A 72,089-nucleotide genomic window follows, 5' to 3' on the forward strand; every position below is an offset into this window, starting at 1 on the left:
CATTCGGCTTGACTCCATTCCATTCCATTCCATTCCATTCCATTCGTTTTGATTCTGTTCCATTCCATTCCATTCCATTCCATTCGTTTTGATTCCATTCCATTACATTCCATTCCATCCGGTTGATTCCATTCCATTCAATTCCATTCCACACCATTCCATTCCATTCGATTCCATTCTCGTTGATTCCTTTCCAATCCATTCCATTCCACTCGGGTTATTTCAATTCCATTCCATTCAATTCCACTCGGGTTGATTACATTATATTCCATTCGGGTCGATTCCATTCCATTCCATTCCATTCCACTCGGAATGATTCCATTCCATTCCATTCCATTCCATTCCATTCCATTACATATGACTTGATTCCATTCCATTCCTTTCCTTTCCATTCGGGATGATTTCATTGCATTCAATTGCATTCCATTCCATTCAATTCGGGTTGATTCCATTCCATTCCATTCCATTCCATTCGGTTTTATTCCATTCCCTTCCATTCCTTTCCATTCCATTTCATTCCATTCCATTCCTTTCGGGATGATTCCATTCCATTCCATTCCATTCCATTCAGCTTGATTCCTTTCCATTCCGTTACATTCCACTCCATTCCATTCGTTCTAATTCCATTCCATTACATTTCATTCCAATCCATTCCATTCGTTTTGATTCCATTCCATTCCATTCCATTCCATTCGTGTTGGTTCCATTCCATTCCAGTTCATTCCATTCCATTCCATTCCATTCGGCTTGATTCCATTCCCTTCCATTACTTTTCATTCCATTCCATTCGTTTTGATTCCATTCCATTCCATTCCATTCCATTCGTGTTGATTCCATTCAATTCAATTCCATTCCACTCCATTCCATTCCATTCGATTCCATTCTTGTTGATTCCACTCCATTCCATTCCATTCCATTCGGGTTATTTCCATTCCATTCGATTCAATTACACTCGGGTTTATTCCATTATATTCTATTCGTGTTGATTCCATTCCATTCCATTCCATTCCATTCGGGTTGATTCCATTCCATTCCATTCCATTCCATTCGGATTGATTCCATTCCATTCCATTCCATTCCATTCCACTACATTACATTCGGGTTGATTCCATTCCATACCATTCCATTCCATTCGTGTTACATCCATTCCATTCCATTCCATTCCATTCGATTCCTTTCGGGCTGATTCCAAATCATTCCATTCCATTGCGTTCCATTCCATTCCACTCCATTCCCTTCTGGGTGATTCTATTCCATTCCATTCCATTCCATTCCATTACATATGACTTGATTCCATTCCATTCCATTCCATTCCATTCCATTCCATTCGGGTTGATTTCATTGCATTGAATTGCATTCCATTCCATTTAATTCGGGTTGATTCCATTCCATTATTTCCATTTCACTCGGTTTTATTCCATTCCATTCCATTCGATTCCATTCTCGTTGATTCCATTCCAATCCATTCCATTCCATTCGGGTTATTTCAATTCCATTCCATTCAATTCCACTCGGGTTGATTACATTATATTCCATTCAGGTTGATTCCATTCCATTCCATTCCATTCCATTCGGGTTGATTCCATTCCATTCCATTCCATTCCATTCCATTCCATTCCATTCCATTCCATTCCATTCGGAAGGATTCCATTCCATTCCATTCCATTCCATTCCATTACATTCCATTCCATTACATTACATTACATATGACTTGATTCAATTCCATTCCATTCCATTCCTTTCCTTTCCATTCGGGATGATTTCATTGCATTCAATTGCATTCCATTCCATTCCTTTCCATTCCATTCCATTCGGCTTGACTCCATTCCATTCCATTCCATTCGTTTTGATTCTGTTCCATTCCATTCCATTCCATTCCATTCGTTTTGATTCCATTCCATTACATTCCATTCCATACGGGTTGATTCCATTCCATTCAATTCCATTCCACTCCATTCCATTCCATTCGATTCCATTCTTGTTGATTCCTTTCCAATCCATTCCATTCCACTCGGGTTATTTCAATTCCATTCCATTCAATTCCACTCGGGTTGATTACATTATATTCCATTCGGGTTGATTCCATTCCATTCCATTCCATTCCATTCGGGTTGATTCCATTCCATTCCATTCCATTCCATTCCATTCGGAATGATTCCATTCCATTCCATTCCGTTCCATTCCTCTCTGGTTGACTCCATTCCATTCCATTCCGTTCCATTACATTCCATTCCATTCGGGTTGATTCCATTCCATTCCATTCCATTCGTGTTACATCCATTCCATTCCATTCCACTCCATTCCATTCGGGTTGATTCCATTCCATTCCTTTCCATTCCTTTCCATTAAATTCCATTCGTGTTTATTCCATTCCATTCCATTCCATTTGGGTTGATTCCATTCCATTCCATTCTATTTCATTCCATGCCATTCCATTCCATTCTATTCCATTCGGGTTGATTCCATTCCATTCCACTCCATTACATATGACTTGATTCCATTCCATTCCATTCCATTCCATTCGGCTTTATTCCATTCCATTCCATTCCATTTCATTTGGGTTGATTCCATTCCATTCCATTCCTTTCCATTCGGGTTGACTCCATTCCAATCCATTCCATTCCAGTCATTTCCATTCCATTCGGATTGATTCCATTCCATTCCATTCCATTCCTTTCCATTCCATTCCATTCGGGTTGATTCCATTCCATTCAATTCCATTCGTTTTGATTCCATTCCATTCCATTCCATTCCATACCATTCCATTCGGGTTGATTCCATTCCATTCCATTCTATTGCATTCGGGTTGATTCCATTCCATTCCATTCCATTCCTTTCCATTACATATGACTTGATTCCATTCCATTCCATTCCATTCCATTCCATTCCATTCCATTCCCTTCCATTCCGGTTGATTTCATTCCATTCCATTCCTTTCCATTGGGATTGATTCCATTCCATTCTATTCCATTCCATTCCTTTCCATTCCATTCCATTCGGCTTGACTCCATTCCATTCCATTCCATTCCATTCCATTCGTTTTGATTCTGTTCCATTCCATTCCATTCCACTCCATTCGTTTTGATTCCATTCCATTACATTCCATTCCATACGGGTTGATTCCATTCCATTCAATTCCATTCCACTCCATTCCATTCCATTCGATTCCATTCTCGTTGATTCCTTTCCAATCCATTCCATTCCATTCGGGTTATTTCAATTCCATTCCATTCAATTCTACTCGGGTTGATTACATTATATTCCAATCGGGTTGATTCCATTCCATTCCATTCCATTCCATTCGGGTTGATTCCATTCCATTCCATTACATTCCAATCCATTCGGAATGATTCCATTCCATTCCATTCCGTTCCATTCCTCTCGGGTTGACTCCATTCCATTCCATTCCGTTCCATTACATTCCATTCCATTCGGGTTGATTCCATTCCATTCCATTCCATTCCATTCCATTCCGTTCGTGTTACATCCATTCCATTCCATTCCGTTCCATTCCATTCCATTCCATTCCATTCGGGTTGATTCCATTCCATTCCTTTCCATTCCTTTCCATTAAATTCCATTCGTGTTTATTCCATTCCATTCCAATCCATTTGGGTTGATTCCATTCCATTCCATTCCATTTCATTCCATGCCATTCCATTCCATTCTATTCCATTCGGGTTGATTCCATTCCATTCCACTCCATTACATATGACTTGATTCCATTCCATTCCATTCCATTCCATTCGGCTTTATTCCATTCCATTCCATTCCATTTCATTCGGGTTGATTCCATTCCATTCCATTCCTTTCCATTCGGGTTGACTCCATTCCAATCCATTCCATTCCAGTCATTTCCATTCCATTCGGATTGATTCCATTCCATTCCATTCCTTTCCTTTCCATTCCATTCCATTCGGGTTGATTCCATTCCATTCAATTCCATTCGTTTTGATTCCAATCCATTCCATTCCATTCCATTCCATTCGGGTTGATTCCATTCCATTCCATTCCATTCCATTCCATTCCATTCCATTCCATACCTTTCCATTCGGGTTGATTCCATTCCATTCCATTCTATTGCATTTGGGTTGATTCCATTCCATTCCATTCCATTCCTTTCCATTACATATGACTTGATTCCATTCCATTCCATTCCATTCCATTCCATTCCATTCCATTGGGGTTGATTCCATTCCATTCCATTCCATTCCATTCCATTTCATTCGGTTTTATTCCATTCCATTCCATTCCATTCCATTCCATTTCATTCCATTCCATTCCATACCATTCCATTCGGTATGATTCCATTCCATTCCATTCCATTCGGCTTGATTCCATTCCATACCATTCCATTCCATTCGTTTTGTTTCCATTCCATTCCATTCCATTCCATTCGTTTTGATTCCATTCCATTCCATTCCATTCCATTCGTGTTGATTCCATTCCACTCCATTCCATTCCATTCGATTCCATTCTCGTTGATTGCATTCCAATCCATTCCATTCCATTCGGGTTATTTCAATTCCATTCCTTTCAATTCCACTCGGGTTGATTACATTTTATTCCATTCGGGTTGATTCCATTCCATTCCATTCCATTCCATTCGGGTTGATTCCATTCCATTCCACTCCATTCCATTCCATTCCATTCCATTCCATTCCATTCCATTCCATTCGCAATGATTCCATTCCATTCCATTCCATTAGGGTTGATTCCATTCCATTCCATTCCATTCCTTTCCATTCCCTCCATTCGGGTTGATTCCATTCCATTCAATTCCATTAGTTTTGATTCCATTCCATTCCATTCCATTCCATTACATTCCATTCCATTGGGGTTGATTCCATTCCATTCCATTCCATTCCATTCCATTCCATACCATTCCATTCGGGTTCATTCCATTCCATTCCATTCTATTGCATTCGGGTTGATTCCATTCCATTCCTTTCCTTTCCATTACATATGACTTGATTCCATTCCATTCCATTCCATTCCATTCCATTCCATTCCATTCCATTCCATTCCATTCCATTCGGGTTGATTCCATTCCATTCCATTCCATTCCATTCCATTCCATTTCATTCGGTTTTATTCCATTCCATTCCATTCCATTCCATTCCATTCCATTCGGTATGATTCCATTCCATTCCATTCCATTCGGCTTGATTCCATTACATTCCATTCCATTCCATTCCATTCCATTCCATTCGTTTTGATTCCATTCCATTCCATTCCATTCCATTCCATTCGTTTTGATTCCATTCCATTCTATTCCATTCCATTCGGGTTGATTCCATTCCACTCCATTCCGTTCCATTCGATTCCATTCTCGTTGTTTCCTTTCCAATCCATTCCATTCCATTCGGGTTATTTCAATTCCATTCCTCTCAATTCCACTCGGGTTGATTACATTTTATTCCATTCGGGTTGATTCCATTCCATTCCATTCGGGTTGATTCCATTCCATTCCATTCCATTCCATTCCATTCCATTCCATTCGCAATGATTCCATTCCATTCCATTCCATTCCATTCCATTACATATGACTTGATTCCATTCCATTCCATTCCATTCCATTCCATTCCATTCCATTCCATTCCATTCCATTCCATTCCATTCCTTTCCATTCGGGTTGATTTCATTGCATTGAATTGCATTCCATTCCATTCAATTCGAGTTGATTCCATTCCATTCTTTCCATTTCATTCGGTTTTATTCCATTCCATTCCATTCAATTCCATTCCATTCCATTCCATTTGATTCCATTCCATTCCATTCGGTATGATTCCATTCCATTCCATTCCATTAGGCTTGATTCCATTCCATTCCATTCCATTCCATTCCATTCGTTTTGATTCCGTTCGATTCCGTTCCATTCCATTCGTTTTGTTTCCATTACATTCCATTCCATTCAATTCGGGTTGATTCCATTCCATTCAATTCCATTCCACTCCATTCCATTCCATTCGATTCCATTCTCGTTGATTCCATTCCAATCCATTCCATTCCATTCGGGTTATTTCAATTCCATTCCATTCAATTCCACTCGGGTTGACTTCATTATATTCCATTCAGGTTGATTCCATTCCATTCCATTCCATTCCATTCGGGTTGACTCCATTCCATTCCATTCCATTCCATTCCATTCCATTCCATTCCATTCCATTCCATTCCATTCGGAATGATTCCATTCCATTCCATTCCATTCCATTCCATTCCATTACATCTGACTTGATTCAATTCCATTCCATTCCATTCCTTTCCTTTCCATTCGGGATGATTTCATTGCATTCAATTGCATTCCATTCCGTTCCTTTCCATTCCATTCCATTCGGCTTGACTCCATTCCATTCCATTCCATTCCATTCCATTCCATTCGTTTTGATTCTGTTCCATTCCATTCCATTCCATTCCATTCCATTCCATTCGTTTTGATTCCATTCCATGACATTCCATTCCATACTGGTTGATTCAATTCCATTCAATTCCATTCCACTACATTCCATTCCATTCGATTCCATTCTCGTTGATTCCTTTCCAATCCATTCCATTCCACTGGGGTTATTTCAATTCCATTCCATTCAATTCCACTCGGGTTGATTACATTATATTCCATTCGGGTTGATTCCATTCCATTCCATTCCATTCCATTCGGGTTGATTCCATTCCATTCCATTCCATTCCATTCCATACGGAATGATTCCATTCCATTCCATTCCGTTCCATTCCTCTCGGGTTGACTCCATTCCATTCCATTCCATTCCATTCCATTCCATTCCATTCCATTCCATTGCATACCATTCCATTCGGTATGACTCCATTCCATTCCATTCCATTCGGCTTGATTCCATTCCATACCATTCCATTCCATTCGTTTTGTTTCCATTCCATTCCATTCCATTCCATTCGTTTTGATTCCATTCCATTCCATTCCATTCCATTCGGGTTGATTCCATTCCACTCCATTCCATTCCATTCGATTCCATTCTCGTTGATTGCATTCCAATCCATTCCATTCCATTCGGGTTATTTCAATTCCATTCCTTTCAATTCCACTCGGGTTGATTACATTTTATTCCATTCGGGTTGATTCCATTCCATTCCATTCCATTCCATTCGGGTTGATTCCATTCCATTCCACTCCATTCCATTCCATTCCATTCCATTCCATTCCATTCGCAATGATTCCATTCCATTCCATTCCATTAGGGTTGATTCCATTCCATTCCATTCCATTCCTTTCCATTCCCTTCCATTCGGGTTGATTCCATTCCATTCAATTCCATTAGTTTTGATTCCATTCCATTCCATTCCATTCCATTACATTCCATTCCATTGGGGTTGATTGCATTCCATTCCATTCCATTCCATTCCATTCCATTCCATACCATTCCATTCGGGTTCATTCCATTCCATTCCATTCTATTGCATTCGGGTTGATTCCATTCCATTCCATTCCTTTCCTTTCCATTACATATGACTTGATTCCATTCCATTCCATTCCATTCCATTCCATTCCATTCCATTCCATTCCATTCCATTCCATTCGGGTTGATTCCATTCCATTCCATTACATTCCATTCCATTCCATTTCATTCGGTTTTATTCCATTCCATTCCATTCCATTCCATTCCATTCCATTCCATTCGTTTTGATTCCATTCCATTCCATTCCATTCCATTCCATTCGTTTTGATTCCATTCCATTCCATTCCATTCCATTCGGGTTGATTCCATTCCACTCCATTCCATTCCATTCGATTCCATTCTCGTTGTTTCCTTTCCAATCCATTCCATTCCATTCGGGTTATTTCAATTCCATTCCTCTCAATTCCACTCGGGTTGATTACATTTTATTCCATTCGGGTTGATTCCATTCCATTCCATTCGGGTTGATTCCATTCCATTCCATTCCATTCCATTCGCAATGATTCCATTCCATTCCATTCCATTCCATTCCATTACATATGACTTGATTCCATTCCATTCCATTCCATTCCATTCCATTCCATTCCATTCCATTCCATTCCATTCCTTTCCATTCGGGTTGATTTCATTGCATTGAATTGCATTCCATTCCATTCAATTCGAGTTGATTCCATTCCATTCTTTCCATTTCATTCGGTTTTATTCCATTCCATTCCATTCAATTCCATTCCATTCCATTCCATTTGATTCCATTCCATTCCATTCGGTATGATTCCATTCCATTCCATTCCATTAGGCTTGATTCCATTCCATTCCATTCCATTCCATTCGGGTTGATTCCATTCCATTCCACTCCATTCCATTCCATTCCATTCCATTCCATTCCATTCGCAATGATTCCATTCCATTCCATTCCATTAGGGTTGATTCCATTCCATTCCATTCCATTCCTTTCCATTCCCTTCCATTCGGGTTGATTCCATTCCATTCAATTCCATTAGTTTTGATTCCATTCCATTCCATTCCATTCCATTACATTCCATTCCATTGGGGTTGATTGCATTCCATTCCATTCCATTCCATTCCATTCCATACCATTCCATTCGGGTTCATTCCATTCCATTCCATTCTATTGCATTCGGGTTGATTCCATTCCATTCCATTCCTTTCCTTTCCATTACATATGACTTGATTCCATTCCATTCCATTCCATTCCATTCCATTCCATTCCATTCCATTCGGGTTGATTCCATTCCATTCCATTCCATTCCATTCCATTCCATTCCATTCCATTTCATTCGGTTTTATTCCATTCCATTCCATTCCATTCCATTCCATTCCATTCCATTCCATTCCATTCGGTATGATTCCATTCCATTCCATTCCATTCGGCTTGATTCCATTCCATTCCATTCCATTCCATTCCATTCCATTCCATTCGTTTTGATTCCATTCCCTTCCATTCCATTCCATTCCATTCGTTTTGATTCCATTCCATTCCATTCCATTCCATTCGGGTTGATTCCATTCCACTCCATTCCATTCCATTCGATTCCATTCTCGTTGTTTCCTTTCCAATCCATTCCATTCCATTCGGGTTATTTCAATTCCATTCCTCTCAATTCCACTCGGGTTGATTACATTTTATTCCATTCGGGTTGATTCCATTCCATTCCATTCGGGTTGATTCCATTCCATTCTATTCCATTCCATTCCATTCCATTCGCAATGATTCCATTCCATTCCATTCCATTCCATTCCATTACATATGACTTGATTCCATTCCATTCCATTCCATTCCATTCCATTCCATTCCATTCCATTCCATTCCTTTCCATTCGGGTTGATTTCATTGCATTGAATTGCATTCCATTCCATTCAATTCGAGTTGATTCCATTCCATTCTTTCCATTTCATTCGGTTTTATTCCATTCCATTCCATTCAATTCCATTCCATTCCATTCCATTTGATTCCATTCCATTCCATTCGGTATGATTCCATTCCATTCCATTCCATTAGGCTTGATTCCATTCCATTCCATTCCATTCCATTCCATTCGTTTTGATTCCGTTCGATTCCGTTCCATTCCATTCGTTTTGTTTCCATTACATTCCATTCCATTCAATTCGGGTTGATTCCATTCCATTCAATTCCATTCCACTCCATTCCATTCCATTCGATTCCATTCTCGTTCATTCCATTCCAATCCATTCCATTCCATTCGGGTTATTTCAATTCCATTCCATTCAATTCCACTCGGGTTGACTTCATTATATTCCATTCAGGTTGATTCCATTCCATTCCATTCCATTCCATTCGGGTTGACTCCATTCCATTCCATTCCATTCCATTCCATTCCATTCCATTCCATTCCATTCGGAATGATTCCATTCCATTCCATTCCATTCCATTCCATTCCATTCCATTACATCTGACTTGATTCCATTCCATTCCATTCCATTCCTTTCCTTTCCATTCGGGATGATTTCATTGCATTCAATTGCATTCCATTCCATTCCTTTCCATTCCATTCCATTCGGCTTGACTCCATTCCATTCCATTCCATTCCATTCCATTCCATTCGTTTTGATTCTGTTCCATTCCATTCCATTCCATTCCATTCCATTCGTTTTGATTCCATTCCATTACATTCCATTCCATACGGGTTGATTCCATTCCATTCAATTCCATTCCACTACATTCCATTCCATTCGATTCCATTCTCGTTGATTCCTTTCCAATCCATTCCATTCCACTCGGGTTATTTCAATTCCATTCCATTCAATTCCACTCGGGTTGATTACATTATATTCCATTCGGGTTGATTCCATTCCATTCCATTCCATTCCATTCGGGTTGATTCCATTCCATTCCATTCCATTCCATTCCATACGGAATGATTCCATTCCATTCCATTCCGTTCCATTCCTCTCGGGTTGACTCCATTCCATTCCATTCCGTTCCATTACATTCCATTCCATTCGGGTTGATTCCATTCCATTCCATTCCATTCCATTCGTGTTACATCCATTCCACTCCATTCCATTCCATTCCATTCGGGTTGATTCCATTCCACTCCTTTCCATTCCTTTCCATTAAATTCCATTCGTTTTTATTCCTTTCCATTCCATTCCATTTGGGTTGATTCCATTCCATTCCATTCCATTTCATTCCATGCCATTCCATTCCATTCTATTCCATTCGGGTTGATTCCATTCCATTCCACTCCATTACATATGACTTGTTTCCATTCCATTCCATTCCATTCCATTCGGCTTTATTCCATTCCATTCCATTCCATTTCATTCGGGTTGATTCCATTCCATTCCATTCCTTTAAATTCGGGTTGACTCCATTCCAATCCATTCCATTCCAGTCATTTCCATTCCATTCGGATTGATTCCATTCCATTCCATTCCATTCCTTTCCATTCCATTCCATTCGGGTTGATTCCATTCCATTCAATTCCATTCGTTTTGATTCCATTCAATTCCATTCCATTCCATTCCATTCCATTCCATTCCATTCGGGTTGATTCCCTTCCATTCCATTCCATTCGGGTTGATTCCCTTCCATTCCATTCCATTCCATTCCATTCCATTCCATTCCATACCATTCCATTCCATTCCATTCGGGATGATTCCGTTCCATTCCATTCCATTATGCTTGATTCCATTCCGTTCCATTCCATTCCATTCCATTCCATTCCATTCTTTTTGACTCCATTCCATTCCATTCCATTCCATTCGGGTTGATTACATTCCATTCTATTCCATTCCACTCCATTCCATTCCGTTCGATTCCATTCTCGTTGATTCCATTCCATTCCATTGCATTCCTTTCGAGTTATTTCCATTCCATTCCATTCAATTCCACTCGAGTTGATTCTATTATATTACATTCGGGTTGATTCCATTCCATTCCATCCCATTCCATTGGGGTAGATTGATTCCATTCCATTCCATTCCATTCCATTCAGTTCCATTCCATTCCATTCGGATTGATTCCATTCCATTCCATTCCATTCCATTCCATTCCATTCCATTCCATTCAGGTTACATCCATTCCATTCCATTCCATTCCATTCCATTCGGGTTGTTTCCATTCCATTCCATTCCTTTAGATTCGGGTTGACTCCATTCCATTCCAGTCCATTCCATTCCTTTCCATTCCATTGGGATTGATTCCATTCCATTCCATTCCAGTCCATTCCTTTCCATTCCATTCCATTCGGGTTGTATCCATTCCATTCCATTCCATACCATTTGGGTTGATACCATTCCATTCCATTCAATTCCATTCCATTCCATTCGTATTGATTCCATTCCATTCCATTCCATACCATGCCATTCCATTCGTGTTACATCCATTCCATTCCATTCCATTCCATTCCATTCCATTCCACTCCGGTTGATTCCATTCCATTCCATTCCTTTCCATTCGGGTTGACTCCATTCCATTCCATTCCATTCGTTTCCATTCCATTGGGATTGATTCCATTCCATTCCATTCCATTCCATTCCATTCCTTTCCATTCCATTCCATTCGGCTTGACTCCATTCCATTCCATTCCATTCCATTCGTTTTGGTTCTGTTCCATTCCATTCCATTCCATTCCATTCGTTTTGATTCCATTCCATTACATTCCATTCCATACGGGTTGATTCCATTCCATTCAATTCCATTCCACTCCATTCCATTCCATTCGATTCCATTCTCGTTGATTCCTTTCCAATCCATTCCATTCCATTCGGGTTATTTGAATTCCATTCCATTCAATTCCACTCGGGTTGATTACATTATATTCCATTCTGGTTGATTCCATTCCATTCCATTCCATTCCATTCGGGTTGATTCCATTCCATTCCATTCCATTCCATTCGGAATGATTCCATTCCATTCCATTCCGTTCCATTCCTCTCGGGTTGACTCCATTCCATTCCATTCCGTTCCATTACATTCCATTCCATTCGGGTTGATTCCATTCCATTCCATTCCATTCCATTCCGTTCGTGTTACATCCATTCCATTCCATTCCATTCCATTCCATTCTATTCCATTCCATTCGGGTTGATTCCATTCCATTCCTTTCCATTGCTTTCCATTAAATTCCATTCGTGTTTATTCCATTCCATTCCATTCCATTTTGGTTGATTCCATTCCATTCCATTCCATTTCATTCCATGCCATTCCATTCCATTCTATTCCATTCGGGTTGATTCCATTCCATTCCACTCCATTACATATGACTTGATTCCATTCCATTCCATTCCATTCCATTCGGCTTTATTCCATTCCATTCCATTCCATTTCATTCGGGTTGATTCCATTCCATTCCATTCCTTTCCATTCGGGTTGACTCCATTCCAATCCATTCCATTCCAGTCATTTCCATTCCATTCGGATTGATTCCATTCCATTCCATTCCTTTCCTTTCCATTCCATTCCATTCGGGTTGATTCCATTCCATTCAATTCCATTCGTTTTGATTCCAATCCATTCCATTCCATTCCATTCCATTCGGGTTGATTCCATTCCATTCCATTCCATTCCATTCCATTCCATTCCATTCCATACCTTTCCATTCGGGTTGATTCCATTCCATTCCATTCTATTGCATTTGGGTTGATTCCATTCCATTCCATTCCATTCCTTTCCATTACATATGACTTGATTCCATTCCATTCCATTCCATTCCATTCCATTCCATTCCATTCCATTGGGGTTGATTCCATTCCATTCCATTCCATTCCATTCCATTTCATTCGGTTTTATTCCATTCCATTCCATTCCATTCCATTCCATTTCATTCCATTCCATTCCATACCATTCCATTCGGTATGATTCCATTCCATTCCATTCCATTCGGCTTGATTCCATTCCATACCATTCCATTCCATTCGTTTTGTTTCCATTCCATTCCATTCCATTCCATTCGTTTTGATTCCATTCCATTCCATTCCATTCCATTTGTGTTGATTCCATTCCACTCCATTCCATTCCATTCGATTCCATTCTCGTTGATTGCATTCCAATCCATTCCATTCCATTCGGGTTATTTCAATTCCATTCCTTTCAATTCCACTCGGGTTGATTACATTTTATTCCATTCGGGTTGATTCCATTCCATTCCATTCCATTCCATTCGGGTTGATTCCATTCCATTCCACTCCATTCCATTCCATTCCATTCCATTCCATTCCATTCCATTCGCAATGATTCCATTCCATTCCATTCCATTAGGGTTGATTCCATTCCATTCCATTCCATTCCTTTCCATTCCCTCCATTCGGGTTGATTCCATTCCATTCAATTCCATTAGTTTTGATTCCATTCCATTCCATTCCATTCCATTACATTCCATTCCATTGGGGTTGATTCCATTCCATTCCATTCCATTCCATTCCATTCCATACCATTCCATTCGGGTTCATTCCATTCCATTCCATTCTATTGCATTCGGGTTGATTCCATTCCATTCCTTTCCTTTCCATTACATATGACTTGATTCCATTCCATTCCATTCCATTCCATTCCATTCCATTCCATTCCATTCGGGTTGATTCCATTCCATTCCATTCCATTCCATTCCATTCCATTTCATTCGGTTTTATTCCATTCCATTCCATTCCATTCCATTCCATTCCATTCCATTCCATTCCATTCGGTATGATTCCATTCCATTCCATTCCATTCGGCTTGATTCCATTACATTCCATTCCATTCCATTCCATTCCATTCCATTCGTTTTGATTCCATTCCATTCCATTCCATTCCATTCCATTCGTTTTGATTCCATTCCATTCTATTCCATTCCATTCGGGTTGATTCCATTCCACTCCATTCCATTCCATTCGATTCCATTCTCGTTGTTTCCTTTCCAATCCATTCCATTCCATTCGGGTTATTTCAATTCCATTCCTCTCAATTCCACTCGGGTTGATTACATTTTATTCCATTCGGGTTGATTCCATTCCATTCCATTCCATTCCATTCGGGTTGATTCCATTCCATTCCACTCCATTCCATTCCATTCCATTCCATTCCATTCCATTCGCAATGATTCCATTCCATTCCATTCCATTAGGGTTGATTCCATTCCATTCCATTCCATTCCTTTCCATTCCCTTCCATTCGGGTTGATTCCTTTCCATTCCATTCCATTCCATTCCATTCCATTCCATTCCATTCCATTCCATTCCATTCCATTCCTTTCCATTCGGGTTGATTTCATTGCATTGAATTGCATTCCATTCCATTCAATTCGAGTTGATTCCATTCCATTCTTTCCATTTCATTCGGTTTTATTCCATTCCATTCCATTCAATTCCATTCCATTCCATTCCATTTGATTCCATTCCATTCCATTCGGTATGATTCCATTCCATTCCATTCCATTAGGCTTGATTCCATTCCATTCCATTCCATTCCATTCCATTCGTTTTGATTCCGTTCGATTCCGTTCCATTCCATTCGTTTTGTTTCCATTACATTCCATTCCATTCAATTCGGGTTGATTCCATTCCATTCAATTCCATTCCACTCCATTCCATTCCATTCGATTCCATTCTCGTTGATTCCATTCCAATCCATTCCATTCCATTTGGGTTATTTCAATTCCATTCCATTCAATTCCACTCGGGTTGACTTCATTATATTCCATTCAGGTTGATTCCATTCCATTCCATTCCATTCCATTCGGGTTGACTCCATTCCATTCCATTCCATTCCATTCCATTCCATTCCATTCCATTCCATTCCATTCCATTCGGAATGATTCCATTCCATTCCATTCCATTCCATTCCATTCCATTACATCTGACTTGATTCAATTCCATTCCATTCCATTCCTTTCCTTTCCATTCGGGATGATTTCATTGCATTCAATTGCATTCCATTCCGTTCCTTTCCATTCCATTCCATTCGGCTTGACTCCATTCCATTCCATTCCATTCCATTCCATTCCATTCGTTTTGATTCTGTTCCATTCCATTCCATTCCATTCCATTCCATTCGTTTTGATTCCATTCCATGACATTCCATTCCATACTGGTTGATTCAATTCCATTCAATTCCATTCCACTACATTCCATTCCATTCGATTCCATTCTCGTTGATTCCTTTCCAATCCATTCCATTCCACTGGGGTTATTTCAATTCCATTCCATTCAATTCCACTCGGGTTGATTACATTATATTCCATTCGGGTTGATTCCATTCCATTCCATTCCATTCCATTCGGGTTGATTCCATTCCATTCCATTCCATTCCATTCCATACGGAATGATTCCATTCCATTCCATTCCGTTCCATTCCTCTCGGGTTGACTCCATTCCATTCCATTCCATTCCATTCCATTCCATTCCATTGCATACCATTCCATTCGGTATGACTCCATTCCATTCCATTCCATTCGGCTTGATTCCATTCCATACCATTCCATTCCATTCGTTTTGTTTCCATTCCATTGCATTCCATTCCATTCGTTTTGATTCCATTCCATTCCATTCCATTCCATTCGGGTTGATTCCATTCCACTCCATTCCATTCCATTCGATTCCATTCTCGTTGATTGCATTCCAATCCATTCCATTCCATTCGGGTTATTTCAATTCCATTCCTTTCAATTCCACTCGGGTTGATTACATTTTATTCCATTCGGGTTGATTCCATTCCATTCCATTCCATTCCATTCGGGTTGATTCCATTCCATTCCACTCCATTCCATTCCATTCCATTCCATTCCATTCCATTCGCAATGATTCCATTCCATTCCATTCCATTAGGGTTGATTCCATTCCATTCCATTCCATTCCTTTCCATTCCCTTCCATTCGGGTTGATTCCATTCCATTCAATTCCATTAGTTTTGATTCCATTCCATTCCATTCCATTCCATTACATTCCATTCCATTGGGGTTGATTGCATTCCATTCCATTCCATTCCATTCCATTCCATTCCATACCATTCCATTCGGGTTCAGTCCATTCCATTCCATTCTATTGCATTCGGGTTGATTCCATTCCATTCCATTCCTTTCCTTTCCATTACATATGACTTGATTCCATTCCATTCCATTCCATTCCATTCCATTCCATTCCATTCGGGTTGATTCCATTCCATTCCATTACATTCCATTCCATTCCATTTCATTCGGTTTTATTCCATTCCATTCCATTCCATTCCATTCCATTCCATTCCATTCCATTCGTTTTGATTCCATTCCATTCCATTCCATTCCATTCCATTCGTTTTGATTCCATTCCATTCCATTCCATTCCATTCGGGTTGATTCCATTCCACTCCATTCCATTCCATTCGATTCCATTCTCGTTGTTTCCTTTCCAATCCATTCCATTCCATTCGGGTTATTTCAATTCCATTCCTCTCAATTCCACTCGGGTTGATTACATTTTATTCCATTCGGGTTGATTCCATTCCATTCCATTCGGGTTGATTCCATTCCATTCCATTCCATTCCATTCCATTCCATTCCATTCGCAATGATTCCATTCCATTCCATTCCATTCCATTCCATTACATATGACTTGATTCCATTCCATTCCATTCCATTCCATTCCATTCCATTCCATTCCATTCCATTCCTTTCCATTCGGGTTGATTTCATTGCATTGAATTGCATTCCATTCCATTCAATTCTAGTTGATTCCATTCCATTCTTTCCATTTCATTCGGTTTTATTCCATTCCATTCCATTCAATTCCATTCCATTCCATTCCATTTGATTCCATTCCATTCCATTCGGTATGATTCCATTCCATTCCATTCCATTAGGCTTGATTCCATTCCATTCCATTACATTCCATTCGGGTTGATTCCATTCCATTCCACTCCATTCCATTCCATTCCATTCCATTCCATTCCATTCGCTATGATTCCATTCCATTCCATTCCATTAGGGTTGATTCCATTCCATTCCATTCCATTCCTTTCCATTCCCTTCCATTCGGGTTGATTCCATTCCATTCAATTCCATTAGTTTTGATTCCATTCCATTCCATTCCATTCCATTACATTCCATTCCATTGGGGTTGATTGCATTCCATTCCATTCCATTCCATTCCATTCCATACCATTCCACTCGGGTTCATTCCATTCCATTCCATTCTATTGCATTCGGGTTGATTCCATTCCATTCCATTCCTTTCCTTTCCATTACATATGACTTGATTCCATTCCATTCCATTCCATTCCATTCCATTCCATTCCATTCCATTCGGGTTGATTCCATTCCATTCCATTCCATTCCATTCCATTCCATTTCATTCGGTTTTATTTCATTCCATTCCATTCCATTCCATTCCATTCCATTCCATTCCATTCCATTCGGTATGATTCCATTCCATTCCATTCCATTCGGCTTGATTCCATTCCATTCCATTCCATTCCATTCCATTCCATTCCATTCGTTTTGATTCCATTCCCTTCCATTCCATTCCATTCCATTCGTTTTGATTCCATTCCATTCCATTCCATTCCATTCGGGTTGATTCCATTCCACTCCATTCCATTCCATTCGATTCCATTCTCGTTGTTTCCTTTCCAATCCATTCCATTCCATTCGGGTTATTTCAATTCCATTCCTCTCAATTCCACTCGGGTTGATTACATTTTATTCCATTCGGGTTGATTCCATTCCATTCCATTCGGGTTGATTCCATTCCATTCTATTCCATTCCATTCCATTCCATTCGCAATGATTCCATTCCATTCCATTCCATTCCATTCCATTACATATGACTTGATTCCATTCCATTCCATTCCATTCCATTCCATTCCATTCCATTCCATTCCATTCCTTTCCATTCGGGTTGATTTCATTGCATTGAATTGCATTCCATTCCATTCAATTCGAGTTGATTCCATTCCATTCTTTCCATTTCATTCGGTTTATTCCATTCCATTCCATTCAATTCCATTCCATTCCATTCCATTTGATTCCATTCCATTCCATTCGGTATGATTCCATTCCATTCCATTCCATTAGGCTTGATTCCATTCCATTCCATTCCATTCCATTCCATTCGTTTTGATTCCGTTCGATTCCGTTCCATTCCATTCGTTTTGTTTCCATTACATTCCATTCCATTCAATTCGGGTTGATTCCATTCCATTCAATTCCATTCCACTCCATTCCATTCCATTCGATTCCATTCTCGTTCATTCCATTCCAATCCATTCCATTCCATTCGGGTTATTTCAATTCCATTCCATTCAATTCCACTCGGGTTGACTTCATTATATTCCATTCAGGTTGATTCCATTCCATTCCATTCCATTCCATTCGGGTTGACTCCATTCCATTCCATTCCATTCCATTCCATTCCATTCGGAATGATTCCATTCCATTCCATTCCATTCCATTCCATTACATCTGACTTGATTCCATTCCATTCCATTCCATTCCTTTCCTTTCCATTCGGGATGATTTCATTGCATTCAATTGCATTCCATTCCATTCCTTTCCATTCCATTCCATTCGGCTTGACTCCATTCCATTCCATTCCATTCCATTCCATTCCATTCGTTTTGATTCTGTTCCATTCCATTCCATTCCATTCCATTCCATTCGTTTTGATTCCATTCCATTACATTCCATTCCATACGGGTTGATTCCATTCCATTCAATTCCATTCCACTACATTCCATTCCATTCGATTCCATTCTCGTTGATTCCTTTCCAATCCATTCCATTCCACTCGGGTTATTTCAATTCCATTCCATTCAATTCCACTCGGGTTGATTACATTATATTCCATTCGGGTTGATTCCATTCCATTCCATTCCATTCCATTCGGGTTGATTCCATTCCATTCCATTCCATTCCATTCCATACGGAATGATTCCATTCCATTCCATTCCGTTCCATTCCTCTCGGGTTGACTCCATTCCATTCCATTCCGTTCCATTACATTCCATTCCATTCGGGTTGATTCCATTCCATTCCATTCCATTCCATTCGTGTTACATCCATTCCACTCCATTCCATTCCATTCCATTCGGGTTGATTCCATTCCACTCCTTTCCATTCCTTTCCATTAAATTCCATTCGTTTTTATTCCTTTCCATTCCATTCCATTTGGGTTGATTCCATTCCATTCCATTCCATTTCATTCCATGCCATTCCATTCCATTCTATTCCATTCGGGTTGATTCCATTCCATTCCACTCCATTACATATGACTTGTTTCCATTCCATTCCATTCCATTCCATTCGGCTTTATTCCATTCCATTCCATTCCATTTCATTCGGGTTGATTCCATTCCATTCCATTCCTTTAAATTCGGGTTGACTCCATTCCAATCCATTCCATTCCAGTCATTTCCATTCCATTCGGATTGATTCCATTCCATTCCATTCCATTCCTTTCCATTCCATTCCATTCGGGTTGATTCCATTCCATTCAATTCCATTCGTTTTGATTCCATTCAATTCCATTCCATTCCATTCCATTCCATTCCATTCCATTCGGGTTGATTCCCTTCCATTCCATTCCATTCGGGTTGATTCCCTTCCATTCCATTCCATTCCATTCCATTCCATTCCATTCCATTCCATTCCATACCATTCCATTCCATTCCATTCGGGATGATTCCGTTCCATTCCATTCCATTATGCTTGATTCCATTCCGTTCCATTCCATTCCATTCCATTCCATTCCATTCTTTTTGACTCCATTCCATTCCATTCCATTCCATTCGGGTTGATTACATTCCATTCTATTCCATTCCACTCCATTCCATTCCGTTCGATTCCATTCTCGTTGATTCCATTCCATTCCATTGCATTCCTTTCGAGTTATTTCCATTCCATTCCATTCAATTCCACTCGAGTTGATTCTATTATATTACATTCGGGTTGATTCCATTCCATTCCATCCCATTCCATTGGGGTAGATTGATTCCATTCCATTCCATTCCATTCCATTCAGTTCCATTCCATTCCATTCGGATTGATTCCATTCCATTCCATTCCATTCCATTCCATTCCATTCCATTCAGGTTACATCCATTCCATTCCATTCCATTCCATTCCATTCGGGTTGTTTCCATTCCATTCAATTCCTTTAGATTCGGGTTGACTCCATTCCATTCCAGTCCATTCCATTCCTTTCCATTCCATTGGGATTGATTCCATTCCATTCCATTCCAGTCCATTCCTTTCCATTCCATTCCATTCGGGTTGTATCCATTCCATTCCATTCCATACCATTTGGGTTGATACCATTCCATTCCATTCAATTCCATTCCATTCCATTCGTATTGATTCCATTCCATTCCATTCCATACCATGCCATTCCATTCGTGTTACATCCATTCCATTCCATTCCATTCCATTCCATTCCATTCCACTCCGGTTGATTCCATTCCATTCCATTCCTTTCCATTCGGGTTGACTCCATTCCATTCCATTCCATTCGTTTCCATTCCATTGGGATTGATTCCATTCCATTCCATTCCATTCCATTCCATTCCTTTCCATTCCATTCCATTCGGCTTGACTCCATTCCATTCCATTCCATTCCATTCGTTTTGGTTCTGTTCCATTCCATTCCATTCCATTCCATTCCATTCGTTTTGATTCCATTCCATTACATTCCATTCCATACGGGTTGATTCCATTCCATTCAATTCCATTCCACTCCATTCCATTCCATTCGATTCCATTCTCGTTGATTCCTTTCCAATCCATTCCATTCCATTCGGGTTATTTGAATTCCATTCCATTCAATTCCACTCGGGTTGATTACATTATATTCCATTCTGGTTGATTCCATTCCATTCCATTCCATTCCATTCGGGTTGATTCCATTCCATTCCATTCCATTCCATTCCATTCCATTCCATTCGGAATGATTCCATTCCATTCCATTCCGTTCCATTCCTCTCGGGTTGACTCCATTCCATTCCATTCCGTTCCATTACATTCCATTCCATTCGGGTTGATTCCATTCCATTCCATTCCATTCCATTCCGTTCGTGTTACATCCATTCCATTCCATTCCATTCCATTCCATTCTATTCCATTCCATTCGGGTTGATTCCATTCCATTCCTTTCCATTGCTTTCCATTAAATTCCATTCGTGTTTATTCCATTCCATTCCATTCCATTTTGGTTGATTCCATTCCATTCCATTCCATTTCATTCGATGCCATTCCATTCCATTCTATTCCATTCGGGTTGATTCCATTCCATTCCACTCCATTACATATGACTTGATTCCATTCCATTCCATTCCATTCCATTCGGCTTTATTCCATTCCATTCCATTCCATTTCATTCGGGTTGATTCCATTCCATTCCATTCCTTTCCATTCGGGTTGACTCCATTCCATTCCATTCCATTCCATTCCATTCCATTCCTTTCCATTCCATTCCATTCGGGTTGGTTCCATTCCATTCAATTCCATTCGTTTTGATCCCATTCCATTCCATTCCATTCCATTCCATTCGGGTTGATTCCATTCCATTCCATTCCATTCCATTCCATACCATTCCATTCGGGTTGATTCCATTCCATTCCATTCTATTGCATTCGGGTTGATTCCATTCCATTCCATTCCCTTCCTTTCCATTACATATGACTTGATTCCATTCCATTCCATTCCATTCCATTCCATTCCATTCCATTCCATTCCATTCGGGTTGATTCCATTCCATTCCATTCCATTCCATTGCATTTCATTAGGTTTTATTCCATTCCATTCCATTCCATTCCATTCCATTTCCTTCCATTCCATTCCATTCGGTATGATTCCATTCCATTCCATTCCATTCGGCTTGATTCCATTCCATTCCATTCCATTCCATTCCATTCCATTCGTTTTGATTCCGTTCCATTTCATTCCATTCCATTCGTTTTGATTCCATTCCATTCCATTCCATTCCATTCGGGTTGATTCCATTCCACTCCATTCCATTCCATTCGATTCCATTCTCTTTGATTCCATTCCAATCCATTCCATTCCATTCGAGTTATTTCAATTCCATTCCTTTCAATTCCACTCGGTTTGATTACATTTTATTCCATTCGGGTTGATTGCATTCCATTCCATTCCATTCCTTTCGGGTTGATTCCATTCCATTCCATTCCATTCCATTCCATTCCTTTCGGGTTGATTCCATTGCATTCCATTCCATTCCATCCCATTCGGAATGATTCCAGTCCATTCCATTCCGTTCCATTCCTCTCGGGTTGACTCCATTCCATTCCATTCCGTTCCATTCCATTCCATTCCATTCGGGTTGATTCCATTCCATTCCATTCCATTCGTGTTACATCCATTCCATTCCATTCCATTACATTACATTCCATTCGGGTTGATTCCATTCCATTCCTTTCCATTCCTTTCCATTAAATTCCATTCGTTTTTATTCCATTCCATTCCATTCCATTTGGGTTGATTCCATTCCATTCCATTCCATTTCATTCCATGCCATTCCATTCCATTCTATTCCATTCGGGTTCATTCCATTCCATTCCACTCCATTACATATGACTTGATTCCATTCTATTCCATTCCATTCCATTCGGCTTTATTCCATTCCATTCCATTCCATTTCATTCGGGTTGATTCCATTCCATTCCATTCCTTTCCATTCGGGTTGACTCCATTCCAATCCACTCCATTCCAGTCATTTCCATTCCATTCGGATTGATTCCATTCCATTCCATTCCATTTCTTTCCATTCCATTCCATTCGGGTTGATTCCATTCCATTCAATTCCATTCGTTTTGATTCCATTCCATTCCATTCCATTCCATTCCATTCCATTCCATTCCATTCCATTCGGGTTGATTCCATTCCATTCCATTCCATTCCATTCCATTCCATTCCATTCCATTCCATTCCATTCCATACCATTCCATTCGGGTTGATTCCATTCCATTCCATTCTATTGCATTCGGGTTGATTCCATTCCATTCCATTCCATTCCTTTCCATTACATATGACTTGATTCCATTCCATTCCATTCCATTCCATTCCATTCCATTCCATTCCATTCCATTCGGGTTGATTCCATTCCATTCCATTCCATTCCATTCCATTTCATTCGGTTTTATTCCATTCCATTCCATTCCATTCCATTCCATTCCATTCCATTCCATTCCATTCCATTCCATTCCATTCCATTTCATTCCATTCCATTCCATTCGGTATGATTCCATTCCATTCCATTCCATTCGGGTTGATTCCATTCCATTCCATTCCATTCGTTTTGATTCCGTTCCATTCTATTCCATTCCATTCGTTTTGATTCCATTCCATTCCATTCCATTCCATTCGTGTTGATTCCATTCCACTCCATTCCATTCCATTCGATTCCATTCTCGTTGTTTCCATTCCAATCCATTCCATTCCATTCGTGTTATTTCAATTCCATTCCTTTAAATTCCACTCGGGTTGATTACATTTTATTCCATTCTAGTTGATTGCATTCCATTCCATTCCATTCCATTCGGGTTGATTCCATTCCATTCCATTCCATTCCATTCCATTCCATTCCATTCCATTGCATTCGCAATGATTCCATTCCATTCCATTCCATTCAATTCCATTACATATGACTTGATTCCATTCCATTCCTTTCCATTCGGGTTGATTTCATTGCATTGAATTGCATTCCATTCCATTCAATTCGGGTTGATTCCATTCCATTCCATTCCATTTCATTCGGTATTATTCCATTCCATTCCATTCCATTCCATTCCATTCCATTCCATTCCATTCCATTTCATTCCATTCCATTCCATTCGGTATGATTCCATTCCATTCCATTCCATTAGGCTTGATTCCATTCCATTCCATTCCATTCCATTCCATTCGTTTTGATTCCGTTCGATTCCGTTCCATTCCATTCGTTTGATTCCATTACATTCCATTCCATTCAATTCGGGTTGATTCCATTACATTCAATTCCATTCCACTCCATTCCATTCCATTCGATTCCATTCTCGTTGATTCCATTCCAATCCGTTCCATTCCATTCGGGTTATTTCAATTCCATTCCATTCAATTCCACTCTGGTTGATTACATTATATTCCATTCAGGTTGATTCCATTCCATTCCATTCCATTCCATTCGGGTTGATTCCATTCCATTCCATTCCATTCCTTTCCATTCCATTGGGATTGATTCCATTCCATTCCATTCCATTCCATTCCGTTCCTTTCCATTCCATTCCATTCGGGTTGAATCCATTCCATTCCATTCCATACCATTTGGGTTGATACCATTCCATTCCATTCCATTCCATTCCATTACATTCCGGTTGATTCCATTCCATTCCATTCCTTTCCATTGGGATTGATTCCATTCCATTCCATTCCATTCCATTCCTTTCCATTCCATTCTATTCTGCATGACTCCATTCCATTCCATTCCATTCCATTCCATTCCATTCCATTCCATTCCATTCCATTCGTTTTGATTCTGTTCCATTCCTTTCCATTCCATTCCATTCGGGTTGAATCCATTCCATTCCATTCCATACAATTTGGGTTGATACCATTCCATTCCATTCCATTCCATTCAGATTGATTCCATTCCATTCCATTCCATTCCATACCATGCCATTCCATTCGTGTTACATCCATTCCATTCCATTCCATTCCATTCCATTCCATTCCATTCCATTCCATTCCATTCCATTCCGGTTGATTCCATTCCATTCCATTCCTTTCCATTCGGGTTGACTCCATTCCATTCCATTCCATTCCTTTCCATTCCATTGGGATTGATTCCATTCCATTCCATTCCTTTCCATTCCATTCCATTCGGCTTGACTCCATTCCATTCCTTTCCATTCCATTCCATTCCATTCGTTTTAATTCTGTTCCATTCCATTCCATTCCATTCCATTCGTTTTGATTCCATTCCATTACATTCCATTCCATACGGGTTGATTCCATTCCATTCAATTCCATTCCACTCCATTCCATGCCATTCGATTCCATTCTCGTTGATTCCTTTCCATTCCATTCCATTCCATTCGTGTTATTTCAATTCCATTCCATTCACTTCCACTCGGGTTGATTACATTATATTCCATTCGGGTTGATTCCAATCCATTCCATTCCATTCCATTCGGGTTGATTGAATTCCACTCCATTCCTTTCCAATCCATTAGGAATGATTCCATTCCATTCCATTCCGATCCATTCCTCTCGGTTTGACTCCATTCCATTCCATTCCGTTCCATTACATTCCATTCCATTCGGGTTGATTCCATTCCATTCCATTCCATTCCATTCCGTTCGTGTTACATCCATTCCATTCCATTCCATTCCATTCCATTCCATTCGGGTTGATTCCATTCCATTCCTTTCCATTCCTTTCCATTAAATTCCATTCGTGTTTATTCCATTCCATTCCATTCCATTTGGGTTGATTCCATTCCATTCCATTCCATTCCATTCCATTCCATTCGGGTTGATTCCATTACATTCCATTCCATTCCATTGCATTTCATTAGGTTTTATTCCATTCCATTCCATTCCATTCCATTCCATTTCCTTCCATTCCATTCCATTCGGTATGATTCCATTCCATTCCATTCCATTCGGCTTGATTACATTCCATTCCATTCCATTCCATTCCATTCCATTCGTTTTGATTCCGTTCCATTCCATTCCATTCCATTCGTTTTGATTCCATTCCATTCCATTCCATTCCATTCGGGTTGATTCCATTCCACTCCATTCCATTCCATTCGATTCCATTCTCTTTGATTCCATTCCAATCCATTCCATTCCATTCGAGTTATTTCAATTCCATTCCTTTCAATTCCACTCGGTTTGATTACATTTTATTCCATTCGGGTTGATTGCATTCCATTCCATTCCATTCCTTTCGGGTTGATTCCATTCCATTCCATTCCATTCCATTCCATTCCTTTCGGGTTGATTCCATTGCATTCCATTCCATTCCATCCCATTCGGAATGATTCCAGTCCATTCCATTCCGTTCCATTCCTCTCTGGTTGACTCCATTCCATTCCATTCCGTTCCATTCCATTCCATTCCATTCGGGTTGATTCCATTCCATTCCATTCCATTCCATTCCATTCCATTCCATTCGTGTTACATCCATTCCATTCCATTCCATTACATTACATTCCATTCGGGTTGATTCCATTCCATTCCTTTCCATTCCTTTCCATTAAATTCCATTCGTGTTTATTCCATTCCATTCCATTCCATTTGGGTTGATTCCATTCCATTCCATTCCATTTCATTCCATGCCATTCCATTCCATTCTATTCCATTCGGGTTCATTCCATTCCATTCCACTCCATTACATATGACTTGATTCCATTCTATTCCATTCCATTCCATTCGGCTTTATTCCATTCCATTCCATTCCATTTCATTCGGGTTGATTCCATTCCATTCCATTCCTTTCCATTCGGGTTGACTCCATTCCAATCCACTCCATTCCAGTCATTTCCATTGCATTCGGATTGATTCCATTCCATTCCATTCCATTTCTTTCCATTCCATTCCATTCGGGTTGATTCCATTCCATTCAATTCCATTCGTTTTGATTCCATTCCATTCCATTCCATTCCATTCCATTCCATTCCATTCCATTCCATTCCATTCCATTCCATTCCATTCGGGTTGATTCCATTCCATTCCATTCCATTCCATTCCATTCCATTCCATTCCATTCCATTCCATTCCATACCATTCCATTCGGGTTGATTCCATTCCATTCCATTCTATTGCATTCGGGTTGATTCCATTCCATTCCATTCCATTCCATTCCTTTCCATTACATATGACTTGATTCCATTCCATTCCATTCCATTCCAATCCATTCCATTCCATTCCATTCCATTCCATTCGGGTTGATTCCATTCCATTCCATTCCATTCCATTCCATTTCATTCGGTTTTATTCCATTCCATTCCATTCCATTCCATTCCATTCCATTCCATTCCATTCCATTCCATTTCATTCCATTCCATTCCATTCGGTATGATTCCATTCCATTCCATTCCATTCGGGTTGATTCCATTCCATTCCATTCCATTCGTTTTGATTCCGTTCCATTCTATTCCATTCCATTCGTTTTGATTCCATTCCATTCCATCCCATTCCATTCGTGTTGATTCCATTCCACTCCATTCCATTCCATTCGATTCCATTCTCGTTGTTTCCATTCCAATCCATTCCATTCCATTCGTGTTATTTCAATTCCATTCCTTTAAATTCCACTCGGGTTGATTACATTTTATTCCATTCGAGTTGATTGCATTCCATTCCATTCCATTCCATTCGGGTTGATTCCATTCCATTCCATTCCATTCCATTCCATTGCATTCCATTCCATTGCATTCGCAATGATTCCATTCCATTCCATTCCATTCAATTCCATTATATATGACTTGATTCCATTCCATTCCTTTCCATTCGGGTTGATTTCATTGCATTGAATTGCATTCCATTCCATTCAATTCGGGTTGATTCCATTCCATTCCATTCCATTTCATTCGGTATTATTCCATTCCATTCCATTCCATTCCATTCCATTCCATTCCATTCCATTTCATTCCATTCCATTCCATTCGGTATGATTCCATTCCATTCCATTCCATTAGGCTTGATTCCATTCCATTCCATTCCATTCCATTCCATTCGTTTTGATTCCGTTCGATTCCGTTCCATTCCATTCGTTTGATTCCATTACATTCCATTCCATTCAATTCGGGTTGATTCCATTACATTCAATTCCATTCCACTCCATTCCATTCCATTCGATTCCATTCTCGTTGATTCCATTCCAATCCATTCCATTCCATTCGGGTTATTTCAATTCCATTCCATTCAATTCCACTCGGGTTGATTACATTATATTCCATTCAGGTTGATTCCATTCCATTCCATTCCATTCCATTCGGGTTGATTCCATTCCATTCCATTCCATTCCTTTCCATTCCATTGGGATTGATTCCATTCCATTCCATTCCATTCCATTCCGTTCCTTTCCATTCCATTCCATTCGGGTTGAATCCATTCCATTCCATTCCATACCATTTGGGTTGATACCATTCCATTCCATTCCATTCCATTCCATTACATTCCGGTTGATTCCATTCCATTCCATTCCTTTCCATTGGGATTGATTCCATTCCATTCCATTCCATTCCATTCCTTTCCATTCCATTCTATTCTGCATGACTCCATTCCATTCCATTCCATTCCATTCCATTCCATTCCATTCCATTCCATTCCATTCCATTCCATTCGTTTTGATTCTGTTCCATTCCTTTCCATTCCATTCCATTCGGGTTGAATCCATTCCATTCCATTCCATACCATTTGGGTTGATACCATTCCATTCCATTCCATTCCATTCAGATTGATTCCATTCCATTCCATTCCATTCCATACCATGCCATTCCATTCGTGTTACATCCATTCCATTCCATTCCATTCCATTCCATTCCATTCCATTCCATTCCATTCCATTCCATTCCGGTTGATTCCATTCCATTCCATTCCTTTCCATTCGGGTTGACTCCATTCCATTCCATTCCATTCCTTTCCATTCCATTGGGATTGATTCCATTCCATTCCATTCCTTTCCATTCCATTCCATTCGGCTTGACTCCATTCCATTCCTTTCCATTCCATTCCATTCCATTCGTTTTAATTCTGTTCCATTCCATTCCATTCCATTCCATTCGTTTTGATTCCATTCCATTACATTCCATTCCATACGGGTTGATTCCATTCCATTCAATTCCATTCCACTCCATTCCATGCCATTCGATTCCATTCTCGTTGATTCCTTTCCATTCCATTCCATTCCATTCGTGTTATTTCAATTCCATTCCATTCACTTCCACTCGGGTTGATTACATTATATTCCATTCGGGTTGATTCCAATCCATTCCATTCCATTCCATTCGGGTTGATTGAATTCCACTCCATTCCTTTCCAATCCATTAGGAATGATTCCATTCCATTCCATTCCGATCCATTCCTCTCGGTTTGACTCCATTCCATTCCATTCCGTTCCATTACATTCCATTCCATTCGATTCCATTCTCGTTGATTCCTTTCCAATCCATTCCATTCCATTCGGGTTATTTCAATTCCATTCCTTTCAATTCCACTCGGGTTCATTACATTTTATTCCATTCGGGTTGATTCCATTCCATTCCATTCCATTCCATTCGGGTTGATTCCATTCCATTCCATTCCATTCCATTCCATTCCCTTCCATTCCATTCCATTCGCAATGATTCCATTCCATTCCATTCCATTCCATTCCATTACATATGACTTGATTCCATTCCATTCCATTCCATTCCATTACATTCCATTCCATTCCTTTCCATTCGGGTTCATTTCATTGCATTGAATTGCATTCCATTCCATTCAATTCGAGTTGATTCCATTCCATTCTTTCCATTTCATTCGGTTTTATTCCATTCCATTCCATTCCATTCAATTCCATTCCATTCCATTCCATTTCATTCCATTCCATTCCATTCGGTATGATTCCATTCCATTCCATTCCATTCCTTTTGGTTCCGTTCGATTCCGTTCCATTCCATTCGTTTTGATTCCATTCCATTCCATTCCATTCAATTCGGGTTGATTCCATTCCATTCAATTCCATTCCACTCCATTCCATTCCATTCGATTCCATTCTCGTTGATTCCATTCTAATCCATTCCATTCCATTCGGGTTATTTCAATTCCATTCCATTCAATTCCACTCGGGTTGACTTCATTATATTCCATTCAGGTTGATTCCATTCCATTCCATTCCATTCCATTCGGGTTGACTCCATTCCATTCCATTCCATTCCATTCCATTCCATTCCATTCCATTCCATTCCATTCGGAATGATTCCATTCCATTCCATTCCATTCCATTCCATTCCATTCCATTACATATGACTTGATTCCATTCCATTACATTCCATTCCTTTCCTTTCCATTCGGGATGATTTCATGGCATTCAATTGCATTCCATTCCATTCCTTTCCATTACATTCCATTCGGCTTGACTCCATTCCATTCCATTCCATTCCATTCCATTCGTTTTGATTCTGTTCCATTCCATTCCATTCCATTCCATTCCATTCGTTTTGATTCCATTCCATTACATTCCATTCCATACGGGTTGATTCCATTCCATTCAATTCCATTCCACTCCATTCCATTCCATTCGATTCCATTCTCGTTGATTCCTTTCCAATCCATTCCATTCCACTCGGGTTATTTCAATTCCATTCCATTCAATTCCACTCGGGTTGATTACATTATATTCCATTCGGGTTGATTCCATTCCATTCCATTCCATTCCATTCCATTCGGGTTGATTCCATTCCATTCCATTCCATTCCATTCCATACGGAATGATTCCATTCCATTCCATTCCGTTCCATTCCTCTCGGGTTGACTCCATTCCATTCCATTCTGTTCCATTACATTCCATTCCATTCGGGTTGATTCCATTCCATTCAATTCCATTCCACTCCATTCCATTCAATTCGATTCCATTCTCGTTGATTCCATTCCAATCCATTCCATTCCATTCGGGTTATTTCAATTCCATTCCATTCAGTTCCACTCGGGTTGATTACATTATATTCCATTCAGGTTGATTCCTTTCCATTCCATTCCATTCCATTCCATTCCATTCCACTCGGAATGATTCCATTCCATTCCATTCCATTCCATTCCATTCCATTACATATGACTTGATTCCATTCCATTCCTTTCCTTTCCATTCGGGATGATTTCATTGCATTCAATTGCATTCCATTCCATTCAATTCGGGTTGATTCCATTCCATTCCATTCCATTCCATTCGGTTTTATTCCATTCCCTTCCATTCCTTTCCATTCCATTTCATTCCATTCCATTCCTTTCGGGATGATTCCATTCCATTCCATTCCATTCCATTCAGCTTGATTCCTTTCCATTCCGTTCCATTCCACTCCATTCCATTCGTTCTAATTCCATTCCATTCCATTCCATTCCAATCCATTCCATTCGTTTTGATTCCATTCCATTGCATTCCATTCCATTCGTGTTGATTCCATTCCATTCCATTTCATTCCATTCCATTCCATTCCATTCGGCTTGATTCCATTCCCTTCCGTTACTTTTCATTCCATTCCATTCGTTTTGATTCCATTCCATTCCATTCCATTCCATTCGGGTTGATTCCATTCAATTCAATTCCATTCCACTCCATTCCATTCCATTCGATTCCATTCTCGTTGATTCCACTCCATTCCATTCCATTCCATTCGGGTTATTTCCATTCCATTCGATTCAATTACACTCGGGTTGATTCCATTATATTCTATTCGGGTTGATTCCATTCATTCCATTCCATTCCATTCGGGTTGATTCCATTCCATTCCATTCCATTCCATTCGGATTGATTCCATTCCATTCCATTCCATTCCATTCCATTTGTTTCCATTCCTTTGCGGTTGACTCCATTCCATTCCATTCCATTCCATTCCATTCCACTCCATTCCATTCGGGTTGATTCCATTCCATTCCATTCCATTCCATTCGTGTTACATCCATTCCATTCCATTCCATTCCTTTCGGGTTGATTCCAAATCATTCCATTCCATTGCGTTCCATTCCATTCCACTCCATTCCCTTCTGGGTGATTCTATTCCATTCCATTCCATTCCATTCCATTACATATGACTTGATTCCATTCCATTCCATTCCATTCCATTCCATTCCATTCCATTCCATTCCATTCCATTCGGGTTGATTTCATTCCATTCCACTCCATTACATATTACTTGATGCCATTCCATTCCATTCGGCTTTATTCCATTCCATTCCATTCCATTTCATTCGTGTTGATTCCATTCCATTCCATTCCTTTCCATTCGGGTTGACTCCATTCCAATCCATTCCATTCCAGTCATTTCCATTCCATTCGGATTGATTCCATTCCATTCCATTCCATTCCTTTCCATTCCATTCCATTCTGGTTGATTCCATTCAATTCAATTCCATTCGTTTTGATTCCATTCCATTCCATTCCATTCCATTCGGGTTGATTCCCTTCCCTTCCATTCCATTCCATTCCATTCCATTCCATTCGGGTTGATTCCATTCCATTCCATTCTATTGCATTCGGGTTGATTCCATTCCATTCCATTCCATTCCTTTCCATTACATATGACTTGATTCCATTCCATTCCATTCCATTCCATTCCATTCCGGTTGATTTCATTCCATTCCATTCCTTTCCATTGGGATTGATTCCATTCCATTCCATTCCATTCCATTCCTTTCCATTCCATTCCATTCGGCTTGACTCCTTTCCATTCCATTCCATTCCATTCCATTCCATTCCATTCGTTTTGATTCTGTTCCATTCCATTCCATTCCATTCCATTCCATTCGTTTTCATTCCATTCCATTACATTACATTCCATACGGGTTGATTCCATTCCATTCAATTCCATTCCACTCCATTCCATTCCATTCGATTCCATTCTCGTTGATTCCTTTCCAATCCATTCCATTCCATTCGGGTTATTTCAATTCCATTCCTTTCAATTCCACTCGGGTTGATTACATTTTATTCCATTCGGGTTGATTCCATTCCATTCCATTCCATTCCATTCGGGTTGATTCCATTCCATTCCATTCCATTCCATTCCATTCCATTCCATTCGCAATGATTCCATTCCATTCCATTCCATTCCATTCCATTCCATTACATATGACTTGATTCCATTCCATTCCATTCCATTCCATTCCATTCCATTCCATTCCTTTCCATTCGGGTTGATTTCATTGCATTGAATTGCATTCCATTCCATTAAATTCGAGTTGATTCCATTCCATTCTTTCCATTTCATCCGGTTTTATTCCATTCCATTCCATTCAATTCCATTGCATTCCATTCCATTTCATTCCATTCCATTCCATTCGGTATGATTCCATTCCATTCCATTCCATTCCTTTTGGTTCCGTTCGATTCCGTTCCATTCCATTCGTTTTGATTCCATTCCATTCCATTCCATTCAATTCGGGTTGATTCCATTCCATTCAATTCCATTCCACTCCATTCCATTCCATTCGATTCCATTCTCGTTGATTCCATTCCAATCCATTCCATTCCATTCGGGTTATTTCAATTCCATTCCATTCAATTCCACTCGGGTTGACTTCATTATATTCCATTCAGGTTGATTCCATTCCATTCCATTCCATTCCATTCGGTTTGACTCCATTCCATTCCATTCCATTCCATTCCATTCCATTCCATTCCATTATATTACATTACTTTCGGAATGATTCCATTCCATTCCATTCCATTCCATTCCATTCCATTCCATTCCATTACATGTGACTTTATTCCATTCCATTCCATTCCATTCCTTTCCTTTCCATTCGGGATGATTTCATTGCATTCAATTGCATTCCATTCCATTCCTTTCCATTCCATTCCATTCGGCTTGACTCCATTCCATTCCATTCCATTCGTTTTGATTCTGTTCCATTCCATTCCATTCCATTCCATTCCATTCGTTTTGATTCCATTCCATTACATTCCATTCCATACGGGTTGATTCCATTCCATTCAATTCCATTCCACTCCATTCCATTCCATTCGATTCCATTCTCGTTGATTCCTTTCCAATCCATTCCATTCCACTCGGGTTATTTCAATTCCATTCCATTCAATTCCACTCGGGTTGATTACATTATATTCCATTCGGGTTGATTCCATTCCATTCCATTCCATTCCATTCCATTCGGGTTGATTCCATTCCATTCCATTCCATTCCATTCCATTCGGAATGATTCCATTCCATTCCATTCCGTTCCATTCCTCTCGGGTTGACTCCATTCCATTCCATTCTGTTCCATTACATTCCATTCCATTCGGGTTGATTCCATTCCATTCAATTCCATTCCACTCCATTCCATTCCATTCGATTCCATTCTCGTTGATTCCATTCCAATCCATTCCATTCCATTCGAGTTATTTCAATTCCATTCCATTCAGTTCCACTCGGGTTGATTACATTATATTCCATTCAGGTTGATTCCATTCCATTCCATTCCATTCCATTCCATTCGGGTTGATTCCATTCCATTCCATTCCATTCCATTCCATTCCATTCCATTCCACTCGGAATGATTCCATTCCATTCCATTCAATTCCATTCCATTCCATTACATAAGACTTGATTCCATTCCATTCCTTTCCTTTCCATTCGGGATGATTTCATTGCATTCAATTGCATTCCATTCCATTCAATTCGGGTTGATTCCATTCCATTCCATTCCATTCCATTCGGTTTTATTCCATTCCCTTCCATTCCTTTCCATTCCATTTCATTCCATTCCATTCCTTTCGGGATGATTCCATTCCATTCCATTCCATTCCATTCAGCTTGATTCCTTTCCATTCCGTTCCATTCCACTCCATTCCATTCGTTCTAATTCCATTCCATTCCATTCCATTCCAATCCATTCCATTCGTTTTGATTCCATTCCATTCCATTCCATTCCATTCGTGTTGATTCCATTCCATTCCATTTCATTCCATTCCGTTCCATTCCATTCGGCTTGATTCCATTCCCTTCCGTTACTTTTCATTCCATTCCATTCGTTTTGATTCCATTCCATTCCATTCCATTCCATTCGGGTTGATTCCATTCAATTCAATTCCATTCCACTCCATTCCATTCCATTCGATTCCATTCTCGTTGATTCCACTCCATTCCATTCCATTCCATTCGGGTTATTTCCATTCCATTCGATTCAATTACACTCGGGTTGATTCCATTATATTCTATTCGGGTTGATTCCATTCATTCCATTCCATTCCATTCGGGTTGATTCCATTCCATTCCATTCCATTCCATTCGGATTGATTCCATTCCATTCCATTCCATTCCATTCCATTTGTTTCCATTCCTTTGCGGTTGACTCCATTCCATTCCATTCCATTCCATTCCATTCCACTCCATTCCATTCGGGTTGATTCCATTCCATTCCATTCCATTCCATTCGTGTTACATCCATTCCATTCCATTCCATTCCTTTCGGGTTGATTCCAAATCATTCCATTCCATTGCGTTCCATTCCATTCCACTCCATTCCCTTCTGGGTGATTCTATTCCATTCCATTCCATTCCATTCCATTACATATGACTTGATTTCATTCCATTCCATTCCATTCCATTCCATTCCATTCCATTCCATTCGGGTTGATTTCATTCCATTCCACTCCATTACATATGACTTGATGCCATTCCATTCCATTCGGCTTTATTCCATTCCATTCCATTCCATTTCATTCGGGTTGATTCCATTCCATTCCATTCCTTTCCATTCGGGTTGACTCCATTCCAATCCATTCCATTCCAGTCATTTCCATTCCATTCGGATTGATTCCATTCCATTCCATTCCATTCCTTTCCATTCCATTCCATTCTGGTTGATTCCATTCAATTCAATTCCATTCGTTTTGATTCCATTCCATTCCATTCCATTCCATTCGGGTTGATTCCCTTCCCTTCCATTCCATTCCATTCCATTCCATTCCATTCCATTCCATTCGGGTTGATTCCATTCCATTCCATTCTATTGCATTCGGGTTGATTCCATTCCATTCCATTCCATTCCTTTCCATTACATATGACTTGATTCCATTCCATTCCATTCCATTCCATTCCATTCCATTCCATTCCATTCCGGTTGATTTCATTCCATTCCATTCCTTTCCATTGGGATTGATTCCATTCCATTCCATTCCATTCCATTCCTTTCCATTCCATTCCATTCGGCTTGACTCCATTCCATTCCATTCCATTCCATTCCATTCCATTCCATTCCATTCGTTTTGATTCTGTTCCATTCCATTCCATTCCATTCCATTCGTTTTGATTCCATTCCATTACATTACATTCCATACGGGTTGATTCCATTCCATTCAATTCCATTCCACTCCATTCCATTCCATTCGATTCCATTCTCGTTGATTCCTTTCCAATCCATTCCATTCCATTCGGGTTATTTCAATTCCATTCCTTTCAATTCCACTCGGGTTGATTACATTTTATTCCATTCGGGTTGATTCCATTCCATTCCATTCCATTCCATTCGGGTTGATTCCATTCCATTCCATTCCATTCCATTCCATTCCATTCCATTCCATTCCATTCCATTCCATTCGCAATGATTCCATTCCATTCCATTCCATTCCATTCCATTCCATTACATATGACTTGATTCCATTCCATTCCATTCCACTCCATTCCATTCCATTCCATTCCTTTCCATTCGGGTTGATTTCATTGCATTGAATTGCATTCCATTCCATTAAATTCGAGTTGATTCCATTCCATTCTTTCCATTTCATCCGGTTTTATTCCATTCCATTCCATTCAATTCCATTGCATTCCATTCCATTTCATTCCATTCCATTCCATTCGGTATGATTCCATTCCATTCCATTCCATTCCTTTTGGTTCCGTTCGATTCCGTTCCATTGCATTCGTTTTGATTCCATTCCATTCCATTCCATTCAATTCGGGTTGATTCCATTCCATTAAATTCCATTCCACTCCATTCCATTCCATTCGATTCCATTCTCGTTGATTCCATTCCAATCCATTCCATTCCATTCGGGTTATTTCAATTCCATTCCATTCAATTCCACTCGGGTTGACTTCATTATATTCCATTCAGGTTGATTCCATTCCATTCCATTCCATTCCATTCGGGTTGATTCCATTCCATTCCATTCCATTCCATACCATTCCATTCCATTCCATTCGGAATGATTCCATTCCATTCCATTCCATTCCATTCCATTCCATTCCATTCCATTCCATTACATATGACTTGATTCCATTCCATTCCATTCCATTCCTTTCCTTTCCATTCGGGATGATTTCATTGCATTCAATTGCATTCCATTCCATTCCTTTCCATTCCATTCCATTCGGCTTGACTCCATTCCATTCCATTCGATTCCATTCCATTCGTTTTGATTCCATTCCATTCCATTCCATTCCATTCGGGTTGATTCCATTCCATTCCATTCCCTTCCATTCCATTCGGGTTGATTCCATTCCATTCCATTCCATTCCATTCCATTCCATTCGGAATGTTTCCATTCCATTCCATTCCGTTCCATTCCCCTCGGGTTGACTCCATTCCATTCCATTCCTTTCCATTACATTCCATTCCATTAGGGTTGATTCCATTCCATTCCATTCGTGTTACATCCATTCCATTCCATTCCATTCCATTCCATTCCATTCCATTCCATTCCGGTTGATTCCATTCCATTCCTTTCCATTCCTTTCCATTAAATTCCATTCGTGTTTATTCCATTCCATTCCATTCCATTTGGGTTGATTCCATTCCATCCCATTCCATTTCATTCCATGCCATTCCATTCCATTCTATTCCATTCGGGTTGATTCCATTCCATTCCACTCGATTACATATGACTTGATGCCATTCCATTCCATTCCATTCCATTCGGCTTTATTCCATTCCATTCCATTCCATTTCATTCGGGTTGATTCCATTCCATTCCATTCCTTTCCATTCGGGTTGACTCCATTCCAATCCATTCCATTCCATTCATTTCCATTCCATTCGGATTGATTCCATTCCATTCCATTCCATTCCTTTCCATTCCATTCCATTCTGGTTGATTCCCTTCAATTCAATTCCATTCGTTTTGATTCCATTCCATTCCATTCCATTCCATTCGGGTTGATTCCCTTCCCTTCCATTCCATTCCATTCCATTCCATTCCATTCGGGTTGATTCCATTCCATTCCATTCTATTGCATTCGGGTTGATTCCATTCCATTCCATTCCATTCCTTTCCATTACATATGACTTGATTCCATTCCATTCCATTCCATTCCATTCCATTCCGGTTGATTTCATTCCATTCCATTCCTTTCCATTGGGATTGATTCCATTCCATTCCATTCCATTCCATTCCTTACCATTCCATTCCATTCGGCTTGACTCCATTCCATTCCATTCCATTCCATTCCATTCCATTCGTTTTGATTCTGTTCCATTCCATTCCATTCCATTGCATTCGTTTTGATTCCATTCCATTACATTCCATTCCATACGGGTTGATTCCAATCCATTCAATTCCATTCCACTCCATTCCATTCCATTCGATTCCATTCTCGTTGATTCCTTTCCAATCCATTCCATTCCATTCGGGTTATTTCAATTCCATTCCATTCAATTCCACTCGGGTTGATTACATTATATTCCAATCGGGTTGATTCCATTCCATTCCATTCCATTCCATTCGGGTTGATTCCATTCCATTCCATTCCATTCCAATCCATTCGGAATGATTCCATTCCATTCCATTCCGTTCCATTCCTCTCGGGTTGACTCCATTCCATTCCATTCCGTTCCATTACATTCCATTCCATTCGGGTTGATTCCATTCCGTTCCATTCCATTCCATTCCGTTCGTGTTACATCCATTCCATTCCATTCCATTCCATTCCATTCCATTCCATTCCATTCGGGTTGATGCCATTCCATTCCTTTCCATTCCTTTCCACTAAATTCCATTCGTGTTTATTCCATTCCATTCCAATCCATTTGGGTTGATTCCATTCCATTCCATTCCATTTCATTCCATGCCATTCCATTCCATTCTATTCCATTCGGGTTGATTCCTTTCCATTCCACTCCATTACATATGACTTGATTCCATTCCATTCCATTCCATTCCATTCGGCTTTATTCCATTCCATTCCATTCCATTTCATTCGGGTTGATTCCATTCCATTCCATTCCTTTCCATTCGGGTTGACTCCATTCCAAACCATTCCATTCCAGTCATTTCCATTCCATTCGGATTGATTCCATTCCATTCCATTCCTTTCCTTTCCGTTCCATTCCATTCGGGTTGATTCCATTCCATTCAATTCCATTCGTTTTGATTCAAATCCATTCCATTCCATTCCATTCCATTCCATTCGGGTTGATTCCATTCCATTCCATTCCATTCCATTCCATTCCATTCCATTCCATTCCATTCCATTCCATACCTTTCCATTCGGGTTGATTCCATTCCATTCCATTCTATTGCATTCGGGTTGATTCCATTCCATTCCATTCCATTCCTTTCCATTACATATGACTTGATTCCATTCCATTCCATTCCATTCCATTCCATTCCATTCGCGTTGATTCCACTCCATTCCATTCCATTCCATTCCATTTCATTCGGTTTTATTCCATTCCATTCCATTCCATTCCATTCCATTCCATTCCATTCCATTCCATTCCATTTCATTGCATACCATTCCATTCGGTATGATTCCATTCCATTCCATTCCATTCGTCTTGATTCCATTCCATACCATTCCATTTCATTCGTTTTGTTTCCGTTCCATTCCATTCCATTCCATTCGTTTTGATTCCATTCTATTCCATTCCATTCCATTCCATTCGGGTTGATTCCATTCCACTCCATTCCATTCCATTCGATTCCATTCTCGTTGATTCCATTCCAATCCATTCCATTCCATTCGGGTTATTTCAATTCCATTCCTTTCAATTCCACTCGGGTTGATTACATTTTATTCCATTCGGGTTGATTCCATTCCATTCCATTCCATTCCATTCGGGTTGATTCCATTCCATTCCATTCCATTCCATTCCATTCCATTCGCAATGATTCCATTCCATTCCATTCCATTCCATTCCATTCCATTACATATGACTTGATTCCATTCCATTCCATTCCATTCCTTACCTTTCCATTCGGGATGATTTCATTGCATTCAATTGCATTCCATTCCATTCCTTTCCATTCCATTCCATTCGGCTTGACTCCATTCCATTCCATTCCATTCCATTCCATTCCATTCGTTTTGATTCTGTTCCATTCCATTCCATTCCATTCCATTCGTTTTGATTCCATTCCATTACATTCCATTCCATACGGGTTGATTCCATTCCATTCAATTCCATTCCACTCCATTCCATTCCATTCGATTCCATTCTCGTTGATTCCTTTCCAATCCATTCCATTCCACTCGGGTTATTTCAATTCCATTCCATTCAATTCCACTCGGGTTGATTACATTATATTCCATTCGGGTTGATTCCATTCCATTCCATTCCATTCCATTCGGGTTGATTCCATTCCATTCCATTCCATTCCATTCCATTCGGAATGATTCCATTCCATTCCATTCCGTTCCATTCCTCTCGGGTTGACTCCATTCCATTCCATTCCGTTCCATTACATTCCATTCCATTCGGGTTGATTCCATTCCATTCCATTCGTGTTACATCCATTCCATTCCATTCCATTCCATTCCATTCCATTCCATTCGGGTTGATTCAATTCCATTCCTTTCCATTCCTTTTCCGTTAAATTCCATTCGTGTTTATTCCATTCCATTGCATTCCATTTGGGTTGATTCCATTCCATTCCATTCCTTTCCATTCGGGTTGACTCCATTCCAATCCATTCCATTCCAGTCATTTGCATTCCATTCGGATTGATTCCATTCCATTCCATTCCTTTCCTTTCCGTTCCATTCCATTCTGGTTGATTCCATTCCATTCAATTCCATTCGTTTTGATTCCAATCCATTCCATTCCATTCCATTCCATTCCATTCGGGTTGATTCCATTCCATTCCATTCCATTCCATTCCATTCCATTCCATTCCATTCCATTCCATTCCATACCTTTCCATTCGGATTGATTCCATTCCATTCCATTCTATTGCATTCGGGTTGATTCCATTCCATTCCATTCCATTCCTTTCCATTACATATGACTTGATTCCATTCCATTCCATTCCATTCCATTCCATTCCATTCCATTCGTGTTGATTCCACTCCATTCCATTCCATTCCATTCCATTTCATTCGGTTTTATTCCATTCCAATCCATTCCATTCCATTCCATTCCATTCCATTCCATTCCATTCCATTCCATTTCATTGCATACCATTCCATTCGGTATGATTCCATTCCATTCCATTCCATTCGGCTTGATTCCATTCCATACCATTCCATTCCATTCGTTTTGTTTCCGTTCCATTCCATTCCATTCCATTCGTTTGGATTCCATTCTATTCAATTCCATTCCATTCCATTCGGGTTGATTCCATTCCACTCCATTCCATTCCATTCGATTCCATTCTCGTTGATTCCATTCCAATCCATTCCATTCCATTCGGGTTATTTCAATTCCATTCCTTTCAATTCCACTCGGGTTGATTACATTTTATTCCACTCGGGTTGATTCCATTCCATTCCATTCCATTCCATTCGGGTTGATTCCATTCCATACCATTCCATTCCATTCCATTCCATTCGCAATGATTCCATTCCATTCCATTCCATTCGAGTTGATTCCATTCCATTCCATTCCATTCCTTTCCATTCCCTTCCATTCGGGTTGATTCCATTCCATTCAATTCCATTCGTTTTGATTCCATTCCATTCCATTACATTACATTACATTACATTACATTGGGGTTGATTCCATTCCATTCCATTCCATTCCATTCCATTCCATTCCATACCATTCCATTCGGGTTGATTCCATTCCATTCCATTCTATTGCATTCGGGTTGATTCCATTCCATTCCATTCCATTCCTTTCCATTACATATGACTTGATTCCATTCCATTCCATTCCATTCCATTCCAATCCATTCCATTCCATTCGGGTTGATTCCATTCCATTCCATTCCATTCCATTCCATTTCATTCGGTTTTATTCCATTCCATTCCATTCCATTCCATTCCATTCCATTCCATTCCATTCGGTATGATTCCATTCCATTCCATTCCATTCCATTCGGCTTGATTCCATTCCATTCCATTCCATTCCATTCCATTCCATTCCATTCCATTCGTTTTGATTCCATTCCATTCCATTCCATTCCATTCGTTTTGATTCCATTCCATTCCATTCCATTCCATTCGGGTTGATTCCATTCCACTCCATTCCATTCCATTCGATTCCATTCTCGTTGATTCCTTTCCAATCCATTCCATTCCATTCGGGTTATTTCAATTCCATTCCTTTCAATTCCACTCGGGTTGATTACATTTTATTCCATTCGGGTTGATTCCATTCCATTCCATTCCATTCCATTCCATTCGGGTTGATTCCATTCCATTCCATTCCATTCCATTCCATTCCATTCAATTCCATTCGCAATGATTCCATTCCATTCCATTCCATTCCATTCCATTTCATGTGACTTGATTCCATTCCATTCCATTCCATTCCATTCCATTCCATTCCATTCCTTTCCTTTCGGGTTGATTTCATTGTATTGAATTGCATTCCATTCCATTCAATTCGAGTTGATTCCATTCCATTCTTTCCATTTCATTCGGTTTTATTCCATTCCATTCCATTCAATTCCATTCCATTCCATTCCATTTGATTCCATTCCATTCCATTCGGTATGATTCCATTCCATTCCATTCCATTAGGCTTGATTCCATTCCATTCCATTCCATTCCATTCCATTCGTTTTGATTCCGTTCGATTCCGTTCCATTCCATTCGTTTTGATTCCATTACATTCCATTCCATTCAATTCGGGTTGATTCCATTCCATTCAATTCCATTCCACTCCATTCCATTCCATTCCATTCCATTCTCGTTGATTCCATTCCAATCCATTCCATTCCATTCGGGTTATTTCAATTCCATTCCATTCAATTCCACTCGGGTTGATTTCATTATATTCCATTCAGGTTGATTCCATTCCATTCCATTCCATTCGGGTTGATTCCATTCCATTCCATTCCATTCCATTCCATTCCATTCCATTCCATTCCATTCCATTCCATTCCATTCGGAATGATTCCATTCCATTCCATTCCATTCCATTCCATTCCATTCCATTCCATTCCATTACATCTGACTTGATTCAATTCCATTCCATTCCATTCCTTTCCTTTCCATTCGGGATGATTTCATTGCATTCAATTGCATTCCATTGCATTCCTTTCCATTCCATTCCATTCGGCTTGACTCCATTCCATTCCATTCCATTCCATTCCATTCCATTCGTTTTGATTCTGTTCCATTCCATTCCATTCCATTCCATTCGTTTTGATTCCATTCCATTACATTCCATTCCATACGGGTTGATTCCATTCCATTCAATTCCATTCCACTCCATTCCATTCCATTCGATTCCATTCTCGTTGATTCCTTTCCAATCCATTCCATTCCACTCGGGTTATTTCAATTCCATTCCATTCAATTCCACTCGGGTTGATTACATTATATTCCATTCGGGTTGATTCCATTCCATTCCATTCCATTCCATTCGGGTTGATTCCATTCCATTCCATTCCATTCCATTCCATACGGAATGATTCCATTCCATTCCATTCCGTTCCATTCCTCTCGGGTTGACTCCATTCCATTCCATTCCGTTCCATTACATTCCATTCCATTCGGGTTGATTCCATTCCATTCCATTCCATTCCATTCCATTCCATTCCATTCCATTCGTGTTACATCCATTCCATTCCATTCCATTCCATTCCATTCGGGTTGATTCCATTCCACCCCTTTCCATTCCTTTCCATTAAATTCCATTCGTGTTTATTCCATTCCATTCCATTCCATTTGGGTTGATTCCATTCCATTCCATGCCATTTCATTCCATGCCATTCCATTCCATTCTATTCCATTCGGGTTGATTCCATTCCATTCCACTCCATTACATATGACTTGATTCCATTCCATTCCATTCCATTCCATTCCATTCCGCTTTATTCCATTCCATTACATTCCATTTCATTCGGGTTGATTCCATTCCATTCCATTCCTTTAAATTCGGGTTGACTCCATTCCAATCCATTCCATTCCAGTCATTTCCATTCCATTCGGATTGATTCCATTCCATTCCATTCCATTCCTTTCCATTCCATTCCATTCGGGTTGATTCCATTCCATTCAATTCCATTCGTTTTGATTCCATTCCATTCCATTCCATTCCATTCCATTCGGGTTGATTCCCTTCCATTCCATTCCATTCCATTCCATTCCATTCCATTCCATACCATTCCATTCCATTCCATTCGGGATGATTCCATTCCATTCCATTCCATTATGCTTGATTCCATTCCGTTCCATTCCATTCCATTCCATTCCATTCCATTCCATTCTTTTGGCTCCATTCCATTCCATTCCATTCCATTCGGGTTGATTACATTCCATTCCATTCCATTCCACTCCATTCCATTCCATTCGATTCCATTCTCGTTGATTCCATTCCATTCCATTGCATTCCTTTCGAGTTATTTCCATTCCATTCCATTCAATTCCACTCGAGTTGATTCTATTATATTACATTCGGGTTGATTCCATACCATTCCATTCCATTCCATTGGGGTAGATTGATTCCATTCCATTCCATTCCATTCCATTCAGTTCCATTCCATTCCATTTGGATTGATTCCATTCCATTCCATTCCATTCCATTCCATTCCATTCAGGTTACATCCCTTCCATTCCATTCCATTCCATTCCATTCGGGTTGTTTCCATTCCATTCCATTCCTTTAGATTCGGGTTGACTCCATTCCATTCCATTCCATTCCATTCCTTTCCATTTCTTTGGGATTGATTCCATTCCATTCCATTCCAGTCCATTCCTTTCCATTCCATTCCATTCGGGTTGAATCCATTCCATTGCATTCCATACCATTTGGGTTGATACCATTCCATTCCATTCAATTCCATTCCATTCCATTCGGATTGATTCCATTCCATTCCACTCCATACCATGCCATTCCATTCGTGTTACATCCATTCCATTCCATTCCATTCCATTCCATTCCATTCCATTCCATTCCATTCCATTCCGGTTGATTCCATTCCATTCCATTCCTTTCCATTCGGGTTGACTCCATTCCATTCCATTCCATTCCTTTCCATTCCATTGGGATTGATTCCATTCCATTCCATTCCATTCCATTCCTTTCCATTCCATTCCATTCGGCTTGACTCCATTCCATTCCATTCCATTCCATTCGTTTTGATTCTCTTCCATTCCATTCCATTCCATTCCATTCGTTTTGATTCCATTCCATTACATTCCATTCCATACGGGTTGATTCCATTCCATTCAATTCCATTCCACTCCATTCCATTCCATTCGATTCCATTCTCGTTGATTCCTTTCCAATCCATTCCATTCCATTCGGGTTATTTCAATTCCATTCCATTCAATTCCACTCGGGTTGATTACATTATATTCCATTCGGGTTGATTCCATTCCATTCCATTCCATTCCATTCGGGTTGATTCCATTCCATTCCATTCCATTCCATTCCATTCCATTCCATTCGGAATGATTCCATTCCATTCCATTACGTTCCATTCCTCTCGGTTTGACTCCATTCCATTCCATTCCGTTCCATTACATTCCATTCCATTCGGGTTGATTCCATTCCATTCCATTCCATTCCATTCCGTTCGTGTTACATCCAATCCATTCAATTCCATTCCATTCCATTCGGGTTGATTCCATTCCATTCCTTTCCATTCCTTTCCATTAAATTCCATTCGTGTTTATTCCATTCCATTCCATTCCATTTTGGTTGATTCCATTCCATTCCATTCCATTTCATTCCATGCCATTCCATTCCATTCAATTCCATTCGTTTTGATTCCATTCCATTCCATTCCATTCCATTCCATTCCATTCCATTCCATTCGGGTTGATTCCATTCCATTCCATTCCATTCCATTCCATTCCATTCCATACCATTCCATTCGGGTTGATTCCATTCCATTCCATTCTATTGCATTCGGGTTGATTCCATTCCATTCCATTCCATTCCTTTCCATTACATATGACTTGATTCCATTCCATTCCATTCCATTCCATTCCATTCCATTCGGGTTGATTCCATTCCATTCCATTCCATTCCATTCCATTTCATTCGGTTTTATTCCATTCCATTCCCTTCCATTCCATTCCATTCCATTCCATTTCATTCCATTCCATTCCATTCGGTACGATTCCATTCCATTCCATTCCATTCGGCTTGATTACATTCCATTCCATTCCATTCCATTCCATTCCATTCTTTTTGATTCCGTTCCATTCCATTCCATTCCATTCGTTTTGATTCCATTCCATTCCATTCCATTCCATTCGGGTTGATTCCATTCCACTCCATTCCATTCCATTCGATTTCATTCTCTTTGATTCCATTCCACTCCATTCCATTCCATTCGAGTTATTTCAATTCCATTCCTTTCAATTCCACTCGGTTTGATTACATTTTATTCCATTAGGGTTGATTGCATTCCATTCCATTCCATTCCTTTCGGGTTGATTCCATTCCATTCCATTCCATTCCATTCCTTTCGGGTTGATTCCATTCCATTCCATTCCATTCCATCCCTTTCGGAATGATTCCATTCCATTCCATTCCGTGCCATTCCTCTCGGGTTGACTCCATTCCATTCCATTCCGTCCCATTCCATTCCATTCCATTCGGGTTGATTCCATTCCATTCCATTCCATTCCATTCCATTCCATTCGTGTTACATCCATTCCATTCCATTCCATTACATTACATTCCATTCGGGTTGATTCCATTCCATTCCTTTCCATTAAATTCCATTCGTGTTTATTCCATTCCATTCCATTCCATTTGGGTTGATTCCATTCCATTCCATTCCATTTCATTCCATGCCATTCCATTCCATTCTATTCCATTCGGGTTCATTCCATTCCATTCAACTCCATTACATATGACTTGATTCCATTCTATTCCATTCCATTCCATTCGGCTTTATTCCATTCCATTCCATTCCATTTCATTCGGTTTGATTGCATTCCATTCCATTCCTTTCCATTCGGGTTGATTCCATTCCAATCCACTCCATTCCAGTCATTTCCATTCCATTCGGATTGATTCCATTCCATTCCATTCCATTCCTTTCCATTCCATTCCATTCGGGTTGATTCCATTCCATTCAATTCCATTCGTTTTGATTCCATTCCATTCCATTCCATTCCATTCCATTCCATTCCATTCGGGTTGATTCCATTCCATTCCATTCCATTCCATTCCATTCCATTTCATTCCATTCCATTCCATACCATTCCATTCGGGTTGATTCCATTCCATTCCATTCTATTGCATTCGGGTTGATTCCATTAGATTCCATTCCATTCCTTTCCATTACATATGACTTGATTCCATTCAATTCCATTCCATTCCATTCCATTCCATTCCATTCCATTCCATTCCATTCCATTCCATTCGGGTTGATTCCATTCCATTCCATTCCATTCCATTCCATTCCATTCCATTCCATTCGTTTTGATTCCGTTCCATTCTATTCCATTCCATTCTTGTTGACTCCATTCCACTCCATTCCATTCCATTCGATTCCATTCTCGTTGATTCTATTCCAATCCATTCCATTCCATTCGTGTTATTTCAATTCCATTCCTTTCAATTCCACTCGGGTTGATTACATTTTATTCCATTCGGGTTGATTGCATTCCATTCCATTCCATTCCATTCGGGTTGATTCCATTCCATTCCATTCCATTCCATTCCATTCCATTCCATTCCATTCCTTTCGCAATGATTCCATTCCATTCCATTCCATTCCATTACATATGACTTGATTCCATTCCATTCCTTTCCTATCCATTCGGGATGATTTCATTTCATTCCATTGCATTCCATTCCATTCAATTCGGGTTGATTCCATTCCATTCCATTCCATTCCATTCGGTTTTATTCCATTCCCTTCCATTCCTTTCCATTCCATTTCATTCCATTCCATTCCTTTTGGGATGATTCCATTCCATTCCATTCCATTCCATTCAGCTTGATTCCTTTCCATTCCGTTCCATTCCACTCCATTCCATTCGTTCTAATTCCATTCCATTCCATTCCATTCCAATCCATTCCATTCGTTTTGATTCCATTCCATTCCATTCCATTCCATTCGTGTTGATTCCATTCCATTCCATTTCATTCCATTCCATTCCATTCCATTCGGCTTGATTCCATTCCCTTCCATTACTTTTCATTCCATTCCATTCGTTTTGATTCCATTCCATTCCATTCAATTCCATTCGGGTTGATTCCATTCAATTCAATTCCATTCCACTCCATTCCATTCCATTCGATTCCATTCTCGTTGATTCCACTCCATTCCATTCCATTCCATTCGGGTTACTTCCATTCCATTCGATTCAATTACACTCGGGTTGATTCCATTATATTCTATTCGGGTTGATTCCATTCCATTCCATTCCATTCCATTCGGGTTGATTCCATTCCATTCCATTCCATTCCATTCGGATTGATTCCATTCCATTCCATTCCATTCCATTCCATTTGTTTCCATTCCTTTGCGGTTGACTCCATTCCATTCCATTCCATTCCATTCCATTCCACTCCATTCCATTCGGGTTGATTCCATTCCATTCCATTCCATTCCATTCGTGTTACATCCATTCCATTCCATTCCATTCCATTCCATTCCATTCCTTTCGGGTTGATTCCAAATCATTCCATTCCATTGCGTTCCATTCCATTCCACTCCATTCCCTTCTGGGTGATTCTATTCCATTCCATTCCATTCCATTCCATTACATATGACTTGATTCCATTCCATTCCATTCCATTCCATTCCATTCCATTCCATTCGGGTTGATTTCATTGCATTGAATTGCATTCCATTCCATTCAATTCGGGTTGATTCCATTCCATTATTTCCATTTCACTCGGTTTTATTCCATTCCATTCCATTCGATTCCGTTCTCGTTGATTCCATTCCAATCCATTCCATTCCATTCGGGTTGATTCCATTATATTCCATTCAGGTTGATTCCATTCCATTCCATTCCATTCCATTCGGGTTGATTCCATTCCATTCCATTCCATTCCATTCCTTTCCATTCCATTCCATTCCATTCGGAATGATTCCATTCCATTCCATTCCATTCCATTCCATTCGGCTTGATTCCATTCCATACCATTCCATTCCATTCGTTTTGTTTCCGTTCCATTCCATTCCATTCCATTCGTTTTGATTCCATTCCATTCCATTCCATTCCATTCGGGTTGATTCCATTCCACTCCATTCCATTCCATTCGATTCCATTCTAGTTGATTCCATTCCAATCCATTCCATTCCATTCGGGTTATTTCAATGCCATTCCTTTCCATTCCACTCGGGTTGATTACATTTTATTCCATTCGGATTGATTCCATTCCATTCCATTCCATTCCATTCGGGTTGATTCCATTCCATTCCATTCCATTCCATTCCATTCCATTCCATTCGCAATGATTCCATTCCATTCCATTCCATTCGGGTTGATTCCATTCCATTCCATTCCATTCCTTTCCATTCCCTTCCATTCGGGTTGATTCCATTCCATTCAATTCCATTCGTTTTGATTCCATTCCATTCCATTCCATTACATTCCATTCCATTCCATTGGGGTTGATTCCATTCCATTCCATTCAATTCCATTCCATTCCATTCCATTCCGTTCCATTCCATTCCATACCATTCCATTCGGGTTGATTCCATTCCATTCCATTCTATTGCATTCGGGTTGATTCCATTCCATTCCATTCCATTCCTTTCCATTACATATGACTTGATTCCACTCCATTCCATTCCTTTCCATTCCATTCTATTCCATTCCATTCCATTCGGGTAGATTCCATTCCATTCCATTCCATTCCATTCCATTTCATTCGGTTTTATTCCATTCCATTCCATTCCATTCCATTCCATTCCATTCCATTTCATTCCATTCGGTATGATTCTATTCCATTCCATTCCATTCGGCTTGATTCCATTCCATTCCATTCCATTCGTTTTGATTCCATTCCATTCCATTCCATTCCATTCGTTTTGATTCCATTCCATTCCATTCCATTCCATTCCATTCGGGTTGATTCCATTCCACTCCATTCCATTCCATTCGATTCCATTCTCGTTGATTCCATTCCATTCCATTCCATTCCATTCGGGTTGATTCCATTCCATTCCATTCCATTCCATTCCATTCGCAATGATTCCATTCCATTCCATTCCATTCGAGTTGATTCCATTCCATTGCATTCCATTCCTTTCCATTCCCTTCCATTCGGGTTGATTCCATTCCATTCAATTCCATTCGTTTTGATTCCATTCCATTCCATTACATTACATTACATTACATTCCATTGGGGTTGATTCCATTCCATTCCATTTCATTCCATTCCATTCCATTCCATTCCATACCATTCCATTCGGGTTGATTCCATTCCATTCCATTCTATTGCATTCGGGTTGATTCCATTCCATTCCATTCCATTCCTTTCCATTACATATGACTTGATTCCATTCCATTCCATTCCATTCCATTCCAATCCATTCCATTCCATTCGGGTTGATTCCATTCCATTCCATTCCATTCCATTCCATTTCATTCGGTTTTATTCCATTCCATTCCATTCCATTCCATTCCATTCCATTCCATTCCATTCCATTCCATTCCATTCGGTATGATTCCATTCCATTCCATTCCATTCCATTCGGCTTGATTCCATTCCATTCCATTCCATTCCATTCCATTCCATTCCATTCCATTCGTTTTGATTCCATTCCATTCCATTCCATTCCATTCGTTTTGATTCCATTCCATTCCATTCCATTCCATTCGGGTTGATTCCATTCCACTCCATTCCATTCCATTCGATTCCATTCTCGTTGATTCCTTTCCAATCCATTCCATTCCATTCGGGTTATTTCAATTACATTCCTTTCAATTCCACTCGGGTTGATTACATTTTATTCCATTCGGGTTGATTCCATTCCATTCCATTCCATTCCATTCCATTCGGGTTGATTCCATGCCATTCCATTCCATTCCATTCCATTCCATTCCATTCGCAATGATTCCATTCCATTCCATTCCATTCCATTCCATTTCATGTGACTTGATTCCATTCCATTCCATTCCATTCCATTCCATTCCATTCCATTCCTTTCCTTTCGGGTTGATTTCATTGCATTGAATTGCATTCCATTCCATTCAATTCGAGTTGATTCCATTCCATTCTTTCCATTTCATTCGGTTTTATTCCATTCCATTCCATTCAATTCCATTCCATTCCATTCCATTTGATTCCATTCCATTCCATTCGGTATGATTCCATTCCATTCCATTCCATTAGGCTTGATTCCATTCCATTCCATTCCATTCGTTTTGATTCCGTTCGATTCCGTTCCATTCCATTCGTTTTGATTCCATTACATTCCATTCCATTCAATTCGGGTTGATTCCATTCCATTCAATTCCATTCCACTCCATTCCATTCCATTCCATTCCATTCTCGTTGATTCCATTCCAATCCATTCCATTCCATTCGGGTTATTTCAATTCCATTCCATTCAATTCCACTCGGGTTGATTTCATTATATTCCATTCAGGTTGATTCCATTCCATTCCATTCCATTCGGGTTGATTCCATTCCATTCCATTCCATTCCATTCCATTCCATTCCATTCCATTCCATTCGGAATGATTCCATTCCATTCCATTCCATTCCATTCCATTCCATTCCATTACATCTGACTTGATTCAATTCCATTCCATTCCATTCCTTTCCTTTCCATTCGGGATGATTTCATTGCATTCAATTGCATTCCATTCCATTCCTTTCCATTCCATTCCATTCGTTTTGATTCTGTTCCATTCCATTCCATTCCATTCCATTCGTTTTGATTCCATTCCATTACATTCCATTCCATACGGGTTGATTCCATTCCATTCAATTCCATTCCACTCCATTCCATTCCATTCGATTCCATTCTCGTTGATTCCTTTCCAATCCATTCCATTCCACTCGGGTTATTTCAATTTCATTCCATTCAATTCCACTCGGGTTGATTACATTATATTCCATTCGGGTTGATTCCATTCCATTCCATTCCATTCCATTCGGGTTGATTCCATTCCATTCCATTCCATTCCATTCCATACGGAATGATTCCATTCCATTCCATTCCGTTCCATTCCTCTCGGGTTGACTCCATTCCATTCCATTCCGTTCCATTACATTCCATTCCATTCGGGTTGATTCCATTCCATTCCATTCCATTCCATTCCATTCCATTCGTGTTACATCCATTCCATTCCATTCCATTCCATTCCATTCCATTCCATTCCATTCCATTCGGGTTGATTCCATTCCACCCCTTTCCATTCTTTTCCATTAAATTCCATTCGTGTTTATTCCATTCCATTCCATTCCATTTGGGTTGATTCCATTCCATTCCATTCCATTTCATTCCATGCCATTCCATTCCATTCTATTCCATTCGGGTTGATTCCATTCCATTCCACTCCATTACATATGACTTGATTCCATTCCATTCAATTCCATTCCATTCCGCTTTATTCCATTCCATTCCATTCCATTTCATTCGGGTTGATTCCATTCCATTCCATTCCTTTAAATTCGGGTTGACTCCATTCCAATCCATTCCATTCCAGTCATTTCCATTCCATTCGGATTGATTCCATTCCATTCCATTCCATTCCTTTCCATTCCATTCCATTCGGGTTGATTCCATTCCATTCAATTCCATTCGTATTGATTCCACTCCATTCCATTCCATTCCATTCCATTCGGGTTGATTCCCTTCCATTCCATTCCATTCCATTCCATTCCATTCCATTCCATTCCATTCCATACCATTCCATTCCATTCCATTCGGGATGATTCCATTCCATTCCATTCCATTATGCTTGATTCCATTCCGTTCCATTCCATTCCATTCCATTCCATTCCATTCTTTTTGAATCCATTCCATTCCATTCCATTCCATTCGGGTTGATTACATTCCATTCTATTCCATTCCACTCCATTCCATTCCATTCGATTCCATTCTCGTTGATTCCATTCCATTCCATTGCATTCCTTTCGAGTTATTTCCATTCCATTCCATTCAATTCCACTCGAGTTGATTCTATTATATTATATTCGGGTTGATTCCATTCCATTCCATTCCATTCCATTGGGGTAGATTGATTCCATTCCATTCCATTCCATTCCATTCAGTTCCATTCCATTCCATTCGGATTGATTCCATTCCATTCCATTCCATTCCATTCCATTCCATTCAGGCAACATCCCTTCCATTCCATTCCATTCCATTCCATTCGGGTTGTTTCCATTCCATTCCATTCCTTTAGATTCGGGTTGACTCCATTCCATTCCATTCCATTCCATTCCTTTCCATTTCTTTGGGATTGATTCCATTCCATTCCATTCCAGTCCATTCCTTTCCATTCCATTCCATTCGGGTTGAATCCATTCCATTGCATTCCATACCATTTGGGTTGATACCATTCCATTTCATTCCATTCCATTCCATTCCATTCGGATTGATTCCATTCCATTCCATTCCATACCATGCCATTCCATTCGTGTTACATCCATTCCATTCCATTCCATTCCATTCCATTCCATTCCGGTTGATTCCATTCCATTCCATTCCTTTCCATTCGGGTGGACTCCATTCCATTCCATTCCATTCCTTTCCATTCCACTGGGATTGATTCCATTCCATTCCATTCCATTCCATTCCTTTCCATTCCATTCCATTCGGCTTGACTCCATTCCATTCCATTCCATTCCATTCGTTTTGATTCTGTTCCATTCCATTCCATTCCATTCCATTCGTTTTGATTCCATTCCATTACATTCCATTCCATACGGGTGGATTCCATTCCATTCAATTCCATTCCACTCCATTCCATTCCATTCGATTCCATTCTCGTTGATTCCTTTCCAATCCATTCCATTCCATTCGGGTTATTTCAATTCCATTCCATTCAATTCCACTCGGGTTGATTACATTATATTCCATTCGGGTTGATTCCATTCCATTCCATTCCATTCCATTCGGGTTGATTCCATTCCATTCCATTCCATTCCATTCCATTCCATTCGGAATGATTCCATTCAATTCCATTCCGTTCCATTCCTCTCGGTTTGACTCCATTCCATTCCATTCCGTTCCATTACATTCCATTCCATTCGGGTTGATTCCATTCCATTCCATTCCATTCCATTCCGTTCGTGTTACATCCAATCCATTCCATTCCATTCCATTCCATTCCATTCGGGTTGATTCCATTCCATTCCTTTCCATTCCTTTCCATTAAATTCCATTCGTGTTTATTCCATTCCATTCCATTCCATTTTGGTTGATTCCATTCAATTCCATTCCATTTCATTCCATGCCATTCCATTCCATTCAATTCCATTCGTTTTGATTCCATTCCATTCCATTCCATTCCATTCCATTCCATTCCATTCCATTCGGGTTGATTCCATTCCATTCCATTCCATTCCATTCCATACCATTCCATTCGGGTTGATTCCATTCCATTCCATTCTATTGCATTCGGGTTGATTCCATTCCATTCCATTCCATTCCATTACATATGACTTGATTCCATTCCATTCCATTCCATTCCTTTCCTTTCCATTCGGGATGATTTCATTGCATTCAATTGCATTCCATTCCATTCCTTTCCATTCCATTCCATTCGGCTTGACTCCATTCCATTCCATTCCATTCCATTCCATTCGTTTTGATTCTGTTCCATTCCATTCCATTCCATTCCATTCGTTTTGATTCCATTCCATTACATTCCATTCCATACGGGTTGATTCCATTCCATTCAATTCCATTCCACTCCATTCCATTCCATTCGATTCCATTCTCGTTGATTCCTTTCCAATCCATTCCATTCCACTCGGGTTATTTCAATTCCATTCCATTCAATTCCACTCGGGTTGATTACATTATATTCCATTCGGGTTGATTCCATTCCATTCCATTCCATTCCATTCGGGTTGATTCCATTCCATTCCATTCCATTCCATTCCATTCCATTCGGAATGATTCCATTCCATTCCATTCCGTTCCATTCCTCTCGGGTTGACTCCATTCCATTCCATTCCGTTCCATTACATTCCATTCCATTCGGGTTGATTCCATTCCATTCCATTCGTGTTACATCCATTCCATTCCATTCCATTTCTTTCCATTCCATTCCATTCCATTCGGGTTGATTCAATTCCATTCCTTTCCATTCCTTTCCATTAAATTCCATTCGTGTTTATTCCATTCCATTCCATTCCATTTGGGTTGATTCCATTCCATTCCATTCTATTTCATTCCATGCCATTCCATTCCATTCTATTCCATTCGGGTTGATTCCATTCCATTCCACTCCATTACATATGACTTGATGCCATTCCATTCCATTCCATTCCATTCGGCTTTATTCCATTCCATTCCATTCCATTTCATTCGGGTTGATTCCATTCCATTCCATTCCTTTCCATTCGGGTTGACTCCATTCCAATCCATTCCATTCCAGTCATTTCCATTCCATTCGGATTGATTCCATTCCATTCCATTCCATTCCTTTCCATTCCATTCCATTCTGGTTGATTCCATTCAATTCAATTCCATTCGTTTTGATTCCATTCCATTCCATTCCATTCCATTCGGGTTGATTCCCTTCCCTTCCATTCCATTCCATTCCATTCCATTCCATTCCATTCCATTCCATTCGGGTTGATTCCATTCCATTCCATTCTATTGCATTCGGGTTGATTCCATTCCATTCCATTCCATTCCTTTCCATTACATATGACTTGATTCCATTCCATTCCATTCCATTCCATTCCATTCCATTCCATTCCGGTTGATTTCCTTCCATTCCATTCCTTTCCATTGGGATTGATTCCATTCCATTCCATTCCATTCCACTCCTTTCCATTCCATTCCATTCGGCTTGACTCCATTCCATTCCATTCCATTCCATTCCATTCCATTCGTTTTGATTCTGTTCCATTCCATTCCATTCCATTCCATTCGTTTTGATTCCATTCCATTACATTCCATTCCATACGGCTTGATTCCATTCCATTCAATTCCATTCCACTCCATTCCATTCCATTCGATTCCATTCTCGTTGATTCCTTTCCAATCCATTCCATTCCATTCGGGTTATTTCAATTCCATTCCATTCAATTCCACTCGGGTTGATTACATTATATTCCAATCGGGTTGATTCCATTCCATTCCATTCCATTCCATTCGGGTTGATTCCATTCCATTCCATTCCATTCCAATCCATTCGGAATGATTCCATTCCATTCCATTCCGTTCCATTCCTCTCGGGTTGACTCCATTCCATTCCATTCCGTTCCATTACATTCCATTCCATTCGGGTTGATTCCATTCCGTTCCATTCCATTCCATTCCGTTCGTGTTACATCCATTCCATTCCATTCCATTCCATTCCATTCCATTCCATTCCATTCCATTCCATTCGGGTTGATTCCATTCCATTCCTTTCCATTCCTTTCCATTAAATTCCATTCGTGTTTATTCCATTCCATTCCAATCCATTTGGGTTGATTCCATTCCATTCCATTCCATTTCATTCCATGCCATTCCATTCCATTCTATTCCATTCGGGTTGATTCCATTCCATTCCACTCCATTACATATGACTTGATTCCATTCCATTCCATTCCATTCCATTCGGCTTTATTCCATTCCATTCCATTCCATTTCATTCGGGTTGATTCCATTCCATTCCATTCCTTTCCATTCGGGTTGACTCCATTCCAATCCATTCCATTCCAGTCATTTCCATTCCATTCGGATTGATTCCATTCCATTCCATTCCTTTCCTTTCCGTTCCATTCCATTCGGGTTGATTCCATTCCATTCAATTCCATTCGTTTTGATTCCAATCCATTCCATTCCATTCCATTCCATTCCATTCCATTCGGGTTGATTCCATTCCATTCCATTCCATTCCATTCCATTCCATTCCATTCCATTCCATTCCATACCTTTCCATTCGGGTTGATTCCATTCCATTCCATTCTATTGCATTCGGGTTGATTCCATTCCATTCCATTCCATTCCTTTCCATTACATAAGACTTGATTCCATTCCATTCCATTCCATTCCATTCCATTCCATTCCATTCGGGTTGATTCCACTCCATTCCATTCCATTCCATTCCATTTCATTCGGTTTTATTCCATTCCATTCCATTCCATTCCATTCCATTCCATTCCATTCCATTCCATTCCATTCCATTCGGGTTGATTCCATTCCATTCCATTCCATTCCATTCCATACGGAATGATTCCATTCCATTCCATTCCGTTCCATTCCTCTCGGGTTGACTCCATTCCATTCCATTCCGTTCCATTACATTCCATTCCATTCGGGTTGATTCCATTCCATTCCATTCCATTCCATTCCATTCCATTCGTGTTACATCCATTCCATTCCATTCCATTCCATTCCATTCCATTCCATTCCATTCGGGTTGATTCCATTCCACCCCTTTCCATTCTTTTCCATTAAATTCCATTCGTGTTTATTCCATTCCATTCCATTCCATTTGGGTTGATTCCATTCCATTCCATTCCATTTCATTCCATGCCATTCCATTCCATTCTATTCCATTCGGGTTGATTCCATTCCATTCCACTCCATTACATATGACTTGATTCCATTCCATTCAATGCCATTCCATTCCGCTTTATTCCATTCCATTCCATTCCATTTCATTCGGGTTGATTCCATTCCATTCCATTCCTTTAAATTCGGGTTGACTCCATTCCAATCCATTCCATTCCAGTCATTTCCATTCCATTCGGATTGATTCCATTCCATTCCATTCCATTCCTTTCCATTCCATTCCATTCGGGTTGATTCCATTCCATTCAATTCCATTCGTATTGATTCCACTCCATTCCATTCCATTCCATTCCATTCGGGTTGATTCCCTTCCATTCCATTCCATTCCATTCCATTCCATTCCATTCCATTCCATTCCATACCATTCCATTCCATTCCATTCGGGATGATTCCATTCCATTCCATTCCATTATGCTTGATTCCATTCCGTTCCATTCCATTCCATTCCATTCCATTCCATTCTTTTTGAATCCATTCCATTCCATTCCATTCCATTCGGGTTGATTACATTCCATTCTATTCCATTCCACTCCATTCCATTCCATTCGATTCCATTCTCGTTGATTCCATTCCATTCCATTGCATTCCTTTCGAGTTATTTCCATTCCATTCCATTCAATTCCACTCGAGTTGATTCTATTATATTATATTCGGGTTGATTCCATTCCATTCCATTCCATTCCATTGGGGTAGATTGATTCCATTCCATTCCATTCCATTCCATTCAGTTCCATTCCATTCCATTCGGATTGATTCCATTCCATTCCATTCCATTCCATTCCATTCCATTCAGGTAACATCCCTTCCATTCCATTCCATTCCATTCCATTCGGGTTGTTTCCATTCCATTCCATTCCTTTAGATTCGGGTTGACTCCATTCCATTCCATTCCATTCCATTCCTTTCCATTTCTTTGGGATTGATTCCATTCCATTCCATTCCAGTCCATTCCTTTCCATTCCATTCCATTCGGGTTGAATCCATTCCATTGCATTCCATACCATTTGGGTTGATACCATTCCATTTCATTCCATTCCATTCCATTCCATTCGGATTGATTCCATTCCATTCCATTCCATACCATGCCATTCCATTCGTGTTACATCCATTCCATTCCATTCCATTCCATTCCATTCCATTCCGGTTGATTCCATTCCATTCCATTCCTTTCCATTCGGGTGGACTCCATTCCATTCCATTCCATTCCTTTCCATTCCACTGGGATTGATTCCATTCCATTCCATTCCATTCCATTCCTTTCCATTCCATTCCATTCGGCTTGACTCCATTCCATTCCATTCCATTCCATTCGTTTTGATTCTGTTCCATTCCATTCCATTCCATTCCATTCGTTTTGATTCCATTCCATTACATTCCATTCCATACGGGTGGATTCCATTCCATTCAATTCCATTCCACTCCATTCCATTCCATTCGATTCCATTCTCGTTGATTCCTTTCCAATCCATTCCATTCCATTCGGGTTATTTCAATTCCATTCCATTCAATTCCACTCGGGTTGATTACATTATATTCCATTCGGGTTGATTCCATTCCATTCCATTCCATTCCATTCGGGTTGATTCCATTCCATTCCATTCCATTCCATTCCATTCCATTCGGAATGATTCCATTCTATTCCATTCCGTTCCATTCCTCTCGGTTTGACTCCATTCCATTCCATTCCGTTCCATTACATTCCATTCCATTCGGGTTGATTCCATTCCATTCCATTCCATTCCATTCCGTTCGTGTTACATCCAATCCATTCCATTCCATTCCATTCCATTCCATTCGGGTTGATTCCATTCCATTCCTTTCCATTCCTTTCCATTAAATTCCATTCGTGTTTATTCCATTCCATTCCATTCCATTTTGGTTGATTCCATTCAATTCCATTCCATTTCATTCCATGCCATTCCATTCCATTCAATTCCATTCGTTTTGATTCCATTCCATTCCATTCCATTCCATTCCATTCCATTCCATTCCATTCGGGTTGATTCCATTCCATTCCATTCCATTCCATTCCATACCATTCCATTCGGGTTGATTCCATTCCATTCCATTCTATTGCATTCGGGTTGATTCCATTCCATTCCATTCCATTCCATTACATATGACTTGATTCCATTCCATTCCATTCCATTCCTTTCCTTTCCATTCGGGATGATTTCATTGCATTCAATTGCATTCCATTCCATTCCTTTCCATTCCATTCCATTCGGCTTGACTCCATTCCATTCCATTCCATTCCATTCCATTCGTTTTGATTCTGTTCCATTCCATTCCATTCCATTCCATTCGTTTTGATTCCATTCCATTACATTCCATTCCATACGGGTTGATTCCATTCCATTCAATTCCATTCCACTCCATTCCATTCCATTCGATTCCATTCTCGTTGATTCCTTTCCAATCCATTCCATTCCACTCGGGTTATTTCAATTCCATTCCATTCAATTCCACTCGGGTTGATTACATTATATTCCATTCGGGTTGATTCCATTCCATTCCATTCCATTCCATTCGGGTTGATTCCATTCCATTCCATTCCATTCCATTCCATTCCATTCGGAATGATTCCATTCCATTCCATTCCGTTCCATTCCTCTCGGGTTGACTCCATTCCATTCCATTCCGTTCCATTACATTCCATTCCATTCGGGTTGATTCCATTCCATTCCATTCGTGTTACATCCATTCCATTCCATTCCATTTCTTTCCATTCCATTCCATTCCATTCGGGTTGATTCAATTCCATTCCTTTCCATTCCTTTCCATTAAATTCCATTCGTGTTTATTCCATTCCATTCCATTCCATTTGGGTTGATTCCATTCCATTCCATTCTATTTCATTCCATGCCATTCCATTCCATTCTATTCCATTCGGGTTGATTCCATTCCATTCCACTCCATTACATATGACTTGATGCCATTCCATTCCATTCCATTCCATTCGGCTTTATTCCATTCCATTCCATTCCATTTCATTCGGGTTGATTCCATTCCATTCCATTCCTTTCCATTCGGGTTGACTCCATTCCAATCCATTCCATTCCAGTCATTTCCATTCCATTCGGATTGATTCCATTCCATTCCATTCCATTCCTTTCCATTCCATTCCATTCTGGTTGATTCCATTCAATTCAATTCCATTCGTTTTGATTCCATTCCATTCCATTCCATTCCATTCGGGTTGATTCCCTTCCCTTCCATTCCATTCCATTCCATTCCATTCCATTCCATTCCATTCCATTCGGGTTGATTCCATTCCATTCCATTCTATTGCATTCGGGTTGATTCCATTCCATTCCATTCCATTCCTTTCCATTACATATGACTTGATTCCATTCCATTCCATTCCATTCCATTCCATTCCATTCCATTCCGGTTGATTTCATTCCATTCCATTCCTTTCCATTGGGATTGATTCCATTCCATTCCATTCCATTCCACTCCTTTCCATTCCATTCCATTCGGCTTGACTCCATTCCATTCCATTCCATTCCATTCCATTCCATTCGTTTTGATTCTGTTCCATTCCATTCCATTCCATTCCATTCGTTTTGATTCCATTCCATTACATTCCATTCCATACGGCTTGATTCCATTCCATTCAATTCCATTCCACTCCATTCCATTCCATTCGATTCCATTCTCGTTGATTCCTTTCCAATCCATTCCATTCCATTCGGGTTATTTCAATTCCATTCCATTCAATTCCACTCGGGTTGATTACATTATATTCCAATCGGGTTGATTCCATTCCATTCCATTCCATTCCATTCGGGTTGATTCCATTCCATTCCATTCCATTCCAATCCATTCGGAATGATTCCATTCCATTCCATTCCGTTCCATTCCTCTCGGGTTGACTCCATTCCATTCCATTCCGTTCCATTACATTCCATTCCATTCGGGTTGATTCCATTCCGTTCCATTCCATTCCATTCCGTTCGTGTTACATCCATTCCATTCCATTCCATTCCATTCCATTCCATTCCATTCCATTCCGTTCGGGTTGATTCCATTCCATTCCTTTCCATTCCTTTCCATTAAATTCCATTCGTGTTTATTCCATTCCATTCCAATCCATTTGGGTTGATTCCATTCCATTCCATTCCATTTCATTCCATGCCATTCCATTCCATTCTATTCCATTCGGGTTGATTCCATTCCATTCCACTCCATTACATATGACTTGATTCCATTCCATTCCATTCCATTCCATTCGGCTTTATTCCATTCCATTCCATTCCATTTCATTCGGGTTGATTCCATTCCATTCCATTCCTTTCCATTCGGGTTGACTCCATTCCAATCCATTCCATTCCAGTCATTTCCATTCCATTCGGATTGATTCCATTCCATTCCATTCCTTTCCTTTCCGTTCCATTCCATTCGGGTTGATTCCATTCCATTCAATTCCATTCGTTTTGATTCCAATCCATTCCATTCCATTCCATTCCATTCCATTCCATTCGGGTTGATTCCATTCCATTCCATTCCATTCCATTCCATTCCATTCCATTCCATTCCATTCCATACCTTTCCATTCGGGTTGATTCCATTCCATTCCATTCTATTGCATTCGGGTTGATTCCATTCCATTCCATTCCATTCCTTTCCATTACATAAGACTTGATTCCATTCCATTCCATTCCATTCCATTCCATTCCATTCCATTCGGGTTGATTCCACTCCATTCCATTCCATTCCATTCCATTTCATTCGGTTTTATTCCATTCCATTCCATTCCATTCCATTCCATTCCATTCCATTCCATTCCATTCCATTCCATTTCATTGCATACCATTCCATTCGGTATGATTCCATTCCATTCCATTCCATTCGGCTTGATTCCATTCCATACCATTCCATTCCATTCGTTTTGTTTCCGTTCCATTCCATTCCATTCCATTCGTTTTGATTCCATTCTATTCCATTCCATTCCATTCCATTCGGGTTGATTCCATTCCACTCCATTCCATTCCATTCGATTCCATTCTCGTTGATTCCATTCCAATCCATTCCATTCCATTCGGGTTATTTCAATTCCATTCCTTTCAATTCCACTCGGGTTGATTACATTTTATTCCATTCGGGTTGATTCCATTCCATTCCATTCCATTCCATTCCATTCCATTCCATTCGTTTTGACTCTGTTCCATTCCATTCCATTCCGTTCCATTCGTTTTGATTCCATTCCATTACATTCCATTCCATACGGCTTGATTCCATTCCATTCAATTCCATTCCACTCCATTCCATTCCATTCGATTCCATTCTCGTTGATTCCTTTCCAATCCATTCCATTCCATTCGGGTTATTTCAATTCCATTCCATTCAATTCCACTCGGATTGATTACATTATATTCCAATCGGGTTGATTCCATTCCATTCAATTCCATTCCATTCGGGTTGATTCCATTCCATTCCATTCCATTCCAATCCATTCGGAATGATTCCATTCCATTCCATTCCGTTCCATTCCTCTCGGGTTGACTCCATTCCATTCCATTCCGTTCCATTACATTCCATTCCATTCGGGTTGATTCCATTCCGTTCCATTCCATTCCATTCCGTTCGTGTTACATCCATTCCATTCCATTCCATTCCATTCCATTCCATTCCATTCCATTCGGGTTGATTCCATTCCATTCCTTTCCATTCCTTTCCATTAAATTCCATTCGTGTTTATTCCATTCCATTCCAATCCATTTGGGTTGATTCCATGCCATTCCATTCCATTTCATTCCATGCCATTCCATTCCATTCTATTCCATTCGGGTTGATTCCATTCCATTCCACTCCATTACATATGACTTGATTCCATTCCATTCCATTCCATTCCATTCGGATTTATTCCATTCCATTCCATTCCATTTCATTCGGGTTGATTCCATTCCATTCCATTCCTTTCCATTCGGGTTGACTCCATTCCAATCCATTCCATTCCAGTCATTTCCATTCCATTCGGATTGATTCCATTCCATTCCATTCCTTTCCTTTCCGTTCCATTCCATTCGGGTTGATTCCATTCCATTCAATTCCATTCGTTTTGATTCCAATCCATTCCATTCCATTCCATTCCATTCCATTCCATTCGGGTTGATTCCATTCCATTCCATTCCATTCCATTCCATTCCATTCCATTCCATACCTTTCCATTCGGGTTGATTCCATTCCATTCCATTCTATTGCATTCGGGTTGATTCCATTCCATTCCATTCCATTCCTTTCCATTACATATGACTTGATTCCATTCCATTCCATTCCATTCCATTTCATTCCATTCGGTATGATTCTATTCCATTCCATTCCATTCGGCTTGATTCCATTCCATTCCATTCCATTCCATTCCATTCGTTTTGATTCCATTCCATTCCATTCCATTCCATTCGTTTTGATTCCATTCCATTCCATTCCATTCCATTCCATTCGGGTTGATTCCATTCCACTCCATTCCATTCCATTCGATTCCATTCTCGTTGATTCCATTCCATTCCATTCCATTCCATTCGGGTTGATTCCATTCCATTCCATTCCATTCCATTCCATTCGCAATGATTCCATTCCATTCCATTCCATTCCATTCGAGTTGATTCCATTCCATTCCATTCCATTCCTTTCCATTCCCTTCCATTCGGGTTGATTCCATTCCATTCAATTCCATTCGTTTTGATTCCATTCCATTCCATTCCATTACATTACATTACATTCCATTGGGGTTGATTCCATTCCATTCCATTTCATTCCATTCCATTCCATTCCATTCCATACCATTCCATTCGGGTTGATTCCATTCCATTCCATTCTATTGCATTCGGGTTGATTCCATTCCATTCCATTCCATTCCTTTCCATTACATATGACTTGATTCCATTCCATTCCATTCCATTCCATTCCATTCCAATCCATTCCATTCCATTCGGGTTGATTCCATTCCATTCCATTCCATTCCATTCCATTTCATTCGGTTTTATTCCATTCCATTCCATTCCATTCCATTCCATTCCATTCCATTCCATTCCATTCCATTCCATTCCATTCCATTCGGTATGATTCCATTCCATTCCATTCCATTCCATTCGGCTTGATTCCATTCCATTCCATTCCATTCCATTCCATTCCATTCCATTCCATTCGTTTTGATTCCATTCCATTCCATTCCATTCCATTCGTTTTGATTCCATTCCATTCCATTCCATTCCATTCGGGTTGATTCCATTCCACTCCATTCCATTCCATTCGATTCCATTCTCGTTGATTCCTTTCCAATCCATTCCATTCCATTCGGGTTATTTCAATTACATTCCTTTCAATTCCACTCGGGTTGATTACATTTTATTCCATTCGGGTTGATTCCATTCCATTCCATTCCATTCCATTCCATTCGGGTTGATTCCCTGCCATTCCATTCCATTCCATTCCATTCCATTCCATTCCATTCGCAATGATTCCATTCCATTCCATTCCATTCCATTCCATTTCATGTGACTTGATTCCATTCCATTCCATTCCATTCCATTCCATTCCATTCCATTCCTTTCCTTTCGGGTTGATTTCATTGCATTGAATTGCATTCCATTCCATTCAATTCGAGTTGATTCCATTCCATTCTTTCCATTTCATTCGGTTTTATTCCATTCCATTCCATTCAATTCCATTCCATTCCATTCCATTTGATTCCATTCCATTCCATTCGGTATGATTCCATTCCATTCCATTCCATTAGGCTTGATTCCATTCCATTCCATTCCATTCCATTCGTTTTGATTCCGTTCGATTCCGTTCCATTCCATTCGTTTTGATTCCATTACATTCCATTCCATTCAATTCGGGTTGATTCCATTCCATTCAATTCCATTCCACTCCATTCCATTCCATTCGATTCCATTCTCGTTGATTCCATTCCAATCCATTCCATTCCATTCGGGTTATTTCAATTCCATTCCATTCAATTCCACTCGGGTTGATTTCATTATATTCCATTCAGGTTGATTCCATTCCATTCCATTCCATTCGGGTTGATTCCATTCCATTCCATTCCATTCCATTCCATTCCATTCCATTCCATTCCATTCCATTCGGAATGATTCCATTCCATTCCATTCCATTCCATTCCATTCCATTACATCTGACTTGATTCAATTCCATTCCATTCCATTCCTTTCCTTTCCATTCGGGATGATTTCATTGCATTCAATTGCATTCCATTCCATTCCTTTCCATTCCATTCCATTCGGCTTGACTCCATTCCATTCCATTCCATTCCATTCCATTCCATTCGTTTTGATTCTGTTCCATTCCATTCCATTCCATTCCATTCGTTTTAATTCCATTCCATTACATTCCATTCCATACGGGTTGATTCCATTCCATTCAATTCCATTCCACTCCATTCCATTCCATTCGATTCCATTCTCGTTGATTCCTTTCCAATCCATTCCATTCCACTCGGGTTATTTCAATTTCATTCCATTCAATTCCACTCGGGTTGATTACATTATATTCCATTCGGGTTGATTCCATTCCATTCCATTCCATTCCATTCGGGTTGATTCCATTCCATTCCATTCCATTCCATTCCATACGGAATGATTCCATTCCATTCCATTCCGTTCCATTCCTCTCGGGTTGACTCCATTCCATTCCATTCCGTTCCATTACATTCCATTCCATTCGGGTTGATTCCATTCCATTCCATTCCATTCCATTCCATTCCATTCGTGTTACATCCATTCCATTCCATTCCATTCCATTCCATTCCATTCGGGTTGATTCCATTCCATCCCTTTCCATTCTTTTCCATTAAATTCCATTCGTGTTTATTCCATTCCATTCCATTCCATTTGGGTTGATTCCATTCCATTCCATTCCATTTCATTCCATGCCATTCCATTCCATTCTATTCCATTCGGGTTGATTCCATTCCATTCCACTCCATTACATATGACTTGATTCCATTCCATTCAATTCCATTCCATTCCGCTTTATTCCATTGCATTCCATTCCATTTCATTCGGGTTGATTCCATTCCATTCCATTCCTTTAAATTCGGGTTGACTCCATTCCAATCCATTCCATTCCAGTCATTTCCATTCCATTCGGATTGATTCCATTCCATTCCATTCCATTCCTTTCCATTCCATTCCATTCGGGTTGATTCCATTCCATTCAATTCCATTCGTTTTGATTCCACTCCATTCCATTCCATTCCATTCCATTCGGGTTGATTCCCTTCCATTCCATTCCATTCCATTCCATTCCATTCCATTCCATTCCATACCATTCCATTCCATTCCATTCGGGATGATTCCATTCCATTCCATTCCATTATGCTTGATTCCATTCCGTTCCATTCCATTCCATTCCATTCCATTCCATTCTTTTTGAATCCATTCCATTCCATTCCATTCCATTCGGGTTGATTACATTCCATTCTATTCCATTCCACTCCATTCCATTCCATTCGATTCCATTCTCGTTGATTCCATTCCATTCCATTGCATTCCTTTCGAGTTATTTCCATTCCATTCCATTCAATTCCACTCGAGTTGATTCTATTATATTATATTCGGGTTGATTCCATTCCATTCCATTCCATTCCATTGGGGTAGATTGATTCCATTCCATTCCATTCCATTCCATTCAGTTCCATTCCATTCCATTCGGATTGATTCCATTCCATTCCATTCCATTCCATTCCATTCCATTCAGGTTACATCCCTTCCATTCCATTCCATTCCATTCCATTCGGGTTGTTTCCATTCCATTCCATTCCTTTAGATTCGGGTTGACTCCATTCCATTCCATTCCATTCCATTCCTTTCCATTTCTTTGGGATTGATTCCATTCCATTCCATTCCAGTCCATTCCTTTCCATTCCATTCCATTCGGGTTGAATCCATTCCATTGCATTCCATACCATTTGGGTTGATACCATTCCATTTCATTCCATTCCATTCCATTCCATTCGGATTGATTCCATTCCATTCCATTCCATACCATGCCATTCCATTCGTGTTACATCCATTCCATTCCATTCCATTCCATTCCATTCCATTCCGGTTGATTCCATTCCATTCCATTCCTTTCCATTCGGGTGGACTCCATTCCATTCCATTCCATTCCTTTCCATTCCATTGGGATTGATTCCATTCCATTCCATTCCATTCCATTCCTTTCCATTCCATTCCATTCGGCTTGACTCCATTCCATTCCATTCCATTCCATTCGTTTTGATTCTGTTCCATTCCATTCCATTCCATTCCATTCGTTTTGATTCCATTCCATTACATTCCATTCCATACGGGTGGATTCCATTCCATTCAATTCCATTCCACTCCATTCCATTCCATTCGATTCCATTCTCGTTGATTCCTTTCCAATCCATTCCATTCCATTCGGGTTATTTCAATTCCATTCCATTCAATTCCACTCGGGTTGATTACATTATATTCCATTCGGGTTGATTCCATTCCATTCCATTCCATTCCATTCGGGTTGATTCCATTCCATTCCATTCCATTCCATTCCATTCCATTCGGAATGATTCCATTCAATTCCATTCCGTTCCATTCCTCTCGGTTTGACTCCATTCCATTCCATTCCGTTCCATTACATTCCATTCCATTCGGGTTGATTCCATTCCATTCCATTCCATTCCATTCCGTTCGTGTTACATCCAATCCATTCCATTCCATTCCATTCCATTCCATTCGGGTTGATTCCATTCCATTCCTTTCCATTCCTTTCCATTAAATTCCATTCGTGTTTATTCCATTCCATTCCATTCCATTTTGGTTGATTCCATTCAATTCCATTCCATTTCATTCCATGCCATTCCATTCCATTCAATTCCATTCGTTTTGATTCCATTCCATTCCATTCCATTCCATTCCATTCCATTCGGGTTGATTCCATTCCATTCCATTCCATTCCATTCCATACCATTCCATTCGGGTTGATTCCATTCCATTCCATTCTATTGCATTCGGGTTGATTCCATTCCATTCCATTCCATTCCATTACATATGACTTGATTCCATTCCATTCCATTCCATTCCTTTCCTTTCCATTCGGGATGATTTCATTGCATTCAATTGCATTCCATTCCATTCCTTTCCATTCCATTCCATTCGGCTTGACTCCATTCCATTCCATTCCATTCCATTCCATTCCATTCCATTCGTTTTGATTCTGTTCCATTCCATTCCATTCCATTCGTTTTGATTCCATTCCATTACATTCCATTCCATACGGGTTGATTCCATTCCATTCAATTCCATTCCACTCCATTCCATTCCATTCGATTCCATTCTCGTTGATTCCTTTCCAATCCATTCCATTCCACTCGGGTTATTTCAATTCCATTCCATTCAATTCCACTCGGGTTGATTACATTATATTCCATTCGGGTTGATTCCATTCCATTCCATTCCATTCCATTCGGGTTGATTCCATTCCATTCCATTCCATTCCATTCCATTCCATTCGGAATGATTCCATTCCATTCCATTCCGTTCCATTCCTCTCGGGTTGACTCCATTCCATTCCATTCCGTTCCATTACATTCCATTCCATTCGGGTTGATTCCATTCCATTCCATTCGTGTTACATCCATTCCATTCCATTCCATTCCATTCCATTCCATTCCATTCCATTCGGGTTGATTCAATTCCATTCCTTTCCATTCCTTTCCATTAAATTCCATTCGTGTTTATTCCATTCCATTCCATTCCATTTGGGTTGATTCCATTCCATTCCATTCTATTTCATTCCATGCCATTCCATTCCATTCTATTCCATTCGGGTTGATTCCATTCCATTCCACTCCATTACATATGACTTGATGCCATTCCATTCCATTCCATTCCATTCGGCTTTATTCCATTCCATTCCATTCCATTTCATTCGGGTTGATTCCATTCCATTCCATTCCTTTCCATTCGGGTTGACTCCATTCCAATCCATTCCATTCCAGTCATTTCCATTCCATTCGGATTGATTCCATTCCATTCCATTCCTTTCCTTTCCGTTCCATTCCATTCGGGTTGATTCCATTCCATTCCATTCCATTCCAATCCATTCCATTCCATTCGGGTTGATTCCATTCCATTCCATTCCATTCCATTCCATTTCATTCGGTTTTATTCCATTCCATTCCATTCCATTCCATTCCATTCCATTCCATTCCATTCCATTCCATTCGGTATGATTCCATTCCATTCCATTCCATTCCATTCGGCTTGATTCCATTCCATTCCATTCCATTCCATTCCATTCCATTCGTTTTGATTCCATTCCATTCCATTCCATTCCATTCGTTTTGATTCCATTCCATTCCATTCCATTCCATTCGGGTTGATTCCATTCCACTCCATTCCATTCCATTCGATTCCATTCTCGTTGATTCCTTTCCAATCCATTCCATTCCATTCGGGTTATTTCAATTACATTCCTTTCAATTCCACTCGGGTTGATTACATTTTATTCCATTCGGGTTGATTCCATTCCATTCCATTCCATTCCATTCCATTCGGGTTGATTCCATGCCATTCCATTCCATTCCATTCCATTCCATTCCATTCGCAATGATTCCATTCCATTCCATTCCATTCCATTCCATTCCATTTCATGTGACTTGATTCCATTCCATTCCATTCCATTCCATTCCATTCCATTCCATTCCTTTCCTTTCGGGTTGATTTCATTGCATTGAATTGCATTCCATTCCATTCAATTCGAGTTGATTCCATTCCATTCTTTCCATTTCATTCGGTTTTATTCCATTCCATTCCATTCAATTCCATTCCATTCCATTCCATTTGATTCCATTCCATTCCATTCGGTATGATTCCATTCCATTCCATTCCATTAGGCTTGATTCCATTCCATTCCATTCCATTCGTTTTGATTCCGTTCGAATCCGTTCCATTCCATTCGTTTTGATTCCATTACATTCCATTCCATTCAATTCGGGTTGATTCCATTCCATTCAATTCCATTCCACTCCATTCCATTCCATTCGATTCCATTCTCGTTGATTCCATTCCAATCCATTCCATTCCATTCGGGTTATTTCAATTCCATTCCATTCAATTCCACTCGGGTTGATTTCATTATATTCCATTCAGGTTGATTCCATTCCATTCCATTCCATTCGGGTTGATTCCATTCCATTCCATTCCATTCCATTCCATTCCATTCGGAATGATTCCATTCCATTCCATTCCATTCCATTCCATTCCATTACATCTGACTTGATTCAATTCCATTCCATTCCATTCCTTTCCTTTCCATTCGGGATGATTTCATTGCATTCAATTGCATTCCATTCCATTCCTTTCCATTCCATTCCATTCGGCTTGACTCCATTCCATTCCATTCCATTCCATTCCATTCCATTCGTTTTGATTCTGTTCCATTCCATTCCATTCCATTCCATTCGTTTTGATTCCATTCCATTACATTCCATTCCATACGGGTTGATTCCATTCCATTCAATTCCATTCCACTCCATTCCATTCCATTCGATTCCATTCTCGTTGATTCCTTTCCAATCCATTCCATTCCACTCGGGTTATTTCAATTTCATTCCATTCAATTCCACTCGGGTTGATTACATTATATTCCATTCGGGTTGATTCCATTCCATTCCATTCCATTCCATTCGGGTTGATTCCATTCCATTCCATTCCATTCCATTCCATACGGAATGATTCCATTCCATTCCATTCCGTTCCATTCCTCTCGGGTTGACTCCATTCCATTCCATTCCGTTCCATTACATTCCATTCCATTCGGGTTGATTCCATTCCATTCCATTCCATTCCATTCCATTCCATTCCATTCCATTCGTGTTACATCCATTCCATTCCATTCCATTCCATTCCATTCCATTCCATTCCATTCGGGTTGATTCCATTCCACCCCTTTCCATTCTTTTCCATTAAATTCCATTCGTGTTTATTCCATTCCATTCCATTCCATTTGGGTTGATTCCAT

The sequence above is a fragment of the Pan paniscus genome, chromosome Y, assembly GCF_029289425.2.
Source record: "Pan paniscus chromosome Y, NHGRI_mPanPan1-v2.0_pri, whole genome shotgun sequence".
In the NCBI taxonomy this organism is placed as follows: domain Eukaryota; kingdom Metazoa; phylum Chordata; class Mammalia; order Primates; family Hominidae; genus Pan; species Pan paniscus.